Here is a 72,089-nt window from a genome sequence, read left to right on the forward strand (position 1 = left end):
ACATACCTTGTAGAATGTTGGGAGATTTTGAAAAATTAAAACCTCATTTTAGAGATTCTAAACATTTTATATAATTTTTATGCATTCATTACATTGCAGGGATAAAAAATGTTATCCTTAATGGCAAGAACCTGGTAGCCTATCAAGAGATGACTCATAAATGGGAAGGGCTAGGCCATTATTTTGTTGTGGACATCTTCAGAGCCCGACAAATTTGTTCTTTCTTTTTTCTTATTTCGTCGTCGTTTTTGTTATTTGCTTCGTGTGTTCGATTTGCAAACGCATAATCCTACGACTGTGGTATGGTTTTTTTTGCAAAATTAAACAATATCACATCTTTTAACAAGCTAATCTTAGACATTTTGGAGGCTCACTTGTTTGACTATTTTTTACCCCCACTTTACAGTATAAAAAGCTACACTAAACACACCGTAATTGACTGCAAACACACAAAAAAAAATTGATCAACTTTGACCCACAAATTACTACTCCCACTAAAGGCACTATTAAACTCACATCTCTGGTATCGTTTAAAACAAGTTGGATGCTTTACTTATTTTCTTTAGATAGTCACATCTTATAAAAAATGCCTATGAAATTTCATACGTTGGTATAAAGTAAGAGTTAATTAGTTAAAGAAGTCATTCAACTTAACAAAATAATGAAGGTTCGAAATAAGTACAGCATTTTTTCCATACCACTCATAATAAACAAGCAGTAAAACACGATGTGCTATAAAAGCTGCAAGGATGTGATACTAAACACCCTATCCCCTAACATTACTTCATAGTTTAGCAATAGATAATGGTTTAATCGGTACAAATCATTGCAAGCGCACGTGCCGTACAATAAATGCTGTTAATTACTGAGCGAAGCAACAAATGGGAAAGCCCTGCCCTGCCCCGTCCGGTGGAAGTAAAAAAAGAAAAAAAAAACGTACTGTACAAGATGTTTGGCCGCTCTCGAGCCTGGTTTCGTCACGGTTGGCAACGCTCCAAAACGTGTCGGGCACAGAAATTGCCCAGCCGCCGGGCTGGTACAGCAAACCAACCAGACAATGCCAGTTATCCAGCGATCAGCCAGATGCTGGCTGAGCATGGCCCAACCTGTTGCCACGAAGCACTGCAACCGATATAGATGTATCAAACACGTGTATTACTTCGCATTAAATACACGTTCTGTTTGTCCATTTGTTTTTGTTTTTTTTTATGGATTGTTTTAGTATTTTTGTCTAACTGAATCTTTTAAAGCTAAATATTAAATATTTTCCTTCGAACGTGATTGGCGACACCTTCGCAAGCGACGAAAACAATGTATTTCCTCGAAAAGAAGCCTGTTGCATGCGCTGCTCTTAACCTTGATTCCTGCAAAGGATAATTAAGCATCGTGAGTAAACCTGTAGAAAGAAATAAACAGAAGAAGGCGAAAAAACACTCAAACCTCATCCAAAAGACCAACAAACTGGAAAAGGCCTGCGGTTGGAAAGAGATTAGAAGAAGAGCCACTGAACACCACAGCATTTTTCTCGCGAGCTACCGCAAGGTCTGCGGGAAAGAAAACCAGTGTGTTTCGCTAATCAAATTACTACACCGAATGCAAAAAGCGATACACAGGTCAGGTGTACGGCGCTATGGGTGGATTAGTGGATGGTCAATTTCGTGCAGCGTTGGAAGATTTCTATTTACCGCGAAACGGTAGTTGGGTGAAGTTGCTCGCCAAAGGGAAGCGCTAATGGGAATGTTTAAATGCGTGCTCTTGCAGCCAGAGCAGATGGCGTAATCTGGCGGGATGATTATTATTACCCCTCGAGTGTGTGTTTGTTTGTGTGAGTCTGGTTTTGTTTATAATTTATTTGGCCAATGATGGAAGTTTCTTGCGCTTTCGGGAGAGCAAAACACATTTTTTAAGAGTGGAATAATCCATATTTCGTGTATTTACGTTCCTTTCCGTTACGGACCATCGCTCAAACTGCAGTACGATATCACGCCACGTTGCACGTACGATGAAACACATCCTATCGGCACACACAAACACACGATCGGTTGTTGTTGTTTTGGTCGATTTTCAACCATACACACACTTACGTGCGTTCGATGGGATGAGAGTAAAATGTTTGCTTGTTTTCCCTCACGGTGTTTCATCCGAAAAGTTCATGCCATCAATTGCCCTTGGGGAAACCGGAAGGAAGCAAGGGCTAGTGACCGAAGCGTACATGGCTGCACGACAGAGAAACAGGGCCAGGTGGAAGCTGCACAAAAATCCTTTCCCTTCGCCCAAAAAAGGGATCGTTTCGAGAATGTGCCGAGAAGTGACACGGAGAAAAGCCCTTGCCATTCCAAGTACCTTCGCAGAGGAGCCCATTGGGAGCGTTGTTCGTTTGGAGTGTTTTCCAAAAGCCGTTTAGTATAAGCGTTCATTAATCACTCTTTGCTTTCTCGCAATTTTTGTTTGCAAAGTTTGACTGCGTGGCGTGATTTTGTTTGTGTTCGATATTGTTCTATGCTCAATATTCGATGGGAAGATTTTTGTTTTTAAAGTCCTCCCTCGGCAAACAATTGTACCGTGTTTTCTATTGTACGATCGAAAGGGATTGAAGTTGACGCTTCATTGGTGAAGACTTTTCCTGAAATTAAGGCCACGGATCATTATTTCGCCATCATGATTGCATTGTGTCCGGGCGTTTATCTTCACGGTAGGGAAATTATTAGGAAAATGGGATTTATTTGTTCCTTCAATTGTGCCGTACCAAATCATGTGAAGTAATGTAATATGGTGCAATAGGAATTATGGGCTCGTGTGCGCAACGGACCATTGTTGGAATTTAGATAGGAAGTTACGTACGTTGCTTAATACGGAGAAGGTCTTTATTGAGGATGATAACCTAACCTAGAAATTCAATCAATATGTGAAAATTTATATATTTACCAGTTTTAGTTAGTTTTTTATATAAACAATAAGTAAAGTAAATACAGGCACTCATCGAGATTCTCGGTTCCGCTCCTACACGGACTCGGGGATACTTGGGTCTTGGAAATTTAGGCAGAAATATAACAAAATGTAGAGAAGGCATACGACTTTGTAACTTTGAGGTATAAACGATATTGCATGAGGTTTCGACATGTGCCGAAATTCGAGATACGATGATCTTTCGCGAAACATAGCAGGCCGTCATAATTCGCGATAGATTCGCGGCTCTCGAAATTTCCGCGTATGTCGAATCAGGAAGTAAAATCGTTTACACTGGAGAGTTATAAAGTTGACTTTTCTCTCACATATTCAGGTTTTATGCTATCTTTTGGAAGAAAACTTTAAGGCGATTTAAAATAAATGTGTTATTTAAGTTACAAATGAATATTCAATGGTATTATCGAACTTAATTTTTAAAGTTATATCTGAATCGCGTGTTTCCGAATCAATGTATTAGTGCGTATTCCGGGGACTAGCTGTATATAAAAAATCATGAAAGCTTAATTAAAACATAGCAAATATATGAACAGCCCGTCACAAAGAATTTCCTGGTAATTTTCCTGTACATTTTAGCCTTTAATTAACAATATATTCAATATTTACACTGACTTAATCGTTGCCGGTTAAACTCCGCTAAGCATTGCTTCTAAGAAATCTTCCAACAACGGAACCGTCTGTGCCGATCCTTGTAAGGAAAAGGTTGAACAATCCTTTAACTTATCCCAACCTTTTACTGCTGGCTGGTGTATCCTTTAACTAATCCCATCCTTCTGCTTCATGGCTGGTGCAGAGAGAGAGCGCTTTAGGCATAAATTAATTTGTCTCACTGGCTCATAAGATGCTTACCTTCGCTCGTACTCGAAGCACTGTGCACTGTGTCCCCTGGACGGCTTTGGCAAAGCGTCGGAATGCTCAAACAGTTCATCAACATCGAAGCTTCCCCGCCAACTCCCCCCTTGGAGGATAATCTTCCCAGCCAGCTTCAAATCACCTGTCTGCTTGTGTGAGCGAACTTTTCCTTCCCGGCCGACGGTAAGGAACCACGGTCACGGTTTACGGAGCCTTACAGCAAGTACAATCACGTACACACGCGTAAGCACACCCACCTACACACACACACTCTCTGGGCACAATCACCCCTCCCATGCGATGCCGCTGTGGCCGAAGCACCCTAGGAATAGGCAAAGCGAATCTTCTAGGAGTAATCGAAATAGACATATACGTTTATATTACACAACGCCATACGAGCCCGGGAAGCAAACTTCTGCGGAACTGTTTCACTTGGCCTTGGCCATGTTGGTTCCCAAGTTGGCTCGCTTCGGACGCAACAGACAGACACTATCGTACCCACATGCACTATCACTTAACCGAACCGAAATGGGTGCAAAACTGATGATGCAGCACGGAAATTTTAAAGCAACTTTTGCTTCGCATGGTGGAAAACTTTGTGCGTTTATTGGAATGGAAGAAATTGAAGGTAGGAACGGTAGGGAATGGAGCAACATACACACCAGAACGGAAGCACACACTATATCACGAGGTCAGCAGAAGCTCTAGGCTGGTACGGATAGAGAGCCACCTAAAAAACTAGGACGCCCCCCCCCCCCCCCCCACACGTTACTTCTAGCGAGCGAATTCTGGGTGTGGGTCAGCGGGCAAATTGATGAAGCAACCAGAACCGACTGGATAGAAAAATAAATAAATGTGAAAACTCACTAGAAACACCACACTGACACACGCTGGGTGGTGTGCTGTGCGAGCAACGACGGATGTTGCCGGAACGATGCAGACGAGCACCGGTGGTCCGCCTTTCCGACGCCCGGAACGACCAAAACTCGACTGAAGCGAAGGCCAAATGGATGGTTGTCGTGCACCGAAGCGTTTCTTCCTAGCAGCAGGACGACGCGTAGGAGATAACGAGCGAGCGTTCGAGAGTGCTAAATGAGCGAGAGCCCGAGAGCGCCCATCACCACACAAGGACATCCGGTTCGGGATGAAGCTTTCGGCGAGACAAAAATCGTAACGCTTTGCCCCGGCAAAACATGTTGCAACTCCCGGCGTGCACGCAGAAGAGTGTAGCGCCTCGCAGCGTACGTAAAGTTTTCCGAGGCGCAATTCCCCAAACATGCGGCTTCGGAAGGATACGCAAGCATCCGTACAGTGTTCCCATGGGAGAGAAAGAGGACACCAGAATGCGTGGGCTTTGCCACCGGCCCGATCCCATGGGCCGTTGGGTGTGAGTGTGTGCTTTCTAGAACACGAGAGACACGTGAGAGTTGTTTCGGGTCAGTGCGATGAACGAACCGCTTCCGAAGGCGAAAAGCTGCCCCTCATTCCACCGTAAACAGGGAGATCTGTCCAGCGCTTTTGATGAGTCGCAACTCGACTCGATCAACAAGTTAATAACCTGATGCTAGGGAACGCGTGTGTGTTGGAGCCTGCGCACGGCATACTATCTCCTGTGCGGTGAAGCACGATGTTGAAAACTTTCGTTGCATTTCCCGGTAGCGTTTGCACAATGTTTCCCGCGAGATGACGCTAGTGTGCACATGCGGTATGAGGCGCAAAAGGATTCAAACACAGCAAAATTATCATACTTTTAAGAATGAAAACTTATAATAAAAATACAGTTAAGAAAACGTTCGGATGTGGAGGCCATTATTACTATCCACTTTGTGCGCCATGTTCAGAAAAATAGTACACTTTATTATAAGCCATTTCTGCTAGATGATGGTTGCCTGCTTGCAATCGCAATCGCATGGTTCAATGGTTATGTGTTTGTGTAAGTGTGTGCGTATGGTAGTGTAATTTTGTATGTTTAAATAAGATAGATTTATCTGCGAGGCAGATTAGTAACCAACTTTGAACCAGTCAATGAGCTTAAAGCAATGACAAAATCATACTAAAAAGGAAGATGGTTCCTTGCCTTCTTTCTAAACGATTTAAAAAAAAAACAATTTCAAAGACACACACGCACAAATATACACAACACCAACATCGAATCTTTTTGGGCGGAGAGGGGTGTGGGGGAGTGGGGGCCAAACATTGATTGATGACACATTGAAGAAACGTTATACGACCAACATCACGTTTAAGGACGATTCACACATGTTTCCCATGTTTCTTACTACTGCTAGCGGGATTGCAAAAGGGGGCATTTGTATTGTTAACAATAAATTACTACCATTGCTACGAAACGGTTGGTTGATTGGATGTGCTTCTAGCAATGTTTTAAAAAAACACCCCTCACGTTGTCCTCACGTCGTACCTGAAGCACTTTACACTATGAAGGATTCTACCGTGCAGTCATATACGGACACTAAATGTTATATCCAACCGTCATCACGCTTTCAAAACGACAAATTTGGGAGTTGGGAGCAAAGAAGAAAGTGAACGTTACACAGGTTGATTCGAATACGCAGAACAACTATAACAGGTGTTTGTTCTCATACAAGTACATAATTATAATGGTCCATAGAACAAGTAATACTCCTTCCGGATTGTTTCCTTACTAATATTAGAACGTCGGTGCACAATGCGCTGTCGCCTTTTGCCTTTTTGTTTCAAGATCATTGACTTTTGGTTTTTGGCTTTCTCTTTCATTGCGTGCCATAGGCTGTGTTTCTTGGCAGACACACGATTCTTGTTTGCTAAGGGAGTACACCTTCTATACACCGAGCTCTCAAAATGTTAACATTAAATAATTATTCTGCTGACTAGTGCTGAAGTTATGGTTTCTCGCTTGTTTTTTTGTTTCGTTCTCTTCTAAATATACGGTTTAAAAATAGATCTCTACTGTAAGAAATTGGTTGTTGGCTGGCTGTAATCGTAACAATTAATCTGAATATTACAAATAGTTGTGCATTAGCATCACCCGGATGGTTGGGAGACTGGGCACCGGGGGGGATGTTCCGGTTCCGGTTTTGCTAGTACAGATTGTACAAGTGTAACAATTAACAAACAATTACCTAGAATATTTACACTCAACATACCTTTACGAATAGTACAATATAATGTGTGCGTACGATTTTCAAATCAAAGCTTCATGCGTGTCACACATTCTCAAATGTATGCTTGAAATGGTTATACAAATAGAATTTGTTTGCAGATTAGCTTTCCCATTAGTTGAGACATTGCGGTCGGGTATAATATAAAACAAAACAAAACATACCACTAACATACAATTGCAGAGGTCATAGAGTGAAAAACGATTTAAAAGTAATGAGAAAAGAAGGCTACGCGGGATATGCTGGACAGGATTAGGCTAATTTACAGGGTTTTGTTTTTCTCTCGGTCTAAGTGGTAGTACCGAAAGGACGAATCACATTTATCAATCGTTTTGGTCGTGGTGGAGCTGGGTTAGAACTTGAGACAGTCACGAAGGGTGTTTTTTTTTATCCTCCATCCATCTAGTCCAGCAGTGTGTCCACCTCGTCCACCGTTGGATGCCGTTGAAGTTGCTCGTCCAGCAGAAGTTCACTCGTTTTGCCATCGGATGATGACAGACGTATGAGTCGCACCTTGTCACCGTTCACCCATCCGTTGCCCTTCTGACCGACCACCAGAAACGATGGTTTGTCTGCGTACGGTGGCGATGAGGCGAGATCAACCCCCAACCGGCCGACGATCTTCTCCTTTATGTTACAACTATTAGTGGTGGACTCTTGGCTACCTATACTGTGGTGGTGACCACTATCAGTACAATCAGGTTCAAGGGAAAGCTTACGCGTGGTTCCATTACTTGCTGGTGATCCGGGCGGGCTGCGAACGCATTCGCTCTCGCTGTGGTCCTCTGTGTGGTCCGCACAATGGCTCTTATTGTTGTTATTGTTTTCGCTCGTATTGTTATTGTTTGCGTAGGCATCCTTCGCACTTTGAGCCGCCTCGATCCAGTGCTTCTTGTTCTCCAGTACACCATCGATCAATGGGGTCAGTTTGTCGGATAAAGTTGCAAAAGCCTGCAGTCGAGGGTAGAGATAAGCTGGAATAGTGTACACAAATGTTGCGTCAATATCGTTGGTCATACCTCGTATATAGGAATACAGATGGAGTCTATAAAGCCAACTTGCATCATTGGCAATTGATCTTCCTTCTCTCGATTCATTATATCCTGCGAAATAGTGTTATAAAACGATAATAACAACGCGACGATAACAAAACGTCTGAATGCTATCGCTTGAAGTGCTTACAATAGGTGTGATGTTTAACTCTTGTCGCTCCATATCGCCCTGCTCGAAGAACTCCGAGCTGACCAGATCGGCGACACGCTTCTCTATCTCCCACGGTTTCGTGATGGCGGACAGATCGCAAACGGTCATGCTCATCGCACGTAGCAATGATCGCGGTTCTTCCGCTTGCCAGGAACTCATTTCAATGGTCGGTTCGACTAAATTCAAAAAAGCTCCACGTTTCCTGTGGATTAGAAAAGATTGGCGATGTATGAACGTGGTTTTCCTGACGTTTCCTTCAGAGCTAAATAACTACCTGAAATAAACTGCTAGATCAGTGGAGAGGATGGCATCTTCCAGTACGCGTATCACACGACTGTAGTCTTCCGATGACATATTGGACAGTATTTGGTTGCCGGGACTGTTAATGATCATCAGACACTGGTCAAAGTGGTGGTGTTCCATCGTGGACGTCGAGTAGAGCTGAGCCAGCGGTGACGAGGCTCTATCGGTAAGCAATGGAGAACGATCCATTTAACTTGTGCGGCCCTTCATAGCAAACACACACACACACACACCGCGTAAGCATACGTACTTGATCTGGAACGAATTGTTGGTCCCACGGTGATCCAGATCGTGGCACAGGCAGGCTATGATCAGCGCAAGGCACTCAATCTCGCCAAAGATCTTCCACCACTGCGTCGACGTGAGGATGGCAAACATCATCTGCGTCACGTTAAATGCGTGCCGCCAGTTGTGGTACGTCACGTTACGGTAGTTCTTCTTTACGCTCAGCAACCATCGACACAGCACCTCGTACTCGATGTGAAACCGCTCGACCAGATCCAGGTCCAGGAACATTCGGATGCACGCCTTGAGCGTGTGGTCATCGTCCAGTGTCAGATCGTCGAATTTAAAGTCGTGCAGCTTGAAGAACGCCGACGATGGCACTTTCAGTTGCTGGGGAAAGGAATAACCGTTACTAGGTGAACATCGTCGGATAGACGATTGCAGCTTACCCGTAACCGGTACGCGTCATCGATGGTAGCTGAAGCATGGTAGCTCAACACTTCCAGTGTAACACTCTGCTTCGCCATGGCAATGATTGCCTTCTCGTACATGTGCGTATTGTGAATGCCCATACCGCAGAAGATTGCAAACGCCTCGACAAAGTTCTCATCGTTTTTGGTAAAAGTCTGCAAGGAATGCTGATCGTTAGACTAGCCGCTCAGAAAGACCCTACCGCAATGCAAACTTACAAGATCATCGAACTTGTTGATCAACTGTATTACGCCTATAATTTGACTTAAAGAATTCTTGATCGCCATGCAGAGAATCGTTTTGTGGCGGAAGTTGAGCCCTTCGTCGACACTCGGATCGAACCTGTCGTTTTCGTACGCATTGCAGATATTTACAGTCTGGCGGAAGAGAAAAAAAGAATAGACGTTTTAGACCTGGGTTGGACTATTGGACGGTTGGATTCACAAACAAACGGAATAATTACCTCGCCAGTTGTCGCCACATAGCCAGTTATTCCGACGTTGATCGGAAAGCGGGACTCGAACGGGCTCGTGCGAGCATCACCGTCATCGCCGCTGAGATCGTTGGCCTCGAAGTCGAACACTCGCGAAAAGCTGCCCTTTGACGCTTCGTGCACCAGCAGGATCTGGAGGGGATTGCAAGCGTTGCCGTTAAATTGCAATGTGTCACCGTCACCCGGGACGCTACTCACCTGCACTCTTTGGCATTGTATTAAGCTCTGCATGTGGGTCAGAATGCGAAAGACCATATGCTCGATGGTGCTTTGCTCCTCGAAGATCATCCGGGCGAGATCGAGCAGCACCTGGTTGCGCTTCACCTCGAGCTGTGACTTTTCGTACAGTTGCGCATTCCGAAGCCCGATACCACAGAACTGCAGGTAGGACGAGAATATCTGGAAACATAATACAGCAGTAAATCCATAAATGTACACCAAAATGGCCCAAAAGTTCGATTTAAAATGACTCCCGGTACGGTGGCCCCCTTTTACCGGCCGGTTATAAAAGCCGACGAAGGGATAATAAAGTGAACAGTGCCCGCCGTCGTTATGCCGGAGGGGAGGGAAAAAAACATGATTTTAACACCCAATTCAAACAATTTGCACATGATATTCGCATTGAGTGCAGTGAACGGGGTTTGCTGCTTTCCACGAAGTAGCGGAGCAGGGAAACACACAAACACGACAAATAAATTGCACTCACCATGTGACCAAAATGTACCTCACCCAACCCAACACTGTTCTGCTCAGCACCGAACGCATGGGAGCATCCTTCTGAAAGCTCTTTGCTTGAACCCATCATTAATCTCATCTCGGTTTCGGTTCACATACCGTTCCGCTCGAATGCCGTAACGTGGTGAAAATTTCTGCCAATTCATGTGCTTTTATATTTGATCTTCCACGCTCGGCCGTCGGCCCTACCGTCCACAACATGCGCGCGTCCGCCCAAAGGGACATTCGGTGACAAAACAGTGAGCACATGTCCGAAACGCGCCTGAAACGCCACTTCGTTTCGCGTGGATATGATTTTAATATTTCATGATTTTTCACACACCGTACTGGGGCGGCAGTCAGACACTGGTGCAAGCACACACGGTGGTGCGCTTTTCAATTTTTGCACACAAAAATCATGAACCCGAATGTATCCCCGTAACCCCGGCAACGGGCCCTCCCTCCCTTGGGAGAAATCGTAATCGAATTGCACACACATTTTAACATGGTATGGGGATTTTTTGTTGTGTATTTATAGTTGTTTTGCGAGACGGAGGAACAGCAACGCCGTACAAACACTAGTAAAATGCGGAACCATTTTCTTCGCAGCGTAAAATTCGACGCTGCTTTTCGATGCAATTTTTGCCGGTTGCGTTTAACCGGCAGGGGTATCGTAAAATTATTTATACCCCAATATTCGATCCAATGTCGCGTGGATCTATTTTTTCACTTTTTTGTAAACCTTTTTTCCCGCTTTGCAAATGGTAAATCGTAAAGTTTACGGTAATATCGCCCTGTTCCGCTGTGCTACCTCAACGGATGGGTTCTGAAGGGTTCTGTAGGTTGTCCGAATGGTAATATCGGCGGGATCTTTGGTAGAGGCAAATTTTATTGGCTACGCTGGACAACGATGTACACGTCCGCGACAAAGTATGGACAGTGAAAAATGAAATCGATATTGATTATTATCAAGATAATGTGTAGTAAGTTGCTGTTGGATGCTTTTAACTGGAAAAAGAAGTTAACGGTGGAGATATTTGAATTTAAAGACTTATAACTCGAGTCCAAGTGATTTGTGGGATGGATTTAATTTTTACAAATTTGTGAGAGAAATAAACTAAACACCATGATCAGAAAGTTCAGATTAAATTTCTAAATTCGATTAAAAAATAAAATTGAATTTTTTGCTATTGGATTTCTAAGTAGATAATGGTATTTATGTCTATGAAGTAAATCTTGAGTTAACTTAGGATTTAAATCATGAATTAAAGGTCGCCGTGGAGCATTAAATCTGAATTGTTTTGAACGATTTATTTTTCTGTGTATGAGTTAAATCGTTAAAGTACTATAAATACTTTTCTTGGATATTTCAATTAACTCACTCTCTGGAAATATTTAAATCCTTTCATCATTCGGAATCATTGAGCACATCACTACGAGCCAAAACCAAGCGTTACGCACGACTTCCATGGGAATTTTTGCCCGAGATTTGAGAGTTATCGTCTTGCACTGGTCCAAAGTGATATTTTTGTATTTGCTTCGAATCGATATCAAAGCAGAACCAAACAAACAGTTAATAGGATTAAAATCTGGGTAGTTGGGAGTCCACAACGTTTTATCCAAGAATTCGATTAAATCGTTCTTACACCTGCTTTGGATCAAATTGCCGCATGGGTTGCCATGTTGGAGGTCATGTCATGTTGCACATCATGTGGCTGCTGCAGCTCGAACAGTTTCTCGTCCGAAAAAAATAATTTTTGACCTTCGTGCCCAAAGACGAAAACCTGTGCAACACTCAACCTCTTTGGCTGATCCTTCCGAAGAAACAACAACAGATAGAAAGTCAACACCATGTCCGTTTGAAAGCTAACATGTGTAGTTAAAACTAACAACAATATCAGAACAGAACATGAACATGGTGCAAAAACAATGACGCATGCTTGACGATGCCAATTTGTGTTCAAATATTGATCTCGGCGGTATTCGCACAGAAAACAATAATGAAAACCTCACACCATTTGCCATGCACTCATGCACCCTCTGAAGCGCAATGCACCGCTGCGGTTCTGCTGCACATTTCATTATTTTCCACATGTGCTCGTTATTTAATTTTAATTGATTATCAAAGTTCAGGCCCGTCACCGTGCGGCTCCGATCGTTTGATGGATAGCGCACATAATTAAAAGCTTCCGGAAAAGGAATTTTTGGAAATCCCGACCAACTGCAACGGGTACCGGATTCCAGAGACCGTCCCACCATTAATCAACTGCGTTGTGGGTGACCGCGGGAACGAGAGCTGCTAGTGTGTGGTGTCCGGTGCCTAATGCTTACCTTCTCATCCGCGGTGCTAAAGCACTGATCACCCTGTTTGTTTATCACTTGCGCGACTCCAACCACGTCTCCGGACGCATCCTTGATTGGCATGCAGAGTAGCGCCTTTGTACGGTAGCCAGTTTGTACATCGATTTCCCGGTTGAAACGTTCATCCTGCAAAAAAAAAAGGCAGAGAAAGAGAGCGAAAATGGTGAGTCAATAGCGATGGATGACGGATTCGGGCCGAATGGTCGTAATACATCCATAGGTATTTAATACTACTTTCTCATTAATTTTGACAACAAGTGTAGGCACGGATGGCGCAAGGGAAATAGAGCAGCCGGTAATGGTTATGGGAAACATATGGTTGTGCAATAAATAAGACAAACAGGTGGGTTGCTGTGGAAGGGACACGAAATCATTGATAAAATGGTGCAAGAATTGTGTGCTAAAAATAGTTTTTTTTAAAGTAGCCCTAGTATGTGGGCCCAATGTGCATGAACTGCTGCCGGGTGGTGTATTTCCGCAAACTTCATCACACTTAATGTTCAGCATCATCAGCGTGTAAACAATGTTATAGAGAATTGGGTAGTCGAATCTGATAAATTAATTTATGATTCCAAAGAAGCGTGCATGTTTTAAGTGGTATAAAAATCCGTTGGACATGGCACCAAATAAACAACCAAGAAATTTACTAACCGAATTTTAATAATAACGCAACCGTCCAGAATTCTCATTAAAATCGGCTACTCTTTGCATTTCAGTGTAAAATCGAATATAAGATTAAATTTCATTTCGACTGAAATTTTCCCCAATCGAACCAAATGTATTCATTTGCATATTCATTCTGACCGATGCTGTGAAAAACAAGCGAAAAACATCTATCCAACAGGGTAAAATCCTGGTGGCAGGTTCATGTGAATGTTAGTTTCCACCATGAAACGCACCCCCATTCTGCAGCGGAACAGTTGCACTAGCAAAACTGGAAGGAAACCAGGTGCCTCATTTACGATTCTACACAAATACACAAATGCGCAAATAAAATTAAACCCCGGAACCAAGATATTTGCATACAATTAAAGGTTCTATTTCGGGTCACCTTACCAGCTTCCGTTTAAAATAAACACACAAACTGGAACAGAATAGCCATTCCGCAAGCACCTGCGGATCGCTAATAAATGATTAATTACATCTAAAGTGATGAATTTAACGAAACGGAACACCACTCGGATGGTATTACAATTGTGCATTTCGCTTTGTGCCGCAAATGAAGACTGGGTTTCGATAAAATATGCATCCAGTTTACGCGCTGCAAGTGGCTCGTTACCGGTTCCCGCTATCTTTGTGCGACGCCGTAGACAGCGGCAACAGCACGGAGAAGCACCTTGACTTTAAGCAGCGAGCGGCGTGGATTATGTGGAGTGTGGAGATTACAAAACTGAATAACCGATGGTAAGGTACGAACGTGCGCACCATTAGCTTGAGCATTCCGGGGATTTTACCGAAGGTATGGGCAGAATGAAGCGTGTGCACGGGTGCACGAAACTAATGGGAAAGTTGTCTGGTGTACAACATCGCGCCGGTGTTCGTACGCTCGCTACAAGGAGACGAATGTGGGTTAGCTAAAAGTAGAAGTTTGCTTATAGTGATTAAATTGTTATAAAATTAAAAGCCCTATTACGCCGTATATTAATCCAAAAGTAGCGTTATTGTACAGCTAACTTCGAGACTTTCAGTACCATTAAATGGTTTACAGCGCAGTGGAGTGGTTTGGTGCGGTAGCGAACAAGCTAAGCGATTGTTTTTATATGGTTGAAGTTTCATTATCACCCTAGCACGACCTACACCCGCACAAACACCAAAATCCCCGCCCTTTTTCACCCACAACATTCTATCACTCTGTGTGAATGTGTGTGGCAGAAGATAAAGGGCTCACAATGGTTGGTTTGTATTTATTCGAATTCCAACCATGAATCATGGCCGCACAACGGAAAAGGTTGAAGTAAATAGACTTTTGATGCTTTATTTGTTTGCTTTTTGACCCTTGGAAGGGGGGGGGGGGGGGGGGCTTGCTGCTTTTGCTGATGCTGTGTTTAAACTAGTACATTCTAGTAAGGAAGCCCATATATAACCGGGCACGGAAATAATCATCCAGAACGTCTACTGTGCTGTGCTGGCCGACCGAGACACGGTCGGTGTTGTGGTAATTCGGGTTCCGGACGCAATGTTTCGGTAGAATTTCACACACTATAACCTGGTGCGTCCCAATACCATGCTGCGAATGTGATATCGATTTTCCAACGCACCGTCCAGGTCCACGGTTGCACGATATCACCTGTGGTGTGGTAGTGTGGCCATTCTCCCGCAAACGGCAGGTAATGCAACCCCTGATAAGGTGGGGTAATGGGCACCGAACAGCAATTCCCACCAATTACCGTAGAACATACGCGCTGGTGGTAATTGTGACCACCACCATCACAAAACCATGGACGACAATGGTGTCAGACCGCGGGGGTATCTTTGTTTGCCGACTGATAAGATAAGCACTAGTCGCCCTTTTCTGTTCACGGCGGTCTTGTCGGGGCTGGGACACCATTTGCGTGTCAGTTCGGTCACAGAAAACTAGCAAGTTGCTGTCAAATTGCAACCGATCACTAGAAGTACAAGTGCTGAGGGCGTTGAAACATCGGTGCAAGACTATTTCGTGTGGGGAAGGCACTTTACGCGAGACGGTGTCACCGCGTGAAAATCGGAGTGTTACAAACGCTTTGCTTTAACTGCTTGGAAACAAAAACGGAGTTGTCGCCCAAACCTGCCATCCAACATGGCGTCGGAACGGTACGAGCTTAATATGAATATGAAGTGTGTCAAGTACATGATCTTCGTCATCAGCATTACGTTTGCGGTGAGTAGACTAAGATTTGATGACTCTAAACACCGTCGGTATTAATCATTCTGCACCGGATGTGAAGGGATTTCAATCCGTTTTAACATATTGGGCATGTACTGGCGGTATCGTTATCTTTGCCACTTGTGTACGGGTGGAAAAAAAAAGATGTGACGCAGATGAGTCAGGAACCCCTTTGTGTGACAGCCAACTAAACGGTTTCCTTTTCCTCCAAACACAGGTTGTGGCCGCAATGCTACTGTCGATGGCGGTGGCCATCGGTAATCTGTTTGATGATTTCCAGAACTTTATCGATTCACACTTCTTCGTACCGCCGAATCTGCTCATTGCCATCGGTGTCATCCTGCTGGTGATTGCACTGTTTGGGTGTGTCGGTGCACTCAAGGAAAGCACAGCGATGATCAACATTGTACGTAGAGCGGGCGCTGTGTGTGTCTCTTTCTGGTTCGCAACACTCAACTCGATCTTTTTTTTTCCGTTACAGTACGGTGTGTTGCTGTTGAGCGTGTTTGTCCTACAGCTGGCCGCAGCCATTACGGCGTTTGTAATGCGCGGGCAGGTGGAGATGATGGTGCGCCAAAAGATTTTCGATTCGATGGCCGATTACAAGCAGCAGGAAGGTTATCGCAATCCGATCGATATGCTGCAGAACACGGTAAGACTCAGCAGCAGGTTTCGGCCACACCCGTTTATTTAACAATAACTCTCATTTTCCAAAACAGCTCGAATGTTGCGGTGTCGATGGATATACTGATTGGGCCCAGTTCTTGCCGTCGGATGGTATCGTGATGGAGTACCCGGAAACTTGCTGTGCGGCCGCACCGATCGATGGGGAATGCATCCCGCGCGACTACGGTTGCTATTCGCGCCTTTCGTGGCTGATCTCGCAGGGATCGGTGCTGATCGCGACCGGCACGATTGCCGTCGCGTTCGTACAGGTACTGGGAGCTGTCTGTGCGTTCATGCTTGCCAGTGCAATTCGGCGTGCGAAGACGCTGCGTGCTACGCGCCGTTGGCATCTGCAGCAGAGCCTCGGCATCATGACGAAGACTATTGAACCGCAGTACACGGGAATGGAGAAATCGGAGGCCAACGTTGATCCGGATAAGTATCTTCCAACTAGCGCGAGCGTCATCTAAGTTGAGTAGAGTATCAACGTGGACAGGACGTGTATCTTCTAGTTTTGTTGCTTAAACTGTAAGCAAGGATGTAATATTTTTGTGTTGAATAAATGTGATGATAAGGGTGAATGAATGTGTAATTCAACTTGATTCTATAAAGTACAAACAGTTAAATATAGTATTGATGTTTTTATATTCAATACACATTTATGGATGGTTTTGGTTTAACCTTCACATTGCAATTAACGCATCAAATTAATAGTTTGAATAGTAGTTTTATTAATAGTCAAATTAATAGTTTTTGATTTGATCAAATTAATAGTTTAGTTTGAAGATTCTGTTTGAGCAGACAGCAAACATCTCAGAAAAGTATTACAACAAGCGAAACTAATGAAAGAGTCACACACATGCAACTGTTTATTAACGAAAGAGTCACGATACGGCGCATGTAACGAAAGTCGTCGCGTGAACTTGACACATTAGTTACTACGCAATCTGCCAAGAACATGCCGAAATGGTTAACAATCCAAACTTGGACTTATAACATATTAATCCGCAATTAACTACTCGCCTATCGGGTACTAATTGGACCAGTGAAAAAGCAAATCACAAACTGTGTCTGATCCCTTTACATTGCATTGTTGCTGATCTCTTTGCAGTACAGTACAATAAACACATAAATCTTTCATCACGTACAACACTACACACAAACCGAGGGTAAATGTTGGATTTTATTCGTGACGCTCTGCACCATTCGGTAGAATGGTGGATGCTATACGGGTAGATGAATTCTTATTGAGTTTAGCAGCGCTAATAAATATTCCATGCCCCGTGAAACTGTTAACCGTAACCCGATCCCATACCCAGACCATGCGCGGAAAGGTGAATTTGCTTGCGCTTGCAAACAAAGACCTGTGCCGTGCTCAGGGAGCAGGTAGCATCAACAGGTGGTTCTCGTCAGTATTGGTAGAGCATTGGTTCCGTTGGAACCGAGCGAAACAGACGAGGGTTTACAGCCACTAGCCTAGCCATTCCAACCGTACACCCCCATCAATTATGCAGCAAAGGACATAATAAACAGTGCTGCTAAGACCCACGGCCCTCGGCCTAATGGCCATTCCTCGTGGATACGGTACTCACCTGGTAAGCATCCGGTATATTTACAGGTTCACCACTTTCGGCAACGTGTCCAGCGATGCCCGTACCCCAGGCCACCTTTACCTCGTCCTGCTGCTCCATCTCCTCCAGAGTGCTGTTGGAGCATACATCAAACAGTTTCGATACTAAGCATCTGCAAGAAAATGGAAATAAATCAGCGATGGTTTAACGCGCGGCAGTACCGTCACTAGCAGCAACATCGGAATCGGATTACAGATCACCCTCGAATCGTCCAAATGGGGGTTGGGGTTTTGTTTCAGCGTATTGCATCGTTGCGACCTTACACCTTCACGCCCGTCGATTTTAAACGTAAATTTCCAAACACGACACACAGACCCGGATTGAGGATTAATAAATTATCGGCGCATCCTATCACCGCCTATTAGCCGCAAACCGGAAATTGAAAGCCGGTTGCGGATCCGATGTCTGGTAAATCGCCCCGTTGCCATGCGGACACAGGTAAGCATCGGAGCTTTTGCATACGGTGCGCAGATTTATTATGCCAACCCAATGAACTTTGCTGGCTTTGGGGGCTTTCGTGGCGTATGCATAAAATATCTCCACGAGCCAAGGGGCCGTTAGGGGCAGCCGTAATTACGCCCTGCTCCGGGGGGTGGTTAGGAGGATAATTTCAAATTTCAAGCACACCGATGGGACAGCGACAACATTAAATCACTATCTTTCACTCTTCAACCAGCTGAGATTCGTCGCAAAGTGTACCCCGAAGCGCTTCCACATAACGTCCGGATCATGCAATCATTGTCTTGTGGTACACGGATATGGTGGAGCGGTTCCTGCTTGCCAAATGAAAATTGATTACTTATGCTGCAAACATCACATTAATTATAATGAAACAAAACCAACACCAGCACAAAGTCGTCCCAGCGGTTCGCAGTTTTCAGCGCTGTGTCACAGTGCGAAGGACGTAGGTTTCGCTACACGTCACGCTTGTCCTGCGGCACCATCTAGCCCTTGGACGATGCTGTTGCTACCAACAAAAGCACTTAATGGCAAACATACGGCATGCGTTTGTGCAGGAGCGTGCTAGGGAGGGAAAGTAAAAATCCATCACAATACCAAGGACAACGCGGGGCAGCGGGCACGGATGAAATCGGGACCCACGGAACCAACACACCAACAAGGCCCGTTGTTCTCCGGGCCGTATGTGAACCAGTGGCGCCGCACCGTGGCGGCGGTAATGGGGAAAAATTGTCTTGAATATATTTTCATTAGAGAGCAGTACTTGACGGTTCACGAAAGGTTCATCACATATCTCGTGATGGATTGTTTGTGTGCTTTTGCCGAAAGCAAGCTGGAGCCATCGGTTTGGAAGAATATACTCTTACCAACCGTCATGGATAAACGCCTTCCGGCGTGTGTAGGTGAACGTTGCTCCCTCGCTTTATATTTCATACATGCAGCAAGAATGTGTAGCGTGTGCTGACAGGCTATTCTCGGCAGAGCGAGCAGTAATGAATTGAATTCCGTTCGAGTGTAGTATAATAAGGAGGAAACCATCCACCAGCTGCTCTATGATTGCGATGCGCACACGGTTAGAAATCGAATACAAATTGTCTCAAGTGGGGTGCACAGCGTGATGGCGGCACCAAAAATATCCTGGGAATATTTTGACATGAATTCCTATCCAAATTAATTTACTGGGTGGGGATTATGGAAGAATCAGAAAAAATGCTCTATGCAGCGGAAGATAAAAAGGATTCATTTTTTGGGGGAAGATTATAAATTCAGTGAGCGGATATTCGAATAAATTGCAACAACATTTCTTACTAACAATTGTTTTTCTATTATAATAAAAGAGTTACACCAGAAAAAATACGAGTCTTTCAATTCCTGTGTGTTCAACGAAGTTTTCACCAGAATGACAGTTGAATGTTTTTGGTGACATTTTTAAACATTATGTCCGTGGCTTCAAAAGCACAGAGTTTTACAAAAGTTTCTTCTTTCCGAGACGGTGTCATGTTCCAAGCCCTTTAATGTTGGTTCTTGTGACTGCTCGGTGAACTTGACACTTGCTCATTAATTAATGCGCGAGACACATACCAACGAAATGAATTTCGTCTCGTTGACATGTGTGATGCTTTCTTTGGATGTAAGCATCCAAGTGTTCACAAAGCTTCTTCTTCATAAAAGGCAGAACAGAACTACCGGCGTAAATTGATAAGCCAGCATTATGTGGTACGTTTGCTGGGTGGAAGAACTTTCCGGAAAACGTACAACATGTTTCTAATGATGAGTCTTTCGCGACAACCGCTCGGAGGGTTTTGAGCCCAGCTTAAGGTAGTAAACAAGTATCGCACCGTACACCGTATACGGTTGACGGTTGCATGATTACAAGTAATGAAACATAATCCAACCGCTAATTGATAAATGCATTGCAGAGCATAAGGAATTGGGAAAAGCTTTGCACGGGCGAAAATAGAAATACCGGGAACGTACACAGCCGTGTTACTGGATCGCATACTCGTGCCGTTAAACGAGAAAGACACACCACCACGAACCAATAAGTCAGCCATACTCGATTGTTCACGGGGTTCAACGGTGGAAATAGACGGGATCGAAATATCACGGATAGACTTTCCAATTTATGCCATCGGCAGAAGTCCGTGTGATCGATCTCGCTGTCAACTAAAATGATACCATCGCAAAACCGAATCAAAAGAACAATTTCTTCGGAAACATTCCTTTCGTGTGGTTCGTGCTTATGTTCAGCGGCTGTGTTGTTTTGTTGTTGCTTCGTTCGCTAATGATCCATCCGACCCCGTCGATGTTCTGCGAATGTTCTGCCTAACAGATAATAATACATACTTTTTGGTATTGTCGCCACCGCAGGTGCTCTTGCCCTGCACCAGGAACAGTGAGCCACGATCGGCATTCAGCAGAATTGACACATTTTGCAGGATTTTGTGACACAGCGAGCGTACGTCGAGATCGTTGCAAATATCCTTCACCTGAAAGAAAAGATAGCGATTAGAAATTTAGGATGAAGCCATGTGGACCACTCGTTGTGGGATTAGCTGCCGAAACACAACCTACCAGTTCGAATATGAGCTCCCGTTCGTCGAGTTGTTTCAGCTCGTTACGGGAGAGGCGAAGTGGTCGAAGATTGGCGCCACAGTACGCGACACCATTCGGACAGCACTGGATACTCCCGGCAGCGGAGGACTCATTTTGTGGGCTTATGCTCAGGAAGGTGGGTGTACCATCAATGGTGTTCACGATCGGTTTTAGCAGTCCACCACGTTCAAACTCGTGAGCGGATATTTTCCTACAGAGAAAAAGAAACGAAATTGAAATAGTCTATTATTAAAATGAAAGAATATACAACAAAATAATCTGATTACTTTATCATATTTTATGAACAATATTGGATAGAAGGTTCCACGAACTTTCAAGCGTTAATTGGTTTAGTGCAGCCTTTTATGTATGCTATTGTTTCAGAAAGCGAACTGGATTCAGCCCGTGATTGAATTTGATACCATTTTGCACATTTTTTTCTCTCTCTACTCATATTGTTCAAAGCTGTTTTAAAATAATTAAATAATCTGATCCCGCCAACGTACATGCTAATGAAATTTCTGTTCATTAAAGGTAGCTCGCAGGTGCAAACGATAACTGACAAAATAAAAAATACATTCGAACATGTATCATTCTTTGTCCTCTCAGCGTTGTACATTAACATCAAAGGTAATGGATGGTAATGGTAATGGTTTATAGGTTTTGCTTCGCGAACAGGGATGAGTCTATCGATCGCAGCACAATAGCAGAGTGGTGAGTTTATGTTGGCCTCTTTTTCGGAACGTTGTATTCAATTTTTCCAGTCACCATTCGAAATGGAGCATGTTTTTGAACCGAATCCAACTCCACAAACGGGGTTCGGCTATTGAAGCATGGGAGAAATGTGAGCAAGAAAAACCCGGTGCTTATCTTTCTCTGTAGGCGTAATTGGCCTATTGGAACATAGCCAATGTGAAAATTCGAGCCGTAACAGCCAAACAAAAAAAAAAACCTCAACTAGTTCGATTTGTTCTTTGCACATTTCCACAGAGCAGAGAGAGAGAGAGAGAGAGAGAGAGAGAGAGAGAGAGAGAGAGGGAAAAAGAACCAACGATTTCAATTAACCTTTATTGGAGGTGAAAGCATCAATTGTGGTCGAATTCGGTCGAAGGTGGACGGTTCGGTTCGTGGTTTCATTGGTCGAAATCAAATGTTGCATGTACACGAAATAGCAACGCGGTTGGTGACAACAACCGGGTTTCGGTCATAGGTTGCGCAGGTGGCAAGCCAAACATCATTTCGCCCCTAAGTATGAACGCTACAGCGTTCAGTGACGAGAGTGCAGGAGAGTCGACAAGGCGTCGTTAAGCCGGAAATAAAACGATCCAATGGTGTAATTGGAGTATTTTCATTCCGGATCCCATGAGTTGGAGCATTGAACCGTATCGGGTTGGGTGATCCAAAAAAAAAAAGGGGCATAAACCAACGGCATCCATCGATGGTTTATTAGTGAAGCTAGTGCTGGCAAATGATGTATTGACGAGTTTCAATTAATTAGCATCTTTTAGGTCATTACGGTCAACCCTATTAACACGGACGGCCAACAGGTTGGGTGCAATGAATTTCGCCCCGTAATTGGCATCCGGAGGTGTTTGTTCCGTACAAAATAAATGTGCTTTTGGCACAACATTCCTAATTAAATGGCTAATTTGTACTAAAATAATGTTTATCAGGCGATAATCCAAGTAACCGAAATATTATAAGCATTATTATCGTTTTTTTTCAATTTCTTGAAGTAATTTAATACATAAAAATCAGAATTTCGGAAATATCACTACAGCTATCAACCATTTATACCGTTTAGTTATACAAGTTTAGTTGAATCCGGGAGTAAAATCGTTTATACTTCAAAGTTAGATGATTGACTTCCTTCCCTGCACTTGATTTATTCAGCAATCCAGGCTACTTTTTGATAGAATGAACAGAAATAAACTAAAAACAAATGTATAATATGACGAAGGAAGCTATTTTAGACCAATTTGACACTGTTTTGCTTAGATTTTGTGCTATGAACTAACTCAGCTGTCAAATTTCCAAAAACCACATATCTCCGAATCCGGGTATACGAGGAACCGCGTATCTCGCGGACTGCCTGTATATTTAGCTAGCAATAAAGAGTAGCTGACACAAACACGTCAAGAGTTTGAGAAAGCAGCATTTGGACACTGAAACATACCCGCTTCGAGCTTTTTTGAGAAGCAGATCCTCAACAAAGTAATGACGAATTTCAGATAACGATGACTACATTCTAATGCATACAAAGTTTTCCGACAGACGGTTCCTAGATGTTGTCTGAATCTACCCGAAGCAAAATGGTACGTATTTGTTAAAAGATCAGCATAATTCGCTTGCTTTTCCAACCGACCATTCTAGCGTTCTCTCGACGAGTTCGCGAACAAGGTGGATACCATTTAGTGTCTATTCTTCGGCATCAATGAGCTGTTACACGCAGACCATGCGGTCCCTTTATGGACACACTTTGGCGTACACAGCACGCCGGAACAGACAAGCATGGTGAGTGCTTGGTGCTGTTTTTTTTTTACTTTCACCATGACGTAGGTTCCCTATCGCGAGGATTGTAACTGATGAATATTCATGGGAACTAGCCGGCTAGGGATCGCGAAGTCGGGACCCGGTTTCATTACACACCTGCGCCTGCAACTACCGGTCGCCGGCAGAGACGATATCGGGTGTGCGGGGTCTATTTGCTGGCCCACCACGGACAAGGGCGCGTGAGGTGTCGCGAACGCGAAGGTCAGGGCCAGGGTGCGTAACGAGTTTGATAAACATGCTGCAATGGGTGGCCCTTTGGCAGTAGTGTGGAAGATAACTAATTTGTGGGTCGCGCACGGCAAGGTTATGGAGTGTCTGTGTATGTGTACATGTGCCTACCTGACGGGTGTTGTCGCGCCAGAACCGCCGCGTGACGAGTTCGGTTGATTGGAGCCATGTGTCGGCGAGTCCACACTGTTGGCCGCCGTGGTCACCGGTGTTGCGTGTGAGACGAGCCATCCGTCCACCATGTTGCGGGTCGCCTTGCGAATGAAGTAATCCTGCACGAACTCGGGATTCTCGTCCAACCACGACTCCATGCGGGCAAACTCGGCATCATACCCAACCATGGCCCCGCCGCCCGCTTGCTGTGCAGCGCCTTGCGCCCCTGCCGCACCACTGCCCTGCGTCCCCGTCTGTTGCTGCTGATGGTGATGATGGTGGTGGTGGTGATGGTGATGGTTGGAGGTGCTGTGGGCATGGTGACTACTGCTGCTGCTGCTGCTATTAGCATGATGGTGACCGTGGTGGAGACTGTGGTGCGGGTGATGATGGTGGAGGTTGCTGTGTGGTGGTAGCTGTAGCGGCAGGGGGACACCAGCACGAGAGCCCAACGTAGCATCGAGCCCCACTGTGCCCCCCTGCTCGGTGGGCATTCTGCTCTGGGGCTCCTCTATGCTGCGCAAGTGCAATCCTGTGGAATGACGAGATAGAAAGAGAGAGAGAGAGAGATAAGAAGTGAGCAAAGCAAAAAAAAAAATCATGTAACTAAGCGCAACTACAGTGGACGAATTATTTAACTTGATTAAGCGATTTTCGGGAAGAGCAAACGTACGATGGATGGGTGGCGCCCATTTTTTTTACAAACCGACCGGGCGGCACCCGGTATTGGATGCGTCCGTTTGAGTGTTATATGTATGATAAATGTGTTTTGTGCGAGTGATCGACCGTAACGACTAAGAAAGTCCTGTATCTAATTGTGAAATTATTAGATAATATGTAAAACAGATGAAGCCTGATGGGTAATGTGTAATATTAGAAGAAAATCGTTCAAATATATCGTTTTGTTACGGGTCCAATATTCACATAACAATAACTAACTTTACAATACTTAAAGAATCTTTTAAAACTATAAGAAAACTCTTCCAAACTTTGCTTATATTGTAATGGAATGAAAATGATATAAAATAAAGTACACAATTATTATCTGAACAATCACAAAATATTTCATAAACACACTTTCTGGATGTGTTTTTGTAAATGGTTTTACTTTTAACAATAATAATTTGAAACAAAAATTAAACGCGACAGGTAGTTGTGTTGTTATCTGTGTTCTTTAAACGACTTGAATAAAATCGTTTTTGCTAAAAAGTTCCTAACAGCACCATCTCATCTCAGTTGGCAAGGCAAACTGTCTGTCAAATGCAACCAACCTCGAAGATGAGATGTTGGGAAAGCAAGAAATGCCTTATCATCTGAGTCAACAAAGTTTCCCCTTTGTTTCCACAGTATGGGGGTTTTTGCCGCTGTGAAAAACATGAGTCCTTCCCCCTTACCAGCAACGCCCGCCCAACCTGGAATAACGGAACTGTTTCCAACGTAATGTTTTGTTTCATCGGGTTGAACATTTACATAGCTACAACCGAACATGCCCCAAGAACCCGTTCGGAGTGCGTACGCTCACTTGGGAGCGAACAGCGAACGGAAATTCATGGTGGGAAAGCATTTCGGCAAAGATCAATGGAATGCAAACGTGTGTCTAAAGAAGCATATCCACTTTCAAAGTTCGAGTTCCGGTGGAGTTCCAGGGAGGCGTGCGAGGTAAGGTGTAAGCCCGTTCAGTTCAGGTGGTTTACGAGTAGCCCCCAAACTAAATCGGCAATGTGGGCGAATCCATGCTTTACCGCCCACCGACCCCCATTACTTGCGATTGCAGCTTGTTTTTGCTGTAACAAACCGTGGCCGAAATGATGTTCGAAGGATCAAATTTGCCCACCCCGAGATAAAGTATCGTTGCGAACTTTGCTTGCCGCTCAATGTGGAAGTGTGTTTGCTGTTTCGTTTTCTTCTCTCGCTAAAATCAGGAAATATGTCCGTATTGGCTTTTTGAACGCGGAGAATGGAACCGACCAGCCGGAACACTCTGGAGGAATGTAATTTATTATCATTTTCTAAACCAGCCAAGTCATGACTGGTATTATGGTGTGAAGGTTTGCGCCACTTGCATGCCGCTGCATCCGGCCGAAGAAGTGTCCGTACCATGGTCACGCAAGCGGGCAAAAGAATTCCACCCCGAACGACACAAAGTTTTTTGGTGAGGACCACCAGGAACTAGCAGGGAACTGGTGCTGGAAACTTCTCCCGGACGGAAGCGTAACTGGTTCAACCGGAGCAGTAACAAACGGCTGTAAAGATTAGCGGAAATTACCTTGCTTGTTTCGCTTGTAACGACAACCATTGAAACGACACATGCTAGTGCTCTGGCCCATCAGGGCCCCCTGTTACGTTGCTGGCAGGAAGCTGGCTCCGTTTCCGGCACTATTTTCCAATAAACGCACTCGCTGGACGCCGTGCCCGGTCGATGCCGTTGCCACTGGACCGTACCGGACCGACAACGTCGCCGTCGACGCACGACACGGTCGGGTGAGCGTAGTGGCTGCTGCCCGGCACCGGTCTCGTCCACGCCACCACTGGAACTACTGCTACTTCCGCGCTGTTTGCTGGGAGTGTTCGGGGCGGTGCGGAAGCAGTGGCACTTCATTTTACCCACACATGCGACGCGCGGTCATGGAACACGGGACGGGGATGGGGAGCACTGTAGATCACCAGGGGGGTTTTCTTGTTTATTTGCACCTTTTCGTTTAGCGTCTTTCGGTCTTTTCACACTATTTTCCAACCCAACGGTAAGATCGACGATTAGTTTACGAGGCTTTACGACTTCTAGTTAATAATGGCAGCATTTTGTCGAGTGTCCGTAAAATTGTAGTAAAGAACACAATAATGTAATAACACTTCTGTGAAAACGGAAATTACTATTTGCACCCATAAAATGTGTTGATTCCGTTTAATCCATAAATTCTTAGATCGCATAATGAAGTGTACCAAACCGTTGGACATGAACTACCCTTGAATGTCTTCCGTTCGTGCTTGATAAATGTCATTTCTGACAGAGCAAGAGATAAATATGATTCAATTAAAACATTAAATAACTCTTTGAGTGACGTTTTTTTGTCCTCAACAGCAAGCAAATAACTCCACCGCGCACTAAGGCCTCCGAGGTCAAGATCTTGCTCAATCATTTCTTATAATGCCACCAACCAACATTCTCCATTTTGCCGGTAACCCCATCGGGTGAAGGTGTGCACGAATACAGTTGACATGCATTTTTCACTGTCCAACATGACAGCCACCACTTTCCGGCGCGATGCGAATTGATAGTCCGCCGGCACGCGATGCATTTCCTCCCTTTAATGGAGCTTAATGGAGACGCCTGGTGGCGGACAGCAGTACCGATATGGGAAGGCGCAATGGCGGTTTGCAAACACGCCCGTCGCCCTGCCTGCACTGTTACCAATCCCCACCCGGGGGCCCATACCCATAAAAGTAGTTGTAATTGTCAAACGGCCACAATTCGTTAACAGCCATAATGGGCAAACAAACTGTCGATTGGGTTTCGCGTGATCGATACTTAAATTTTCCATCTCGGGTGATGGACCCCCTCCCAAAATTCGATCGAAGACGGATTATGCGCGACACGGACGGCACGGTGGGTGGGCAAACTGCCAAAGCAAATAGTAGATTGCTTCTCTGAAATGTAAATGGAGGAATATAACGAAAAACGACCCGAACGCCATTAACGCTGATGGGGGCGCCCCAATGACCAGGGGGGGGGGGGGGGGTCCATCCCGCCCGAACGACGGGACGGAGCACCAGTGCTGTATGTATTTTTTACAGCACTCTGCAACTATTGCAATACCGCGATGATCTCGCACTTTGTTTCATTAGTATGCGGTCCGTTTCCGCGAATGAAGACAAGCGCCGCTCGCTTACCCCGTGCTATTGCCCCCCCTCGTACAGGACGAACCCCCCGGAGCGTGGCACTCGATGGTCCGAATGCGAATGATGGCGAATGAGTTTTGAAAGTGAAATTCCACAAAGCGGTGTTGCGATGGTGGACGCATCGATCCGTCGTGCGGGTGGTCGTCGTACCATGTTGACGCTGGTGGGTCTGTTTCTTGGGGGTTTTTTTTTTTTTGCTAGTGTTACGTTTCTTCGCATCTTTTCGCGTTCCGGCTCTGTGTATTCCCCGCCAAGCAACGAACCACTGGGAGGATTGGTTTGAAGAAAACAAAAAAGACGAAGCGAACGGAATATGTAATTCAAGGAAAAGCTCGCAACCGGCAACCGACCACGCATCCGGGGTGAAGCCTTTCGTTTAATCAACGTGGTGATGCGGCAATGCGGGGAATCAATTTCATCCAATAGCATTGATGACACAGCTAAGATCTTCATCTGCTGATGATTAAATTGTTTGAACAGCCCGAGCGTTGGTGAAACCGTTCCTGGAATCAAAGAGCCGCCTTCGGAACAGTGGTGAACATAGGAATGCGTAAATTATGTTCATATGTGTGATAAATGTACGGCTTAGGCAAAGAAATCAATTCCGAAAAAAAAGAAGTTAAAGAAACTCGACGGGAAGCATGGTTCTTTTTGTTCCATGCAATGCATGGATCGGTGACATGTGTTCCTTTAGATACTTCAATATTTTTTGGACGAAATAGAACACACGGAAGTTTCCCTAAGCAGCAAACTGAAGGGACTGTCATCTTAGCGAATCTTACAACTTGGGGGAACAAACACACAGTGATGGTGCTCCAATGACGCATTAGAAAAGTCTTCAACGACGAGATGTTAATAAAACAACATGAAAACAATGCCATTTGATGTATTAATATCATATGAAGCTTTATACCTCAAAGAAACATAAAATGTGCTGAAAATGAAGCGGCTGTCAAAAATGTTCATCTCAATTATGTTTGACATCTTAGGGGGGGAAACAGCCTAAAGATACTTCAATGTATTCACATATTATTGCAGAGGTCGGTATTTTGATCAAAGGAGATTATTATTTAATTTAAAATACCATTTAGCTAAAGTTCTCCTTTTGTCCTGTAAAAATACTGATGATTTCGACAATTTCTATATTTGTTTCCAGTGTAGCCCTCGAAATTATCGACTAGTCGCTATTCGTTATTCGATCCGTTATCTCAAGTTAAGAAAAAGTTTATAAATGCTTTTGGCGTTTTCAAAAATCGTCAAAATCATAATTTGGTTGGTGTCTGATCGTGTGAATGTAGAGACCAAACTAAAAAAACCACGACTTAAAGCCATCAGCAAAGAATGACAATGGGTAATCGCTTAAGGTATTCTGCTACAGGGAAGTTTTATCCACAATTTGTATAAAAAATAAATGTGGTGTTTAAAAATATTTAAATAATTATAGAATTTGTGAATTTTGCGATATTAGCGCACATAAAAATGTCTTCTTCGTTTCTTCTTTGTTTTACGGAAAAGGATATATATTTCTATAATTGTTTCACATTCAGAATCTTGTTTTTACTGTTCAGACTTCCACTGTCTAGAGTCATCGAGACTAAAGAAACTTTACTCTTATTAAAGTCAAAAGTTAATGGGAACTCCTTTGCCAGCAAATAAAGCATCAACTGTCGTGATGATATTTTGTAGATTGGGCACTGAATGTCTAAGTTATACAAAATTGCTGGCAACCGGTTAACTATTGATATATTAATTCACAAATAGCCAGATCATAGGCTGATCACTCTTTTAACAGACCAACCGGATTATATTCTTTTATACCTTTAAAAATGTGATTTTTAACTGTCCAGTCACTCGTTTGCATTTCGAAACAACCATGAAACAAGACAAATTATATTCAAATTGAAGTAAATCTTCACATAATCCATCGGCTTATGCCTTTCAAGAGCTTTCCAGAGATGCTTGTCAACACAATTAACGATAATTTGTTGAAGTCTGTCCGCAGTAAGGCACATCACCCTATCGGCAAGGGTAGATGACACGGGTTCTTCTGGTGCTATTAAGCAACATTTTATCATGCAAACTCTCTGCCCACGGTCCGTGACCGGCGACGATGATGAATTGGCACATTTCCTTAACCCCGTCAAGTGTACGCACGTGCGAACGTCGAGCAGAAACAAAGGAACAGTATCCGATATTAATTTGTTTCCCACATTGTGGTATCGCTGGCTCCATACACACATATATATTTATTGATCCGTGCAAGGACACGTGCCCGGTTTTGGGTGATAAAAGTTTTGCAACAGCAAACAAAACCAAAAAAAAAAAAACTTTGAAAAGCACATGGCAGCTTGAGCACCGTGTTGTATGCTGCAATGCAATGATGTCGCTCACCATGGTGACCGATTGACCACGAAATCATTCGTCACGACCTTCGCCGCGTGGAGTTCGCGCAATGCACAGTGGGACACGTCTTTGCTGGAATTGGCGAACCAGCTGGAAGAATGGATAACAGATAACCCGTGAACATGGGGCAAGAATTCTATAGCTGTTATGTGAGCAGCATGCAGTGCTGTGGAGTGCAAACGCCAAGGATGGTGCCTAGGCGAACATGGCACAACTTGCGGTTGCGTTGCTGAGCTTCGCTTCTATTATTGGTACCAGAAACTAGATGCAGGAATTCGGTGCGACCGATTGGCGTGCCGGGGTGGTACCGTCATCGGAACAAAGCACAATGAAGACGTTCATCTAACCGCGGGGAACGGGGATGGAGGCCACGTCACAAAAAAGGCAAAAAGAAAACAGTGAACTAAAGTGAGACGATATTTCCATTTTTATTCCGCACCAGGACCAGTGACCTTAGGAGCAGAGTGTCGCTTATGGTGATGTCCTGTGTTTGTACCGCTTTTTGCAGCCATCACCGATACCATAGCCGATTGATGAACTTGTTTGTCCGTGTGTGTGCTGTAGTTTTTCTCGAAACAAATCATATTCTGCCAGCTCCGCTACCGCAGCGTCTCCAAGGAGCGTGCCAACACAAACAAAAAAGCAACAGTCATTTCATCAATCTCCGATAACTTTGCAGAAGTTGAACTTAATCGTTGCCACTGGAGATGGTGACGGGCGCAGCGCAGAGATATATTGGATAATTTTGCAATAAATATCAGTAATCGTGGGCTGTTTGGGGCGAAGTTGCTGTTATTTAGGCGTTCTTTTTCGGCAGGTTGCTTAGCCGTGTGTAAATCCCCCCGGATGAAGAAGTGTGTGCAAATAAGAATTTTCGTTTCCCTGGGGGGCGGGAGGTGCTCACACACATGTTGAAGTGGCTGAAAACATGCATTAGGGAAATTGCTTGTGAATCATAGCTGCCAACATCTTTTGTTTTCCTGGCGCTATTGAGCATACACGATGCACGAATGGCAACATAAGCTGAATGCGTGGAAAATACAGAAGATGTTCCGTTCAAGAATTTCAGAGAAGGACTTGGTGATTGAAAATGGTATTAACATGAAATGAAAGGCATGATGATTATGGTATTAACATTTTTAATTTAGAATTTAAAAATTTGTTGAATCATTATTTCCAGGAAGTAAATTCCCAGGATTCCTAAAATATATTTAAAAGAATAACCAAATTTTAGAAGGTGTTGGAAGGAATCGGTCTTATGCCTTTGAAGCACTACTCAATGATATAATAATAAAGCATTTAGCAGTTGACCAGTATTGCCTTATTACTGATAAGAAGTACATATTTCTACTGCTACGAATTGTACCCAATTTCTCAACACGATACGTACATGTTGCTTGGTAAGTGCTTTAACAAAACCGACAGCCAATAACGACTGTAAAGTCATTCCAAAACTGGATCAATTTGAAAAAAAAAACCCACCCTATGAGCCTTTCGCTTAAAAAGCAACTAAGGACCTTCTTCTTCGGCGTTCCTTGAGTGGCTAGGGATTATTTATAACCAACAATAAATCAATCATTCGATCGTGCGCTCCATTGGTCGAACCAGGAAACCCTGGTTCTGTTCCCGCCGTTGTGGCTTTGTGGGAAACGATAGAGTTATCGGCCGAGCGCTTGTTCACTCTGCGAAAGGTGAAGAAATCATCCCTCGCGGGGAAAAAAGGGAAAGTAAAACTCGTGCTCCTTAGCGCGGTTGCTCAGCTGCAAGGCGTCGCTTGACAAAGGAAATGTAGCCACACAAACGCATCCACACGGATTCACAAAGGCGATCGCAGACGTTCGGCGAAGATGGGAAATTTTCCTCATAAAAGTAGCAGGAGACAAAAGTTAATTTTTCCCACACCGTGCCTTTTCCCGTGCGCGAGTGGCACGAGTTTTCTTCGAAACAATTTCTCTCCTCGGAACGTAAGCAGAAAGCTGTTCGGCTCTCCTTCTTGCGGTGTGTGCATTCGCTGGATAATTAATCTTCAAATGATGATGTCTCCTGCAGTCCCGAGGTAAGGCAGTATCGAAGACAACACGAAACATGGATGGGAGCCACGGCCGTTCGTGCCGGGCCTGGCCGGTTCCATCAACAAACACATCGTGTGCGGCTGCGGCACTGACAAGACGAGTGATAAATTGTTGTCGAGCAAAAGTTTATCTTCCCGCGCCCGCTTTTTTTTTGTTTGTTTGCTGCCAGGGCGATGTTGTTCGCGAGAACTGGTGCCCGTGTGTTTTGTGGCTATGCTTTTCTTTGGCTAAATGAGGGAAGAAAATCGTCAATCACAATGACTGGGTAACAATCCATTTGTGAACGAGGCTTTTCTTCAAAGTTAAGGCTAAACACAGTCAAACAAAAACCATTGCCAGCACACGTGGCTGCTAAAGATGGAAGGTTAAACCGGCGAATGACGAAAAGTGTAGAAGATTTTGCGACCTACAATTTGGTAAAGGGAAGACGAAACGAAACATAAATAAGAACGAAGAAACAATATGAGAAATTGAAGTTGCCATTAGGGAATCGCAACTAATAGATACAGCCAATAAAGTTGTAAACGTTTCTAGAGCAAAAACTTATCGACCTACACAGTAAATATGTTTATAATCTCGTTTAAAGCATTATTATTTCTTAATTACCCTCGGGAATTGTGTTGTCGATAGGAATTCGATGCTTTTTTTATCATCGAAACTTGAATTACTTGCAGTAAGCATTTAAACTCATCAAGAAAGTGCTATTACAAATTCGTTCCACGCACAATAAATTACCCAATTTGAATTTAACTAGATATCATGTTTAATTTGAACAATCTGATACGATAAATTCGATAGAAATAAAACGATTCTAGATATATTCCTTCCATGGAATAAATTCAACTTACGGCCAGCTGGACAGCTCGGAACGGCATTTTGCCTTTGATTTACAACGGAGACAAATTGAATAACGGCAAAATATGCTTTACTAAACTACAGCACGATGAGTATCATCATTCTCATCATCATCATCATGAACAGATACCATCTTCGACATCATTGTTATTGTGTAGCATCGGTTTGTTGTCATCTTCCCGGTGTGCTACACTCGGGCAGAGATTTCTGGGAACGCAAGACGTTCATCTTTGTCGGCATCGCGCGACAGTTCAGCAGTGTGGAGAGAAAGGTTAATTTTCCAGCACAATCTGCTGAACGCGTGTACTTCACCGAATCATCGTCCATGGTCCTCTCCAGCAATGCGAGATAGGTTGGATGGACACGCTTTAAATGTTACATTTTTCCACCCGTTGAAACATACTCTCGGTGATATCTGTTCGTTCTTTGTTTCAATTTTTGCTAGCAAAAAAAGGGAAAGAAAAATGAAAATTTGGAAAATTCAATAAAATCCCCGCTTCGGCTGTACGCTGGTGAGGTGATATGTCTGAGCGCAATTCATCGCGCAGAACAATTTTCCCGAACGAAAATGCATCCGAATTCGCTTCATAATGGAAGCTGAAGTTATGGGAAACAGTCATCTTGGATGAACTTGAAAACTTTTCCAATTTGAGTGGGGGTAAATTTTCCAAATTCCGGAAACTGTTTCAAAATGTACGCACACAGAAGAGGAAAGAACAATGTTTGCCAGAAATTTTTAAAAAATGTTTCACCATTCTATTAAAATTGATCGCAATCAGTGTTTTTATTAAATGAAGAACGTTAAGATCTTGCGTTTAAGTGCATTTTAACTAAATCGAATTGAAAAAAATACCCGCAAAAAGCCTAAGCAATTGTTATTCTACTTCATCCCTCCAGGAATTACTAATTATAAGTTGAAGTCCAGGAAATTTTTAAAATGTAATATTTACACAATTTGTTGTAAGTCCCTTATACTGATTTTTTTATTTCTGAAGCGATCTAATGAGGACGAATAGCAGAAGGTTTTCAACCAATATCGGATCGCATCAATGCGCCATCAGTCGACACCATACTGGGCAAAACTGATCAGAACCGACGAAAGTGACCCCAGCAGCGTTTGCAGGATGGAAATTGGTGGTTCACAAGAAAATCCCAACGAAGAAATCCCTAATCAGGATTGAAAAATCGCCGAGACACAGCTGTGCGGTACATTGCGGTATCCACTGCACTGGGAGGCAGCATGGGCCAAGAGCCCCTCGTTCGTTTCACTTCCCTCCCCCGACCGATCTTCAGCCATCGAAACGCGGCCTTGGGAATGTCCCATACCCGTCACCGTCGTTCGGGTCCATTTTGTCCACGGCCTTACCGAGCTTACCGATGAAGACCACTTGAGTAATTGGGACACATTTGTGTGCGACATTTCGGCTAATGTTGCTGAAAAAGTGAGTCACATTTACAACTCTGGGCGCGGGATTAGGGAAACGCCGAAACGAAACGGATCAATCTTGGACAAGGTCGGGCGCGATGATCTCTAGGCGGTCTTTGCAGTGAAAAATGACCGGCGGTGTGGGACGGATGGGTAGCAAAGTTTCGGAGAACACGGGTCGGCTTTTTTTTGTGCTGTATGCCGTTGTAGGCAATTTTGTGTGTTGTCACAAATTTTGGTAGAACCCTAAACTAAATGTCAAATATGTCAAAGTTTAACCGCAAGCCCTCAAGCTGTGATGGTGTACGGTTATGTTGCTGTAATGATTTGTCTTGGGTCTTTTGTTGGTCATAGTACTAGAACAGGTTCCCGATGGTATGTGATTGAACAAAGCAACAAGAACAAGTGCACTAACAAGTAAAGATATAATTCCATAACATTAACTAGTGGAATGAGTAAATTTAGTAGCAAAACTGTTTTTTTTTTTATTCGAAAAGAACGGAAATTTGCTTGAATATATCGGAATCTTCGTCTAAAATACAATTCACAATTCACAGACATTTCCTTCTTCGAGCAGTGAAAGAACCCTACCCCTGAGCAGTAAAAGAACACCTACCCCCCTACCCTTACCCCTGGTGTACACAGACAGCAAAACTTGAATTTTTGCTTGAAAAGCAATTAAATTTTAAAATTAAATTAAAATTAATTTAAAGAAATTAAATTTAAATAAACATTGTTTTTTACTTCTCTTTAAGCATTACTTTAAAGCTTGAATTTTGTGCTTCATGCTTACCGTTCCATGCAGCATTATCGAAGGATCCGCAATTAAAATTAAAGGCACTCCTTCAGGCGACCGCACACTGTCAGTTGCATGCAGCGGTAGTACAAGAAATAAATTAATATACCACGCAAAACAACGTTCGTATCGGCCATAGGTAAAGGCACATGCCACGTGCATGCATATAGGGGAACGCACACAACCACCCCACTCAGCTTCTGCTGGTAGACACCGACCGTGGCAATCCGTGGCCATGCGATCGAGGCTCAAGCTTTTCTCCGCTAACCGTCAAGCCACAAGCGCGTCGAAAGCTTTTAATTATATCCGCCCTTTAAACTGCGTAAACTTTGTCTATGTGCATGAAACGCATTTCGGGATAAAGGGGAAGCACTCGCGGGAGCACCGTGCGCCATATTACTATCTTCAGCAGAAAGGGTTATAAAATTGAATTTAGCGACCAAATCGCCGAAGGAAATCACTCGGGGCCTACGGTGTAAATCGAAACGATAGTGCTGCAGCAGAAGATGTCTGCTCTTTTGCCCTATTACTTGGCAGAAAAGAAATCGTGCTAAATTGGACTAAAATTGGATTTTCATACAGTGTGAAAAGGTGGGAACAGGATTCTACTGTATGCAATCTAATCTGTTGGGAAACTCTCGAAAAGGGTGCTAGAGATTGGTGCTAAACGAATTATATGAAAAGCTTTTATATAATACAGCCCCACCATTGATACAATTTATATTTCCCACGTTATTCGTGGTATGTTTTTATGCAACTCAACGTTAACTTAAAAGGAACACAACAAATATTTTAAACCAAAAACATATGATAAAAAGAACTTTTTCATTTTTATCTTTAGTTTTTCAACAAGTAATTCATGGTCGGTTCAAATTAAAAAGATACAAAATCAAGCCGTTTTTTACTTTATGAACATATGACAGAAGATAACATAATGGACGAGAACGAAGCAAAAAATTTGACAGATTTTCGTTGTACGGTAACGTAACGAAATATAGCGTCGGATAAAAATGAACCACTTCGAACGTCATGCAGGCGTTTGGGTTTTGCATAACAAATTCGATATTAAAAATAAAAAAAAACACACTGTTAACCAAAGCACAGCTTATATTGCATCCTCCGGGTTTTCCACTGACGTCGAGGTTGACGTAATGCCAATACACATCCGGATGCATCGAGCGAGCGGAGCACAAAAGGAAAACTATACTATCGCTATTAATCGACCTCGAACGTCGCATCGTAGGCTAAAATTAGAACCAGATATGTCGCGCAAAGTTCGCTCAACTTTCGATCGGACGCGATTCCATTCAAGCTTTTTTTTTTTTCAAAGCCATACCCCCTTCCTGCTGCATCCGCCGTTTAGGGGAGCACAAACTTTTTTCGATTTTCCCAGCGTAATGCTACCTAGTTCTTCGTAGTTATGCCATTTATTATCTCACCCGTTTGGTACCGAGCGTTGAAACCTTCATCGGTGGAGCGGTCGTAAACCACCGAAAACGTTGTTTTTAATCGCATTTCCACGGACAGGGTGCATTTTTCAGTAACTTTTTAACGAAACTAATTTAACTCAGTCTTCCAGTCTGAGTCTTCAGTCCTCAGTGCGTCTATGGGTTACACTATGAGCGCAAAAAAAAAGAAAGCAACCAACCACTAACTAAATAAATGTCCGAAGCTATCCTTTTTCTCTTACTGCTGAACTTTTTTCGACAGAATAGCAGGACTACGGGAACCGACCCCGGGATATGCAGTGCAACAATTACTTCCAGAGCTTGTAAACGAAAAAAAAATAGATCTACCGCTTGTATCGTAAACTCGGTAAATACACCAACCCGACCCCGGCCATTCTATTTGCCATTCGTACAATCCTTTCGCATCTTCATTTTGCTGACCGTGAACCAGAAGCAGAATAAATAAAACAATAATTTATACCGACACAACGAACGGAGCGAACCGGTTATGCTGCTGGCGAAGAGTTTTACCGCTTGGTTCAACTCGGTTGCGCACCTGAGAGCGAAGCCATAATTTAGGCTGACAGACTGTTCCAGGACATCGTGAAGGACATCAACGTTGAGGCAATTAGGCGAGTGCGAGTAAGTTTAACTGATGGTTTCTCAACAGCCCGTTACGATACCATTGCAAAGGCCATCTTTCTGCGGTAGACTTAAAGTTGGGCTTTACGTTTCATTCTGCCTTCCGCTGGTTGCGGTCCACGTACCCACCGTTGGGTTGGCCCATTAGAGACCAGCAAGGGGTACCGAGGCTTCTTCAGCTCGAGATGATTAAATTAAATGTGACATACAACCGAGAAGATTCCTATTGAGAAGATGTATTTGATGTACTGGGTAACCACCATCCACGATTGCCGGTGCAAGAATAAAGGACAGGTGGGGGTATCATTTACTTCGGACGGGATTATGATACAAGCGGAAAGCTCTACCACACACCGGAGCGACCAGAAGAAGACTCCAGAAAGTTGTTGCTAATTAAATTTTCTCATACCCTGCGGTTGGTAATTGTTCACATTGTAATTGAATTGCTGCACAAGCTTAAAACTTTTGCAATCTGTCTCTAACAAGCTATAAGACGGACCTCGGTATGGGTTATTATATCGAAAAGTGTCATCTGTCATTTGTAACAACATTTATGTTGGATGCGTATTAGATATTCTTGCGAAGTTTTTACGCAGATGAGTAGCAATTTCGTTGAAATGATTGCAAAATCCCATCGTGAAGTTTTTGATGAGATTCCGAATCGATCCCGTATAAGTGATGGAATGTCCGAGCTTTCTAATTTATAGTTGCTATAAACCGGTATATAAAAAATTTGCCCTAACCTTCAATGGCCGGAATCATACTCTAAGCGATTTTTTTTGTATGCGTTTTGACGTTTCCAGGCTTATCCGCTGACAGCTCGCCATACAAATGGCAAGCCAAGTTAAACCTAGGAAAGAAGGATTAGGTTGGTTTCTCAATGAAAGCAACTAACCCAAGCTCGACAAATGTCAAAACAATTAATTTTGCTAGCTGGTGTGAGCCAGGTTAGGCCATGTTTTCCGTGTGCGAAAAATGTAAACAATTTTTTTCAACGACAACAACTGAAAAAGAATTATTTTAATATTCAAACTTAAATTTTGTTTGAAATGAATTGAAATTAAAATTAAATTACTAAACTTAAATAGATTTTCTTCAAATTGTAGTTTACAAAAATGATCCCTTGAGTCATTCTTTATGTCAAAATGCCATGTCCTTTATGAATCTGTACAGAATGATACAGCCCGGTACCTGGATTATTTGACAGATACAGGCTAAAAGCTTAAGCTTTCTAACTTAGAGTATGATCTGCCCCGATATCAGCAATAAAATATTTACTAACATTGACTAAAGCAGATTAGCACAAGAACCTTTCTATGGGTTTATGTAGGATTTCTTTAAATGTTGTATAATTCCCCACAGCTTTCATCACCTCCACAACAACGTGCCATTATCGATGGTACGGCGTATCCCAACGAATACCCAATGACCACAACACGGCGTTCCAATTTTGCGAAATACAAATGGCAAACTTTTGGGCGAAGTCTTACGGTTTAGCCGCAACAGCTTCCCGAATGGCTACAGGGGCGAGCAAATGAATCACTCGATAGCCATATACTGCGTCCGCCTCTCTTTCTATTCTAGCACCAAAACCGCTAATTAATGGTTAATTATTTTTCATCAAACGAATTTCATACCAAACCTCACTAACAAAACAAAAAAAGTGGCTAAAGCCCTTCCAACGTGCCCTTTCTCGAGCGATTGCACAAATTTTCAAACGCGCGTCTGTATACATTATCCCAGTTAGGCCGGACACGCGGGAACTGGAAGTTGGGTGAAGAACAGCATACTTTAAGCTGCTGCTACTCAAACTTTGAATACCCTCGTCAAACGGTATTGTTGCGTTGGCCGGTCTGTTGTCAGAACCGATAATTTATCAACGGACGGATCTTATCATTCGACAAACGACAGCTTTAAAGCAACTCCCTGTCGACGGATGGCTGGGAGCTATCTGATGAGAGAGCAAAAGGGAGTTTTATCCTTTTGTCACACAATATTTCTTCACCTGCGCTACTGTTTGGGGCAACGGAAAATTTATGGAAAATGATAAAGTTCACAAACGATTTTTCAAAAATATTGCACCATTTGCACACGAATGCATTGTGCACGGTGAGAAAATTCGGCTGTGCAGTTCGGTACACGGTACGGCGGCCACAAGAAACCCCTTTTTCTCAACCCATTTCCGATGAATCAGCTTCCGGACCGCAACCGTCTTCCTGTGCACCGATGATGCAAACTATCGTTGCCTGCAGGCACACGGCACGGTGATGCAGCCAGCCGGTCGTCGAAATTCTGACACACGGAAATAGAATTCATACCACTATCTGGCAGGCTCTCAACAAGCACTTTGCAAGCCTTTTCCTTAGACCGGATGTCGTCGAAAGAGCATACAGAAAGCAGTGTGCCGCAGTCAAAAGTGCCAGTGGAACATATTTATGTGCATGTTTCTCTTTCGCTTTCGCAGGTATCCGAGCGTTTTGGGGCAAGGACGAGAGAGAGAGGGGGGGAAAAAAGAGACCAGATAAAGCAAATTCCATTTGACGGAACACGCCATTCGAATAATGTGTCACACCGCGCACGTGTATCCGTTGTCGAAATTTCAACCGAAACAAAGGATCCATTTCCGTGGCCGGTTTCCGTGTGAAAGTCAAAGTTAGTTTCAGATCCCCGGATGACATACCATATGCATATACGTGTTCGTCCGCTGTGTTGAATGGAGCTCTTTATATTTCTACGAAAACCGTTGTACTTTTTAGTTTTGTTAGCACAATATACATCAGTGAACTCATGTCACGAGAATGAACGAAAAGCAGGTATTTGAACAATTTTAACGTCTAGATGATAAATTCCATTATTTATCGTATTTTTTTACATATTCAGATGTTAAACAAAATCATTTTGTCAAAGTTTTTGACACAACCTGCCAATTATAGAGGATCGGAGTTCGGATCGAATCACGGAAGAGGGCGCCACCGTCGTATTTCGAGGATCGAGCCCTTTTCCAGTGGCAGACAGCGTTAAAAGCAGTAATAAATTTTTAACTTCACTCACCTAGTAGGAGTTGTTAAAAATATTACACCGAACAATCCGAAGTAAACAAATTTTGAAATATTTACCAAAAAATCAATTACCACAGAAGAACCATTCAAACGAAACGGTACAAAAATGTTGCAAGAATGAAACATACCACGGGAAATGAATACCTTTGCGTGCGTAATTTATGATTGACTTTTCATCGAGTTTTGAACAGGCTCCTGCTAGGTACAGCCAACCCTTTGGTGAATCAACCGTGCACAATGTACACACAAACTGCCGGGCGAATATTTTACTTTTATGCGTTTGAGTAACCTTTTAGCACAAACGGGTAGGTAATTCCAACCCATGCAGTCAGAAAATTGGTTCGGTTTCAGCTTTCAGCTCACAACTGGACAAAAATTCAGCTAGAACACCGCAGGGTTTCGGAGCTTGCTTACTGTATTTTGAGCTCATAAAAGAGAGAGAAAAAAAACTGTATTCAATAGCGAGAACGTGCAACGAAAGAACAAAAAAAATCCGACCCGAAGGGTAACATTGCACACACGTTCGCGCTGCTGTTTGGCACAGTTTCGGCAGTGTGGTGCGGGCCGTATTGTACTGGACCCTGCCGTGGCAGGAAGAATTTGACGATCCAGACACAGTTATGCGCAACATAACGCCGAGCGGAATGGATACACATCGAATGGGAGGAACAAGAAGCGGATCTGGAAGGGGGGAGATAACATCCAGCCAACTGGCTTTACCTAGTTTTCGTGCAAGCGTCCAATTGGTACCGAGCAAACGGACAGCGTCATTCGGTCTCCAAAGTTTGTGGATATCTGAAAGAAAAGATATCGGGGATCAAATGCAAATACCTACAGTGTACATACACTTATATGACAGATACGTACACCCAGCTGCTTTACAGAGCACAAGGAAATACATTGTTTTATCAGTTGTGTTTTAAAGTACAATTAAACAACAGACGAGGAAAACAGGTGATCGATAGATATGGTTTAACACAAACGTACAGTGGCAATAAATGATGACTTTATGGAATGTGTATGTAAAATGAGAATAAAGCTTGACAAAATAGAACGAAGGGCAGTGGGTGATGTTTGTATGGTTTTAATTGTAAAACGTAGCATGCATACTTAATCTAACATTGAATAAACAGTCAGCACGTTTAATATTTAGTTGTTAATTTAAATACGTTTTCAACGAAATGAGATAACAAAAGGGGGTTAAACTACCGTAATGATTAAACCAATTCTTTTGCTCCAAAAAAGAACATCTTTAAAACATTAAACGTTGTGCAAAATATGACAAAAAAAGGATATAAAAATGGCACACTCGTATCATCAGCGACGGGAGCGATTGTCTGCCAAAAGTTCGTGGATCGAAATGGTCTCAGAACTATCATTCACTTCTTGCGGGAAAATGATCTCCGACTCTACACAATGGGAAGTAGATTAAATCGAGCTTAAACAGAACAAGTCTATGAGGAAGTCAAACTTGGGCAACACTACGGAGAAATTTGTTGAAAAACAATGAATTATGTGTGCTTCATGACTAACATAATTTATGACTTGGCAGTTGATGTACTGCGTCAAAATGAGTAAATATTTTATTAAAAACAATTATGAGCAATGATTTTAAGCATTAACAACTCAGAGAATAAAACTTTTCTTTAGCTTTCAAGAGAATTTCTACAGTGCCATGACTCATTTTAACGCCTAGCACATGTGACTACATCCAAACGAGTGGTCAAATACACTGATAATGTACGCAGTGTCACTTCTGTCCGAGTCTTTGCCATGTTATTATTCTAATCCCTTTGAGGTAAAGCTATCGTGCTGCAAAACATTGCAATTATACATTCAAGATGATAATAAACCCACCAGAGACCGACAGGGGCAAAGAGGCAATCAAAATGACAACTGTACCGATGTTCAACATACAGCGCGAAACCGAACACAACGAACAACATGTCAATTGATTGCGTACAATATAATCTCCACCCTGTGAGTAGTGTAAGTTGACGCAAGTGAACCAAGACTATTGATCCTGAACGAATCATCGCACCGATACACTCACGCGATCGGCAGCGGCCACGTTGGCAAAAGGGAAGATAGGAGGCAAGCGAAAACAAACACTAATGGATGCACCTGAAGGGTGCATCACCTTAATGAAAGTGTACTAAGCGACCACACACACATCGACGGACGGTTATTCGCACGTGTAAGGTTTTCCTTTATCGGGCAGATTATTTATTGAGTGACAGATTGGTCGGCACCATTGACAGCGATGTCTCAGACGCGCGGAACCCTAGCAGTCAATTAATGAATGATAATGCAACAAATACAGCCGAACGTGGCGTCAAAAATACCAATACCAATTTTAAAACAGAACAGCAGCATTTTAGTGTTGGATCACATCCAGCTTCCCGTTTCGGCCGAACGGAAAACGATGTCCGACGGTTCGCGTCTCCGGTGAAATGGCGTCCACGGTCACATGGCGCTCGTACAGCGGAATACTAATCAATATCAACGCTTCCGTTCAGCTTCGTGCCCTGTTTGTCGCAGAAAAGCGCACATTGGTTTGCTCTTTTCCTCGCCAACGGTTCGTCTGTTGACCATCGTCGAGTGGTGCTGCGGTACGCGAGTTTAGTTTAATTAGAGCTTATTTGTTGCGTTCGGTGTTCGTGACCAGCTGGTGCTGTTGCGATACTGACGGAAGGTGTTGCAATGCAGGCCAATGCCACCATGGTAACGGAACAACACCGATGCACCCGACGGTGACGACGCTTCGGTATTCCTGTTCTAAAAGACTTTAGTGTTTGGGCTGCAAACGATTCTTGCACAATGGTCGAAGGTTGCGGTGCCAATCTAACCTTGAACTGACAGATTATTGTGGCGTTGTGGCACATGACATACATGCTGACTGGCAGACGATATCAGTATAATATGAGTACCCGAACCATAATAGTCGAATATCTTCTTCCAACAGAAAGCACAAATTGAACTGATCTGAGAGACTAACAAACAAAACCAAACAAGACAACAATCGAAACAATATTACGCTAAATGTATCAACAGTTAAAATTAATATTCTATGCAATTAACCCATCTTAATCCAAATCCCATTCAAATTGAAGTTTTGGATGCTCAATTTTCCGACTCGGGTTTTGCCGAACTTTGCACACTTTAGTGTGAAGTATTCCTGGCGCTAAAGCTTTTATTAAATTACCATTAAAAACAAGCTGGGCCGTTTAATTGAATATCTAATGCTTTCTTTAAAAAAACTATTTTTACGAAAGAAATTTCAAACGTACGAAATTGAATGGGTTAAATAACCATATTTTAGTAAACCTACGTAAACCTTGCTCCAAACTCTCTTCAGCATATGTTTACTATTTTTTCACAAATGCTCATAGTCAATCGAATTATAAATTTCTATCAAAAAATGAATACCAGAGAAAAACAAGCGCTAGAGGGCTCTTAAACACAATAAACGAATTTCAACGGGAAACCCATGTCTAGCGTGAATTTCGTTGTGTTTATTTTCGTACCAATCATCATCCCCTTTTCTGTGGCAAAACAGGAAAATAAAGTAAAAAAAAATACGAACATCTCCCACTCTTTCGGTTGCTTTCTTCTCGGCGAAAATGCAACATTTCTGGTAGCGCCACAGAGCAAAAGTCTATACTCCCCGGTAAATTAGCTTCCCGCCGTTTATGGGTACGGTACACATGCAACAACATTCAACCCCACCTCCACGTCGTGGGCCCACGGTGTGAGTCTCGCACATAAAATCGATGATCGCACGTCAGTTGCAACCGGCCGGCAATTTCACCCGGCATCCCTTCTTCCCGCGCTAAACGATGCGCATCGAAGTCTACCGAGGCGAACGATTCTATCGATCATTTTTAACTTTATCGTTCAACTGCAGCGATTCCCCGGGCCCAATCAACATGGATCGGTTTCTTGATGAACGATGCGGTTGTACGCAAGGCGGCACTGATACGGCACTGTTTGCAAGGGCTAACAGGGGGTGTCCCTACCATTTGTTTCACAATTTGGTAAGCCACTTCACTTGAGAGTACTTTCTTAAGCCACACCATTAAGTCAACTCGACAAAACTTCACCGTGGGGAAGCTCTAATTGATTCTAGAGCTGTTGAGAGTGGGTGGTGTGTTTAATGAGTGCGAAAGAAAGAGCTACCATTACAGGGGTTTCGAACTAAGTAAATTGAGAAAACAACGCATACTTCAAACATTTTCAAACAATTCAAATATCAAATGTCAAAATCGAATGCTTAATTTTAAGCTGACTTATTTTACTAATTGTTAGCCTAACAAAGCTTAGTAAGGTTAAAATTGTGATCGTTATGAGGATAATGGCGTAAGTTCTTTACACGCTTGACATTATATTACAAATAATCACAATATAATATAGTAAAGCTTTGAGGTTACCCAACAATATTTTTGTTTGCGGACAGTTGGACAAAAGTATCGCACAAAGGCTAGAATGATAAACTGCGACAAATAATATTCTATCACATCTCATGGAAAACTTTCGCCGAGCCGTTTTCTGATCGCTGAATAATGTTTGAACCCCGCTTAATATTTTCATCATATCGCCAATCGCTGATCAAAAACGAGGTTTTTTTTTAACTTTTATGAGCGCGTTACGGTCGCAAACTGTTTCTTTAAGCACCGTGTGTACAGGAGGAAGTACGATAATAATAGGAATTTAAAATTTCAAACGAATAAAACAGAACGGCACGTCTAGGCGCATCGACACCGCACCGTGTGTGGGTTTCCGTATACATAAATACAAAGAAAGAGAGAAAGAGAGAGAGAGAGCGCGAGAAGAGGAGGAAAAAAACAATCGCATAAAATTGAGCAAAATTATAAATAAACATCACGGTGCTGCAATAAGACAACAAAGCGAATGGGCCGAACGGGAGCACCGCCGGCAGGACATCGGCCACCATTGCTTCAGCCACGTTTACTCCCTCCCGCCCCGTAACGTGCCGTGTGGTGAACAAATTGGAGGATGATGATTTCGCCGCATATTTCAAGCCGTAAGATGGCGGACCAAAGCATAAGACACGGCGTTGGCGATGGCGGGTTTGGCGGGTGCGGCGCCTTAAGGATGTATCGATGGGCGGCATACATACAATGCACGCCAAACCGCGGCTCACCCACAACAACCACCCAAACAAAAAAAAAAAAATACAGAACCACAAACCAATGCGACACCAACGTGGCGGTGCCGCGATATGCTTTTCGGAAGACGTAAGAAAGTAAACAAAACAACAGAGAACGCCGAGCCGGCAAACCCCGCGAGTGGGACAATTTGTCCGCCTGTTTTCCGTACGCCCGGGCACGGATGAGTTTCCTTTCACCGGCACTTGTTTTCCCCCACAAACCCAACCAGAAGTGGCCACTTTGGTGCCGTTTTTTTTTTTATTTTTGTTCAATGTACAACTTGGCTGCGCGTGTATGTATATCTTTCATTTCGGTTTTGTTACTTTCTCTGCTCATTTAAAAACACTCTCGCTCACTTGATGCACTCAAAGTGCATTGCATGACGGGAGGAATTCCCTCTCCCCTTCCCGGGTGGGTTGGGGGGGGTTTGAAGATACTGCAGCACTTGTATATCGCTTTCAGTGCCCCTGCACCAACACATGCACTGCTCGCGCGCCAGAGCTTACTCACTGGGCCAATCCCGGTACCGCGGGCATAACTTAATAAACTATTCGTTTAGCGCTGCTTTTCTTCGGCCTTCGAACAAATATTATTTATCACTTTCGCGCAATGCATCGCTGCGGTGCATCTGCATACAGAGTCGATACACTCTGAAGCCAAACCGCCACTGTTGTTGGGCAGCACAAACTCAAACACACAAAAGAGGGGCAAAAAACACACACACTCACATTTGCTCACATTCAAAAAGTCACCGGTTGACCGGATGGCAACGCACAAATTCACACGAAATGTGAATCAAAAATAGACACCACACGGTTTATCCATCGGAATTACGAATACGCGTAATGCTATCGCTACGGGAGCACACACGGTTGCTGTCTGCCCGACGAGCTCGTCACGATCCGATGCCACTTTCGCGAATCAGTGTACGTCCGACGCGTCCGGCAGTTCGAACTCGACGCCGTGAGGAATTCTGTCGGAACCTGTCGGAACACCGTACGCAAGCAGCAGCGATCAACCGTGAGGCCCATAGTGCAACCCCGCCGATAGGGGAGCGAGAGAGAGAGAGAGAAAACTCGAGCATCATTCGCCACCCCCAAACTGGCTCTGTACGGTATCCTCCCCTTAACCGTCCACAAACATCATCCCGAGCACATGCCACTTGTGTCTCTCGGGTTTCATTCGTGTCTGTTTGAATTTTACTCTCCTAAACCGAAGCAATGGTGCGTTGCTGAGAAGTAAACCATATGATGGAGCAATTCAGTTCGATCTTGTGCCGAAACACACCGAAAAAAGGTTATTAATTATAGTTAAAAGTAAATTGCGTACCTTAACAAATTATTAAAACGTATAACGATATAAATTTCTTGTAAATATGTAGTTCTGCTACGAACACTAAGTCATATTTTAAAACAAATTCTATATTCTACAAGTTTTACTTGAAAAATTAAATACTAAATTTAGATAATTTAAACATGAATTAAATTTGGGAACGGAAATTGCAAGATAATATTGAAATGACTTTTTTAAATTGTGAGAAACAAAATATTTGCGTAATTTTAAAAATTACGCTAGTAATTATAACAATAGCTATACATGCAAACATACCAAATTATATATAATAAAAAGTGGTTAATGTCCAAATAATATTAAAGTATCAAAAAATGATAAGCAAATGAAAACTTCAACACGTACACAAATGTTGTAAAACAATGCCGTTAAGTTTCCTCTCAATTCCAAATGAAAATATTGTTTGATTGCTAATATTACTTATCCTTTTTTAATGGAAAATAGACCCATATTACTATCTTCGATGATCTTCACCCGGATAGTACCAGGCGACTCCATTAACCTTCATACAAGTTTGACTAGGTATTACATAGCCTACTATGCATACTAGGTTTGCTTGTACTTTGGTTTACTTATGTAGTGACATGTATGTTTCCATCTAGATAACAAGCATTTGATATGATAAAATTTGTTCGTTTTAAATAAAAAATACTAACTATACGCACATCGTACTAACATTAGTCGATAAAATATAAAACATATATAATTTAACCAACTTCTTATAACTATTATTAAACTTTTGAGAAAGTTATAAAAACTTTCACAAATATTTTAATCAATTAATGCAATAAATATATATAATACTTTAGCACATGACAGTTAGGCAAGACCCATAATAATACAGCTTGGTTAATCATAATGTGATGCAGACCGAAAATGGCGGTTTATTTGCATGCATGTGCAGATTACTCACAGCCACGGCGTGTATTACAGCTAAGTAATTCTTTCATAGAACTCACCTGAAAATATAAGAAACAGAAGGAAAACATTAGAACAATCGTTATAGAACGGTGAAGATTAATTGAAATTAAGCAATACATCACATTGCACCCTCAGTACGGCGGTAGTTCAGTCAACCGAACCACCCAGCAAAAACCCACCGAATCAGCATAAAGCCTAGCATAAGGAAGCGACCAGTACGCTTAGCGTAACGGTGAAATGAAAACCATTCGAGTGTTATGGGTTACAAATCTTACACACAAATCGCATACTGCGCATTGCAAACTTATGACGATTGGTGCATTTCTCAGGGACCCCAATGGAAACCGGAGACACCAATGCCAAGGCCCGAAAATGTCTCCAGTCTTCAGGTCTACGTTACAGTTACAGATGGTTTGACCAACCATCGTGTGATACGGCAACCCGCTGAAGTTGCATCATCCACAAAGCAAAAGGAAAAGGTCAGTTATTGCTACGGCTAGCGATTTTTACCACACAGTGTCAAACTGGTAATTGCGTGTTATTGGTAGCGCTGTACGGGTGAACCTGAGAACATTTGGTGAGCGCGTTCTGGTGTGAACCATGTTGACCAAATTTGTACTTCTTGCGGGTATTGGATTGTGCAAACTGCCACGCAAATTATAACAAAATATCTATCATCAATATTTTTGATAATATTTGTCTACTAACAATCTACCACTTCTACGATCCTACGATCCACAGTATGTATGTCAGAGGTGGTCTAAAGTAAGCTATAGATTTGTTATAATCATAATGAGATAATAGTTAATTCTTGATCCAATACGTTTAATTAATATTTTCTCGTATCTATGAGTAACGTAGTACCCATTCATAAGTGCTTACAATATTTTTTACTGTGCGACGCTGAAGTATCGTGTAATTAATGCGATGAAACACACTGACACAAAAACTGATTGTAAATAATGATATACAAGCTACCATACATACACATATCATACATTGTAGATTCAATGTAATGCAATCCCTGATATAAGAAACCGCTTGTTTAAATATTTTCTCCTGCTATCCCACCGTGGTAGGACTTGTTGACTTTACTATTAAAACTAAGCGTGGGGTATTAATGCAAACTAAACCACCATCTTATCACTTTCGCGTGGAATTTTTCAGGTAGTTCTTGGAAATTAAGTAACTCTCCAAAGTGTATCAGTAAACAAAGTACTGAATTACGCTTGGTCTGAGAGCGGTCTGTAGTGTTTCATATATAACGCGACAACGAAAGACTGTCACTGTAGTTCCCTTGGATTCGACACACTTTGCAGTTCAGAAGCATCATGAATTCGCTGAAAGTTGTAGTGATGCTAGTGTTGGCAGGAAGTTACGTACAAGCAGATACATTTTTTGCAAACTCCTTTGATGGTGAGTAAAACGACGGAATCTTCACCTAAATGAAGGAAAGAACTGAAATGTTTCCTTTATGGCTCCGTGTTAGCGGTAAGAGGATGTAAACAATTCGAGAATATGGTGGGTTACAATGAATCCCACGCGTACTTCCCAGTAGCGGGTCTGCAGAACGTTGGTGTCACAAAAAACTCGCAGTACTTTCGACTGGCGTTCGTTGGCGCAAGCGGTGCCCACACACGGTTCGGCGAATCGTTGTTCCCCTACGAGAAGAACGTGGTAGAGATCGGTAAGTTCTGGACAGTTCGATCGGATGGGGGAGGGAATGGTTTTCATTTGCCAATTCTTCTGCCCAGTGATCGGTGGTTTGGGCAACACGTGGAGCGCCGGAAGAAGACAGTTTCGTGCGGCATCGAATCAACATAAAAACACTTTGCTCGGCGAAGCGCAAACACCAAATATTCTTTCCCGATACCATCCAACCGTAGTGGTGCTGGAAGTGTTCAATAATGGTATGGTGCAAGTCACCATGGACGGGCAAATGCGCCCGTTCCTATCGTTCACCGACGGTAGCCAGATACCGGTCAAGTATATGACCTTTACCCGTTGGGGTAGTGATGTGATCGCGTTCTACGATTGTCCGCTGCTGGAAGCGAACAGATTTTATAAATCGCATCCCTTGAATCAAACCGTCGTGCAATGATACGACGAAATCGAATAATCGAAAGGCATTACGGCCACTAAAGGCGCACACATTACAGTGAAATAAATCCACATGTTATGAGCACTAAACAAGTTCTTTCAAGGGTTTTATTACAAGTTAATTGTACCATTCCATTCTCTATCAATTGAACAATCGATAAACATATTCTTGTGCATTTGGATACTGCTCGTTGTCGAATATTTCAGATGAATGTACCATGCTCGATGTATAAAAATTAACATTCCCTTTCACATGCATCTTCGAAACTTTGAACTACAAATAATTATAAAAGAAGTTAAATAACACATGGTTTTTACTGCTACTTACCGGCTTTTCGTCGCGAGCGCCACAGGACGGGCGGTACCGTATCACCCGGGGTGGCCAGTGTGACTATCTTGTCGAAGATTCCTGTGGAAACCATAAAGAAAAAAGCGAGTTTAAAAAAAAAACATCCCAATTGAAAGTTTTAAACGTAAGTGTTGGACATAAGAAACGAGAGCATTTGTTTCCCCCTCCCTGAATTAGGGACAAGTGAAGATATTCCTCGTCACGCGATGATTAATAGACGACTAATATGGATTTTACCGTCCAATTGGAAACCGGCAGAATTTGTCACGCTGTACGGGCGCATGTAGCGAATCGTTCAGTCATTCATCACTCGCGCGTACATGATCGCACTGATGCGAGCGCAAAACCTGTTCTGTACGGGGTGACAATCTGGTGGTTCACATTCCCCGCAAGCGTGATTGATCGCGCGAGGCGCCGGACGTCACATTGGAAGTCGATTAATCGCATAGCGCCACCGTCGCAGCTAATTGACAAGCTAGCTATCCTCCAGTCCAGTCCATTTTCTCACTCAATCGCTTACCGGTTTTCTTTCCCGCGCAAAGATTTCTGCCACTGTTGTGACCGCGCAAAGATTTCTGCCACTGTTGTGACAAGCGAGAGCGAGAGAAAGACAGAGCCCACACACAGATTGAGGGTGGACTTTTCGTGGTGTCACTGGAAATTACTGGTTAGCTTGTCAGCAGCCTCATCCATATTGGTGCACAGTGTCACCCATTGTCACCCCGTTTACAGATGGTAATTTTTATCTTATTTTTGTCTCGCAACGGAGGTTGGCAAAAATTGCCGCCCGCTGGGATGCACATGTGCACGATATGACGGGTACAGCCAATTCCTAGGTCCTATTACAAAGTAAATCGATATTCAAATTTAGACACACGGGATCGTGGCGTGACTGCGGGTCGATGTTTAATTGAGCGACGAGTTTACAAATTCTTTTATTTATGAGCTCGAGGTAACGAACATTCTCGTTTCTTAAGGGGAAAAACTTAGCTTGTGCACTAGTAACACTAAAGCAATTTCTTGCTGCAACAAAATTTTTCTTGAAACCAACCATATTTTTGAAGTTTCAAATAATACAAAAGATCTCTTAAATGATGAAGAAGATCATCGATCACATTGTGTAGCTAACTTATATCTAACAAATCTAACAAACACAATACACTTCCTTCACGAACTGGCGGAAAACAACTAACATTGGCTGCGTCTGGGGAAGAAGCCTTAGCCTCATGGGAGTTTTTGCACAGATATCGGGTTATCGAACAAAAAAAAATGTTTACCATTCGTTGGAAAGGAATTGGTTCATTAGTGAAACATTCAAAATCCATGTATCATAGCGATGGCCATGACTAAAAATAACCATACTCGTGGTCGATGGTACATTTGTTCTTCGGACAGGCATAATCAAGGAATGAAACTGAATCAAGTAGGTCAAGGGATGGCATCCACACAGTTAGGGAACAGCTAAGCGCCTTTGCGATGGCGCACGCTTTCACCGATCGAAATGAGCGCTAGCGGCAATGCCGTTACCATTGTTCCCCAACGGCCTTCAACATTTTTATGATCGATTTCTGCAAGCCTTTGGCGAACTGTTGATAACGCTATTAAAAAGCCAAAGTGACATTTTTCGTCGTGTTATGCATGGTACCTATATGAAGAGACAGACATTAGCAGGTCTCATCTATAATTCGTGTTCCACACGTGCTCTGGTGCACCTTTCAAAAATTATATTAAACCCCTTTTGTAGTCTAGACTTAAAATAGTCTTTTTTTTGGATTTGGTTATAAATGTACACTTGTTTTGCTTCATTCAGTCATTGTTTTCCAGAACACGTGCGATCAGGTGATGGAATATTGGCTCCCAGAAGATGTAGGAATTTTATTCAACAATTCACCAGTTATACAACTCACTCTTTGGCAACATAGTTTAAACATAATAATTCATAACGCGATATGAATATTAAGAGGAACGCTTAACATTGTGAAAGGTTTGCGTATCAAATATGTCAATGGGTTCTATCAATTTTTATGCGTCCGTGATTATTTCAACCGGTCGGCGAAACAACCCGGGAAACCCCAACCGTTCGGACATGCTATCAACACGGGCACCGCATTTTGGAAAAGGTTTTCGTTAAACGGTTATAGACATCGTGACGTCGACCGATTGTGTTGCTTGTAAAGAAGTTTTGATTCAGGCTGTATAATGATATGTGCATAATGTTGACTAGTTGTCATAAATGATTTGAATACGGAAAAGTTTAATAATCAAATGAATTATTGAATCACGACATAATTTCGGGAACCTGTTTTTAGCGAAGGTTTATGGCGACGGACACAAGGATTAACTCATCAACTTTTTTTTATCATATCCATAAATTCATCATTCAGCAACTATAAAGCTGATATTCATTAGCATGTTATTTTAAAAAAATGATACACTTAATTCACTTAATACACAAATTGAGATCTTTAGAATTTTTATGTAAGAATTTTACAATTCTTAACCATATTGATGATGATAAGTTTCCTTTGTACACCAACATAGGTTTGAGAGGGACGGAATTCCCTTTGCCGAATATCTAAGTTATAGAAAAATCTGGTTATATTTGAGTATACATCTTAGAAAAAGCAACAACTCTCGTATTCCTAGTGTGACATTAACCCACTCCTTTAAACACGGCTTCGTGTTAAGTATCATCAATTATCTAGCTGCCATTTTGGTATAACCAGTACAGCTGCGTTCCAGAATATGACAACTTCGTGATTTTGAAGGTTTGAATTTCAATAAATGCATCCAATTCCATACTAAATCCCATCCGTACCGTTTCCCGTATCGAGAATTCCAGATCCAGATAAGTGGTTAAAAAAGAAATAGCGATATCATCTGAAAGGTTGATACGCTAATAATTACTATAAATAAACGCAATATGTATTCATTTTGAAAGAACTCTAAATAAGCTACAGCATCAAATTGCTTCTTATTTTGATTGTTAAAAGGAGCGATGCCTCTGCACTGGAATTGCTAAAACTAAAAAAAACTAAAATATAATGCTAACAACGAATGAAATAAACGAATTAAAATACCAATGTAGTACAAAAACGTCCTTGTGCGACCACCTAAGTCGTTCGGCTATGGTCGGGTGGCGATTGGCAAGCAGGGAGGTCTGACCGCAAACGCCATCCCGACAGTGATCAAGATACGATTTGAAATTCTTTTCATGAACAATGATAATCAACAGTATACCATTCCCATAGTCGATCGATCGAATGGCGTCTCTCGTTTGAAATGACGATCGTCCAGCTGAAATCGATGAACTCAGTGCCCGGCGGAGTGGAATCCTCGCAACGGGAGTTCGCGATACGATCGCACACAGATATGCATGCACGCGTCGCGATCGCGAATGTTTTGTGAGCCAAAAGAAAATAAAGCAAAACACAACGCTACCACGCAACGGAAAGGCACAATAACCCATCGGGTCCAAACTGATCGGCAATAAAGCGGATCGATTGAAAAGCAGAGTGACCTGAATAACAAAACGGTTCGCGTTAACCGCGACACCCGAAGGCGACAACGGCAATGACGACGAAATGGCTGCAATATAAAACCGACCAGGTCCCAACCGATTCCATAGATTCTATTACGATTTGTTTGTCTTTTTTTTCTTCTTCAATCCTCCCGCTGGGAACGGTCTCTTTTGGTCAAATTAATGCCAATCGATCGATGGCTTTAAATGTCTTCCCGATGCTATTGCGACTGCAAACCACCGTGATGTCAATACACGATTGAAGGCCGCAATTGATGGTGTGGTTTAATAAGTGTGCCCAGATAAAACAATTGATGCTCGCCAATTGGATCGATCGTCTTACTGTGTCTTCGCTTAAAACTGTGGCTTTTCAACTGGTACGATCGGAGAAGACTGTAGTTTCGAGCGGAATTACATAACCAAACCACAACCACTACCAACCAAAGCATCGTCTTAGTGCAACGACATAGATGAAGAAGAGACATTGCAAAGTAGCTAAAATAAATAATTAAACATTAGAAAACGAGATACAAAAAACGAAGCCCACTAACTTACATGTCGGAGGCCGCTGTAGATGTTTTGGGGGAAAAATTAGATAACCGGAAGCCCAAACAGCGACCGATCAACGCAATGGGATGATCACAACAAATAAGCTTAAAAAGATACACAAAACGCTCAACCGCACACACACTCACTTTGCGTCACTGTTCGCAAGATGGTCACAAATAAAAAGGGGATGCGCTAAGAAAACATAAAACGATACTTTCGTGTGCAAGCCTGTCTTGAGAAAGACTGCTTTGCGTTCTTCTTGAGTTTGGTTTGGCCCGATCCTAAAATGACATTTCCGCTTTCGTTATTCGGTGCACCGCGATGAGAAGCGATGAGGAATTTAATCGAACATTTACTTCGGCGATCGTTATCTGCCTGATCTTCGACGCACTTCACACGGGTGGAAGAGTGTCGAATGGAAAGGGTTGGTTTATTGCTCTTCTTTGGTGTACGGGAGGATTCAGCACGACACTATTTCCGCTCCGGTACCGAGTGGAAATTCTTTTCCTGCACCAAGAAAACACGATCGACACAGTTTCTGTACCAGGCATGCACGCACGCACCCGTGAACACTCTGCCCATAGCCTACTTTTTTACGGCAAGAGGGAGATTATTTGTTTATAGCTCGACATCTCACTTGCAAAAGGAATGATCTTCGTTCTACACACAATGTATATTCTTAGCTTGTTCCACACTTTTCACGCATCAAACGCACTCCCTCTTTTGGGTTTTTTTTCACGATCAGTGAACTAACAACACAGCCTCTTCCGGACTATCGATTTTGCTCTCCTGTTGTGCAGTGTTGTGTAAAGTTTATCTTACTACTGCGATCAACACGAATCAAAACATAATAGCACACGCACGCACACACACACACTAGCTGCTACAACTTCAAGAGAACAATTACACACCGCCGATCGTGCGTTGTTCGTGACGAAAAGATCATCAAATAGCGTGCATACTGGCAGAGAGCCGCCCCACAAAAGGAAAGGCAAAAACAATATGTACACCAAAATAGTTACCACTACTAGCGCAGCCGATCAACAACACGACGGGCACCACAGGCGAACTGTCAAAGTGGATCCAACGCGGCCTGCTGAGCACACGCACACACTGCCAGTGGGCGAGCTGTCAAACAGCGATTGTGTTGCCGCTTGTTGTTTTTGTTTTTCGTTCCGCATTGCAATGGGAAGCAGGGAGCAAAAAAAAAGATTCAAAATTACAGACTCTTTGGTGTTTGTTGATGAGTGGTGCAATGTTTCGAGTAGGCAAGCATTTACAGCACTGGCATACAATTTTTTGTTCTGGATCGGTTAAACGGATAAACGATTCGCGCAAGCGCCACAGAAAGAGGAATTCCGCGGTCAGCTGCACAATGTATGCTACACAAACACCCACCCAAGCAATTTAGAACCTTGCGCACACGCACACACGTTGCCCTTTTTGCGTCAGGGTTGTCAAACACATGTGTTGCGTGATCAAGTTACGGTATGATCAAACTAGAAGCAAAGTAGAGTGTTCATTTGACTCTTATTTTGTATAGCATTGGGTTGTGCACAGTTTGAAGCTGTTTTCTAACTTTATAATTGTTTGCCACATTTATGTTTTTTATGATTCAGAAAAGTAACATTTTTATGTCACTAAAGACAATACTACTAAACTTCTTATTTCAACTATTTTATTTTAACTAGCTTCCAAGCAATCGTGTTTATCTAATCCATAACACATTTCACTCTGACGTCCCTGTTTTCGATGGAAGAGCGAAATCACTTCGCAACGATAAAGCTGTATGGGTACACAATCTACTGCCGGATCTCAACCCGGAGTGGAATATTTCGCGGATTAAAATTTGCAGCTCAACAGCTTCGTTTGGATAAACACTCACTGCACACCGCATCGATGCTGGATGCTGCCAGATGCCAGAAATATTCCAACCGCAACGAGCAAGCGATCACAAAAACCACCCGCAAAGCACACCCGCGATACTACACGCGCAATTGTGCACGGTCGACTCACTAGTGCGCCATCATCGTTCGCAAATTAGATACAATTTACACACCGGTGTGTCTATCCCTGCCGTGTCGATTCGCGTTTCGGAAGGGTGCTTATGTCCGCTTATCTACGCCTTTTTCCCGCGGATGACCATACACACATACACACACACCTGCACAGCGCATCGTGTATGGTGGAGTGTCTCCAGCATACAGCGCCGGTTCGTGCGCACAGCACGATAAGAAATCGATTTCGATCACAAATGGGTTCCGCTTGTCTGCTTTTACGACAAGGCGGTCAGGTTATCGGTTCGATAAGACATGGAAGGTGGAGTACGGAACGTGTTGTGTGTTGTCCAAATTCGCATGCGCAGCGTCGGATTTTCATTAACGCTTCGCTGTTTAGTCGATGGTTTCGATGGAACCAAAACAGTGCTACAAATATTGAGTAATGATAAGGTCATCAGATGATAAGTGACTTCTGTTTGCTAGACCTTTTGATAGTCTAGGTCTTGAAGTTGCCTATGCTTGAAGTCTTTCAAATCATTTTGCTCGACTCAAAGACGTCCAAAACTTAACCGCAGTTCAAAGTTAATGGAACTTTAACATGGAGTTAATCCTCGAAGAAATCCATGTTAGTTTCAGACCTCTAGAAGCGGTTTCAAACTTGCCGCAATGCATTCATCAGCTGTTTTGGTCTTTCAAACTATGCAATTAACTTCAGTCTTGGTGGCGAAGTGGCGTCAATTGGATGAGTAAATTGATTTCAACAGCTGATTAGCGTTCACTCTGATAAGACACATCATCATTGCATCATTGAGCTCCATTTATGATCATGTAAAGAGGATCATCATCATATTCAACAAAAACGAAATATTAAAGAAGAGAAAAATGACATAATTTTGAATTTATTTTTTTCAAACGGAGGAAATGTTTTGAGAAATTTGTATTAATTTCATGTGGCTCCCAAATGTGGCTAATAAAACGGCAAAAAGCTGTCATAATCATAATAAAGACTATTAATCTTTTTTCACATTTATTAAAACTTTTGTTAAATTTTATTTCATTTTTTTTGAAAAGTCGATGTTTGGTATACGTTTGTTCTACTCTGCCCATTACAGAAGAATAACAACCGGAACTTTGCGTTCCGCTAGAATCGCAGTTGCGCAATGCAACTGGCGCCTGTTTCGCAAGTTTGCATCAAGATGTCAGCACCTGTCAGCGGGCCAGAAACGTCGACAAATGGCAGTGTGCTTTTCGCTATAAAAGCGTCAGCCGTAACCGTGCCTCCCACGACACGGTTCCACCGTGTGTCACGGGCAAGCTTTTGCGAAACGTATTCTTATTCCGGTTTCTCTTATTCCAACCGCGTGTATACTAAGTTACAAGGTAAGGATTTGTTCATCCGTTCACACCACCAACACCAACGGGTGGGGCTCGAGTGGAATATCGGGAAATGGAAAACGGCATGGCATAGGCAAAACCAAAAGCAATTAAAAGGACATTAGGAAAGATTGCCAGCCGACAGGATGGCGCAGGAAATGAAATGAAACGATACTGTCGCCTTTCGGCCGTCCTTGGCATTAAAGGGCGAACACTTTTTAATTCTGTCCATTCTGTGTGTTTGTGTGTGTGTGTGGGGGCGAACGTTTGGCCAGTGTCGCTACAGGTGTAAATGCCGGAATGTGCATGGTGAGTGACAGAATGTGGGTTATATTGGTACATTTCGGAAGGGAAAAAAAACCATAACCATTCCGGGTGTTTCATCTACGGACGTTCCGTTTCGTTCGTTCGTTGCTTTTGTGTGTTGGCATTATTATAAAACGGTTTAGGCGAGGTTGTTGCAGGTGCCGCACGAGCATTTCGCATTGTGGCGTGTGACAAATCCCTATACGCATGCAAATGCAGTAACAACACCACGACCTTTTCCACGATTGTCCCGCTGAACAGGGAAATGGAAATCAAACGTTGCGTTGCGAGCAGCGCAGCACTTTGTTTAATAACGTCTGCAACTGCTTTTATAATCAAGCGACTCGAACCTGGTCGCTTTGCGCTCTTTCCTGCACTCGATCGCATGCATTTGAATACCGATAGCGCGCACCGTGTAACATTCTTGCAGTGGAAATTGCACAGATACGGTGGAGGGATTTGGATAAGGTCGCACGTACCGTGGAGGACCAAACGCCATTACATGTGCTCATCGGTGGGACAACGAGACAGGACGGCGTCGGAGCGCGGTCAGCCCGGAAGCAGACGGAAAAAAAGTAACATCAAACAGGAGAGCGTGAGACGTGAGTGTGCTGGTGGAGGATACCGCTTCCGGTTAGATTACAACCTCTGACTGGACTGGGCGAGGTCTGGTTCCTCCTTTTTATTCTCCTTCATTTTAGTGTGTTTGTGCTGAATGCTTCCATTAGCCTCACACCCTACGCCAGGTCTCGGATGCCTCACATTGGACACGGTGGTGAAATTGAAACACGAACCCTAATCCTTGATCCCCCCGCCGGTCCGGGCATTCGCCGTTTGCTATCTATTTCTTCCTCGTACCGTTCCACTCCACAGCTGCTATGTAGCAGGAGGGTTTCGATTTTAACCGAGCTCAAGGCTGTTGCCACAGTGCATCGGATGCCGGAAAACTGCATTGTTGGTGCGCTCGGAAGGCGCCACTTGCAGTAAAAGTGCAGTGTGAGTTTCACGCAAAAATCAAACCTGAATAAAGGAAGACACCGCACACAGTATGTGTGTGTGTGTGTGGAGTGCAACGAAAGGAGAGCTGCAGTGTGCCGTGTGCTGTATGGTAGGGCTGAAAATAGTTGCCCTCAGCAGTGCAATGGGAAAAGTTGAAATGAGACTCTCATTGGATTAAGCTTTTTTTGTGAGATATTGGAAAAATAATGGCCAAGTCTCGCTCTTCTGGCTTTGTATTTTCTGCTATAAGTTGAGGATCGATTTTTTATATTGAATGTTTCCTAATTTAAACAATGGAGTTGTGAAGAGCCCTTGGAATTTCAGTTAATTTTTAAATATCTTTCCTTTTACGTAAAATTATTAAAACAAAGCGGAAAGTAAAGTTATTACAATGGCTCTTCTTAAGGGTTTTTACTGAAACCAAGCAGAGGGTAAACAAATCAATTCACTTCGAACGCTCCCCCCCCCCCCCCGGCCCGGCAAGATAGCATAATGTAGCGAGTTACCAGTTCGTTTAAATTTAAATGTTCTTTGAAGCACATCAAATGAAGCAATTTAGATACAGGTGCAGGTACGGCTCTTTTCCCAGATACGCGTCCTCTAGCGCCATTCGCGAGGTTGTGATGTGCCTTTGCACCTTCTCCACCCACCCACCGACATTAGACCCGACCCAGCAGCAGCTGGGATACCCTTTTTTCCGACCGATTGCACTGTTGCGTTTGGTCCGGGCGTCCGGTGAGCAACACCTCAACGAAGGGAAGTACGAAACAGCCAACCTCGGCCAAAAGGCGAAAGACGAGCGCAAATAAAACAAAAAAAAGGTGAACCATGATAAGAACGAATGACTTTTCATATCATTTGGCAAACCTGACCTCCACCGACCGCGCACGCATCACCGGCGTTAGGGGGCGGCGCACATTCATGTTTAATTCAGCCGAAGAATCACACACAAACCGAATCGTCAAGGTTGGGCCGGGATGTGTGCGCCAACTGGTGGCGTGGGGGGACTTGGCTGGACGTGAGTGGCGTTTAAAAAATGGTTCGTTCGACGCCAAACCCTGCTTAAAGCCCGCCCCAGACAATGGCACCCTGGGCACCGACCGCGTACAGAAACCCGCGTGAAGGTAACCAGGCGACGGAACGATGCGGTTAAACGTCTCCAGGAATCGCGGCGTCCATCGCATCGGATGGACGTGATTTTCATGCTTTTTGATTTAAAGCTTTGCAATAGGATTAGTGGCGTTTCGCTTGGCGGGGCAATGGAAGTCTCGAAAACATATTGCCCCCGGACGCGTGAATGCGGCTAGGAGAAATGGAGTGCAAATTTACGGAGGGATTAGCGTGTGTTTTGGCTGTTTATTTTGTGATTGAGTGCACATAATCGAATTTTGATTCAGCTCTATTTGAAGGCCACGGCACAAAGGAACTTGCGGTGCGCCTTTACACCCCTGACGTGTGTGCAGTAATACGCAATAGGAATTTATTTGAAGGTGAATAGTTTTTTTTTTCCTCACCGCTAAATGGTGTTCCTTTGTATTTGGCGTAACAAACTTTGACCTTGACCTACCTTGTGGATCAGCTGACTGATCTGTGACTTGAATTCCTTACAGTTTGAACAAGTACATACACCTTTGGGACATTGAATTTGTCCAAAACTGACGGAATCCTCTAAGCCGCTTGCGAAAGGAAGATGCTCGGAAGGAATTTTGGCCCCGTTTGTGTGGAAGGACAATGGAGAATTCGGACCAATGAAGTGCTCTACGAACTGTACGGTGAACTCATTGTTCGAATGCGAATTAAACTCGCCAGGACAGGGTTGATCACGTCATGAGAATGACACCGAACGACCCAGCCCGTAGCTTCCTTTTAGGTCGTCCACATGGACAGAGACGGAGTGGTGGGTCCAAATTGAGATGGAGTGATGGCCGTAATGCGTTCCACAGAAAGGCCGGGATTAAGGATTGGCAGATGACGGTGCTCGACAGTGAGCGATTTAGAGGACTCCTGAGGCAGGCCCAGACTAACAAATCTGTTAGCAGCACCTGATCAGTAACTTAGTAAAGCTTCTCTTCAACAAATTCTAGTCCTTATTGTGATTGGTCCTCAATATACAAGAAATTTTTCAATGAGAGAAATGGATGATATTTGCTTGTTGTCAGCTTCTATCTCAACAATTTTACCAGAGTTTTCAATAAATTAAGTCAGGCTGGCGAGAGTGACCTGGTGTTGTTTTGATGGAAGACAATACATTTTTTTTCATTAATAGCTGTAGCTGTTTGATCAACGTCTATCTTCTAAAAGTCATGTTTGTGTTAAAAGTAAGGCTAGGACGGGTGGAGACGCGAACGTTCCCGGTCTCTAAATCATTATTCTTGAAATTTTGGTAGAAAAGTAACAATAATTTAGCTGGGTGATAGTTGATATACAATCGTTAGTCAGAAGTCACATGGATGCCGTATTAGAAAAAATCATGGAGGCCAACAACAAATTGTAAAGTCGAATAAGATTGCCGCTCCATCAATGTAGTTAGCATTAACATATGTTGTAGAATTAATGGCAAAGCATACGTTTCTGGTGCTGTCGGCAGATTCTCGGTAAAATTGAAAATCAAGTTATATTTATACTACAATACCGTCAAGCTTAATATTTCATCTATATACAGACATGAACGCTAGACATTTTCAAGAAAAGCTATCATCATAATAGGACAGAGTGTCAAGCTGATCGAAACTGAAGTACGGTTGCATTGTTCCCATTCCTTAACGCTCTCTCAACGGCTTGCAATGTCCATCTGTTTGGCAAACTCCAATTATACCCCGTCAGATAAGCACCCCTCGCCCCCAGGCACCAACAGTGTGTGCGGACCACTCAATAAATGCATCAAACCTCGTACACACTCTGCTCTGCATAACCGCTGCATGTTTATGGGCATGACAGCGATGTGCGCGCCATGACACAAACAAACATAAATCGCTCTTTTCGCTTCCTATTTTTTGTTCACCCGCAAAACCGACCGACCGACATCCTTCAGACGCTGGCAGCCATACGCAGGAAGCGAATGGAATTATCCTGCCTTGCGGAGCGCATCGAAGTATCAATCAAACGTCGCCGTGATTGTGTGTGCGTGGTTCGTGAAGAAGGATGATGTTGGCCCGGGTGGGCTAAAAATAAAGTCACCCCGTTGCCCCTTCGTTCCACGAGCACGCTAAGCACATCGTTTGACGCGAAAAGGAAAGCTCATCAAGCCGGTCTGGTGGAAGTGTGTCGGATTGGTAGCGTCTTGCCGTGCGGTCCAGTTTCTTGATCTGGCACAAAAGGATGACGCGACCGGTGGTGTCGCTGCTCGTCATCATGGATACTCGCCAAGGACGATGGCCGCATCGGTTGATGGCGACATCCACGGAAACGGTCACAATGGAGGCATTTTCCTTTCGTCTATTGTCGATAGCAATAAGCAATCGTCGTCTAACGGGCCGGATCCACCCAGTTCGGTTTCGCCAAGAGAAAACGAATGTCAGTCAAGGAAAGAGGTGGATTAATATTGTGCCGCACTGTCTCGGTTTCGCCAAGAGAAAACGAATGTCAGTCAAGGAAAGAGGTGGATTAATATTGTGCCGCACTGTCGCAGGCTCACAATGCGCAAGCGGCTCCCCCCGGCTCGATGGAGTTAATGAATTTTATGTGCATCATTATTTGCTCGACATTGACCGATTTGATGCGCATCGGATTTTGGTGTTATGAAAAAGACCCACGGTCACTTCGGATTCCTCGAAACGACCGATAACCGCCCGATGCCGGGAACGGTTTTTAAATGCCCCTAAAACTCCATCGTCTTATGATGATGGCATGGCAAAAAAAAACGGGGAAAAACGTACCACAGAGCAGACGCAAGCATAAAACTCATAATGATCCACTTTCGCTATGAAACGCAATACTAGATATAACAATCAACTAATGAGGTGAGTGAATGTGATGTACGCGTCTATAAATATTGCGCTGCCCCGCAACAAAAAAAAAACCTTTTCCGGCGATGAAAAGATCACGCACTCAGCGCAAAGAAATTCGAGAGCTTGATGAGCAATGTGTGCCCGTCGTTATGGCCCCTATTATCTGCGGACCATTAGCAGGGCCTGTACTCCAGCCAAAGTTCGAACGCGTTTCGGTTTTGATGTCATCCGCCTATTGGCGGGTATTTCGGTTCCATTGTGGTGTCGTTCTCGATTACAGCCACGACTGCGAGGCAACCAAACTCATCGAGTAATTGAATCATCCTGCAGCGCAACGGTAAGATGTAAATATAAACACACCGCTCAGCTGTGGGTGCTGTTCCGCATTGTGTATCGTAAAATAATTGGTATTGACCTATCATTTCGGCAGCCGGCGTAGCTGGAGAAACGCGTGAAGCTGTACGGTGTACTGCGCTTTAACTGTTCCAACCGCTGCAAACGCCAAACGGAAGAAATACGCGAGTGACGTCAATCCCTGCGTCTTCCGTTTACCACACTCCACGCCCGGAAAAAGGGAAGCGAAAAACTAGTTCGCGACTATTACGACCCATCCAAAGCGTTTCCTTTGGGCGATGCGCATTTCGTGGCCGCAGAATAAAATGGAAAAACTGGAGGAATCGAGTTCGCTGCTCCGAACGGGAAATTGTCCCTGGTGTCAACAAAACGAGGCAGTAAAATCTAATACCATTTCCACGTTTGCAGGGCAACATCAATTACTTTCCAGCGAACGGACCGACTCACTCAAAACCGAGCGTCCAGTCAGGATAGTTTCGGTAGAATGGAACTCAGCGGGAAAAGTATGTCGTTGTTTCGCAACGCTATGTCTGCTGCATGGAACAAACAAATAAAACACAAAATGGGACGGACCCCGTCGGGAACTCCTCCTGGCACGTAACACGAGCATTGTGACGTTGATGAGCTGGTGCACGTGGAAATAAAATTCTCTTTAGTGTGGTATGGAAAAAACAACCGGACAACACGAAGATAGGAATAATTTCGTTGTTATGAAGATTACTCTCGCTAAGTTGAAGATGCAACGACTTTAAACCGTCGTTCGAACTAGCATCGAAAAGAACAATAAGCATTTGTTCTATCATCGCGTTCGTACATGCGACGCACATACGGTTTGACCGTTGCTGCGGAATGTGTCCGATTGTTAACACTCTGGTCAATTAAATTAATGAAGCGAGTTGCCTCGAAAACCCACCCCATCTCGTCCGACCAAGTTCCTACAGAAGAGGGTGCAGTTGCTCAACTGGAAGGAAGGAAAAAAATAGAAATGTGGCCCCGAACCGCAGACAAGCATCGTGGCTGCGTCAGTAAACAATCATTATTACCTCGCAAATAAATCAATCAACCGCACGCACGCACTCCTCAGCGCGACAAAGGAACCGTTGATGAGCAGCCGGTGGTGGTTTTGAACGGATGGAAGATGAGCCCTTTGGATTATGGCGCGATGTCAAGTCCGGACTGTCAAGACTTTGCGATTCGTGCACGTCCTGTAAATAAAAAAATGCAAAGTTACATGAAAGGGAATTATTAACTGATATGGTGGATGGTAACCTATTTATATGCTTTAATTTAATGTGTTAAAGTATGTTTTAACTTATCTATGTTCAAATTGAATTCTTCATAAACCTCAATAATTTAGTATTATTTCAAATATTCATGATGTCTTTGGGCTAATCTCAATATTATGTCGTACTTCAATCATTGTTTAAAGCCTCACAAGGGATACTTAAGCAACATTTCATGTTAAACTAAACGGGCTTACGAAATCTGTTGGTATATTTAGTTGCAACGTCGAAATCAAATCTCTCGAGCACAGGGTTGACTATCCTTCTTCTTTATCGGCAACAACAATCTCAAAAGGTCAGAAGGCCTGCCATTTCTGGCTTTTTGTGACTGTATTTACCCGGAGCTGGATTGGTCTAGATGAGATTTTGGTCCGGTCCGTTCGTGTGAAGACCGGCACCGCGTCCATCATGCCACCGGACCGCCCCATTGACTACCCAGCTACGGATAAATAAAGTCAAAGAATACCGAACTTCTTGACCTTGTTGTGTCGATAAAGAAGAAAAAGAAGAAGACTCCATTGTTGTGGAGTCTAGAAAAGGAATTGATAGAATAATATTTTAGATCTCTTTTCGCTACATTTTTAAAATTAAAAACTTGACAAACGCCTTAACATATTAGGATTATTTTTGAGGAGTTCTCCTTAAAAGAGGCGAATGTTTTAAATGCTCTATTTATATCCACACACATCGACGAACATTCCAATGGCTAAACAATAATTTTCATGCATTTAAATACAATTTTCCTGTAGGTATTTATACCCATTTTTGACACTAAAACCATTTAATCGTTTTTGTAAAACCGACAGCGTAAACAACCACACCAATAAAAACAACAACGGTCAACGATGCTGCTAGCATTCTCGGACTAATAATGAGGGAGAAGATTAAAAACATGTTGTACCCAATTTGCATCAAAAGGGGGGTTTAGGTGCTTTCGGTCGGTTTCGTTACACCACGGGCGCTGCACCTTAGGTGAAGTCTTCTCGGGAGGCGGTTTCGCTTTGCCCAGGATTTTGGGTACCGACTTTCCATGGAAAAAAGGTCGCCAAACGTTGGATCAAAGGCGAAACCTAATCGCCCACGTGGGATGACTTAGAACGAGTTCAAAGTTTCATTATTTAAATTGTGCCTAATGCATGAGGTTGTTTCCATTTCTGCCAAATTCAATCGTTTATTCATGTTGTGAAGGAAATCCGATGGTGTAAAATTAAAATAACATAATGAATATGATATCTGTTCTATTTGATGCTGTTAAATGACATTACAGCTCCACGGTAACAGATACTACGCAATAGATCGCATCGCCACATCGCCCGGGCTATATAGCCAATGGGTCGCATTACAATTCCTCCCCATTCCTGTCTCAATTGACAATTAAAATGTCAGTGTTCCGTCAGAAACATGTTCATCCGCGCTAATGGAAGCAGTAATTACAGTCGCATCGTACGAAACGGACAGCGGTGTCGAAACGAACCCGTATGTATCGAATCGGGCACGATTAACTACAGCAAATGAATAGATTTTGTTGTTCATCCGTTCTGAAATATCAGATGGCGTGTTCTTAACACAGCAACAGGAACTTCGGATGCAAATGAACAATTGCACAAATAATCCATTTTGTATCTAGTGGTGGGCAAGCTCAGAACCGGCTCAGAACGCAACTGGTACCATTTCCTTTCCTGGCGGTAAGAAATCGTCATCTCGCGAACGGCACAACGGGCCTGTGATTGGCACAATTAGCAAGTGTACGCTAAACCTGTCTAATAAAGTTACATAAAGAACGATCCACACGGGAACACACTCACGGTCTGACAGCCTGACGGTAGTGGCCGTGGCGTGCGGTTGGTGTGACTGGTGATCGTGAACGAAATCGGTGGAGACGTTAGCCAGATGGCCTGTATCGGAACAATCGGTCAAAGTCGAACCCAAGTGCCCGAGGGTTCGGAATGGTTAAAGGAAGTAGCATGAGTTTGTTTTGCGGTTAACCCATAGTGCGATCGTTATCGTGTACCGTTCCAGGCTGTAACTAGTCGATTACCTGGTGGGTGATGTAATATCATTTTAGATGTTCACAATGTCTTTAACACGCTGTACAAACCATTCGGTGTTGTTTGGCCTCGGTGTTAGTAGTTATTTGTGTTTTAAAATGTAGGGCATGAAGGGTCTCCAAGCAATACGAAATAAACAAAGTTTGGTAATTAAAATGTAAGACTAGGTTGAGTGCTGCTAGGTTATGTATTTCTTGTATTTTGTTGTCTAGACCAGAGGTCTCTAAACTACGGCACGCGGGCCGCATGCAGCCCTCGAGAGCCTCCAGTGCGGCCCGCGACGCTATTGCTAAAGTTACCATTTTAATTAAAATGTCTAATTCAGGAAAGATGTAATATTACTTTAACTATTCAAATATTAATTACAGTAATAGTTAGTAATATTTAATACTAGAAATTATTTTTAAAAAATCCTCTCGAGCGCAACATCTCACTAAAATACCCGCAAGATACAGGGTTTTTCCATTAGATAGAAAATGATGAGCCCAACTTAGTGAATCGCTTTAAGCTTATAAGATAAACGGGGACATTGATAGTGATCATATTTTATTGAATCGCAAAAGCTGTGGGGCACAATTTAGTGAATGTCAAACCCGTTTACGTACCTGTCGGATTCAAGATTTGAGATATAATATACAAAATTACAGTACGAAATTTTAAACAAAGGATGGGAAGGAAACAAAGAAAAATATCGATTAAATTTTATGTTTAATGGTGATAAATTATTTTTTTTATTGATTTATTCCAATATGACGACATTTGCCGTATTACAGGGTATCAACAGAGTGTTAAGTTTTTACAAATTTTACAAGGCATTTCCTCCTTGCAAATTGCCTTATCCCGGACATACTGGGTTGTAATGATGATAAATACATGTGATTACTTTCCATTTTCATGTTGTCAACACTTGAATCCGCAGTACGTAAACAGGCTGACCGATTTGGCATTCACTAAATTGCGCATGCGATTCCATATGCAGTTTTAGCGATTCAGTAAAGTTTGTTGTTTTTGTGTCTATCTTGTCTGTTCGTGCGATTCAGTAAGTTGGATTCGCCATATACTATCTAATGTAAAACCCTGTAATGTGTAAGTGGTCCCCACGCTATCATAATTTGAAACAATGCGGCTCGCGGGTTGAGAAGTATGGAGACCCCTGATCTAAACGAATTAAATTAGTAAATAAAATAATTGTCCAAATAAAGGAAGCAGTATAAATTGGATTTGTTTCACGAATTTCTGCATGCTTTATCGATCTTAAATTTGCGAGAACATTGGAGCTTAAATCTGAAGAAAAGATAACCTAAGACTTGCAATAGTTGCTAAGGTACTTTTGTAGAATAATTTTGGAGAAATCTCAATTTGGAGAACACGCAAGTATTCACAGTTGACCGAAGGTGTTTCACCCAATTACGAGAAAACACGATCAGATGTGTCATAATCTCCCGTAGATAAGTGCCGAGTAAGTCTAATTTATTGTACCATCATCATCTTCCACTTGAAGAGTTTAGCTCCTTTTTAAATTCGATTGCTCATAATCATACAACATTCCTTTCACCTGTGCTAGACAAACAGCACAAGGGATGTAAAGATCAAATGGCAGGCGACTTGTTTAAAAAAAAAAAAAACTACAAACATATTTATAAAACCGTAATCGGATTGCGAACCGACGCCTTAAATTCCTTCGCCAGCGTGTGGGCTAGATGTTTCATAAATCTCACTCTTCCTACCACTACCGCGCGGCCTGACCTTTATCATAATCGCGCAGGAAAACTGGAAAGGTAGATGATAAAAGCCGAAAACAGAAGCGATTTGCAAAACGCTGCCAATGCGCTGGCCTGGCACCGGCATGTGACGGGGCCGGGTCCAGGGCGATGATCACGCGCACACACCGCTTTACACGATTTGCATAAAAACACAATAGCATTCATAACCGATCATCGCGGACGGAACAAGAAGACGCCGCATGTGACATACGCGAAGCTGAAGTCACTGTGTGTGTGTGTGTGTGCCTGTCCCGCCGACCAGCACGTCCGCTTGCCTTGGTTTGGCAGCGAAAGAACTAATATGCTTAACACCGAAATCCAACTCCAATGCCATCGGAGCGCAGTTTCGGCTTGGGAGAGGCCCGGCACGATCACGCCCGTGAGAGTCCTCGACGGTTGCGGCCCATATTTATGCCTTCATCCTTGAAACTCGTGGCAACTGGTGGCAAAGGATACACGGGAGAGGGGGGGGGGGAGAGTGCCCAGGCCGCCAGGGGAAAAATAAAAATTGTCTGAAACTTCGGAACAATCACCCAAAAATGGATGGCGCATGGACGGAAAACCTGTTTCGTTTGGTACCCTGCCCTGCTCGAAAACTGGATTTTTGCGCCCGATATTCGACTACTGCCAGCGGAGTATCATCGGCACATAGGAACGGAGCAGAGGGGGTGGGGGGGGGGGGGAGTTCCCTTCAGAGCATAAAGGGGGAAATGGCAAGTAGCCGGGGCCCCGTTTGTGGTGGCGATAAGGGCTTAAGTGAGATTAAAGGGAGGTGGGCGATGGGCGAATGGTGATCACTGCGTAAGGTCATTACCGTGCTTTTGGGGCCCAGCTGGGATGGGCAGGTGTTCCGGTTAGACGTAAACCGTGGCGGAAAGAGAATGTACTGCGCGCGTGTAGTCTAATTCGTGGACCATTTGCAGTGTGTACCGGCGAGTTCCACGGTTCATTACACTGAAGGTCAAGATCTTGCTCGGATATTTTAAAGATTTTGGGTGAAAGTTGGTCTGGTATCTTTTTCTTCTCCCCCCCCCAGCTTGTTCCAGTACCATAAACTATTAAACTGTCACGGTACAAACACGGCTTTTTTAAACACCAACAAAGAGCTAAATGGTGTACCGATCATGAGATTTCGGCCGGTGGCGTCGTAACGCAAGGCTGCACAACACACTAAATGGCCGCCAAAAGCCACCGAAAAGACTGGTGGCAGCCAAAGCAATGAGAAAAAAACCCCGGGACGATGGTTTTCATCTCCGACGCAATAGCACTAGCAGCAAATGATATTGGCTTATTACACACAGACACACACACACATTGTTGGTGCTTCGTCGGATCGCGGTGAGGACATTACAACGCGCCGATTATTGAGGCTGTACTTCAGTGACCTGTTTTGGTATGGATGTGTCAAAAAATGGCGCAGTACCACGAGAATGTCCGGCTGGATCGGGAATTTACATAATCGGAAACCGTTCGGAAGAAACTACTGACCCGTTTCGCTAACGGACTGCTGACCTCGAAAGGTTATATTTAGAAAATTGACGTTTTGGGTTCGGGAGGGGGTGTGTCTCAATGGGGGCATGGCGGAGTTAACATTAAACCGCACGCTGATCGCTGAAAATCGGGATGAAGTGGAAACCTTCCACCACTAAGTGAGATAGGGGAGAGCAATTTCATTCTCACCCAATGATGTCCGCCAGCGTGTTCGCGGTGTCCCCGCGTAGGTTGGTGGCCTACGACGGATTAGAGCTGATTGTGTACGGACACAAGCACCGTTTGCTTGTGCGCTTTTATCAAAACAATACATTTAATCACTTATCAATGCCGTAAAACAATCTCGTTGAAGCATCTGAACGTCGGTTTGCTGGCGTCCTAGTGCTCCGGGCGCGTTCTGAGCGCCGGGCTGCGCATACAGTGTGAAGATCTTGACGGAACCAGTCATTTCAATGTGAGTGTACTGTAGTTCAAGATCAAACCGCGCAAAAACCTCCCGGTCCGTTTATTTGCCAGGTACCGCAAAATGCACAGCGCGACAGCGCAGCCACCATTTGTTGTTGTGGTGCGTGGACATTGTCACAACAGTTTATTAAAGCTTTAACATATTTACACTGCCTCACCATCACAATGACGACGGTGACGTGGTGGCGCGAGTGACGCATGGGTAATGCCAGCTGCTACTTGCATTCAAATTGCTACGGTCAACAGACAGACACGTCAGGCAAAGGGTGCCAAAAAAAAAACCCCTCGAGGTACACTAAGTACAACAAGAAGGCACATTTGGCACAGCACACAAAACCCACTAATGGGTGGTGATCCTCAGCCCTCCGGCCGGTTGCCTTGTTTCGCACGAGAGCACCCAAATTGTGTGTCACGTTCAGTGGTTTTTTTTTCAATACAATACCTTCCATTAATGTTCCACTCACCTTTCCGGTGTCGGTGAATTGGGCCTCCGATCGGTGGTTGGGTTTATACGGCTTCTCGCACACACTTCCTTATCCGGCACCGTCCGTTGCGCGATTGCGGTGCCAGCGGTAGGTTATCATTTATGGGTGCGCAATAATCGGCGGTGTGTACCGGTGCCTGCTGAAATCTTTCTGTCACACGTGAAAGCACCCACTAAGCGGAAGGCACCTTCGAGCGCTTCCTGCTAGAATTGTTTGTTAGGCTAGACACTTGACGGAGAGTTAGGAGAGTGGGAGTTGTATTTGATAGATTACGCTAGCTGGCGTTGGTTTCTGTATTGGAAAAGTTTACATAGCACCATGCTGCGAATGTTGCTGCAAGGGATAGTGCGAAAAAGTCACACCGACATGATGGCGAAGGCGATAATGGCGAGAGGCATCTTCAGCTCTGACTCACCGAATGTCGATAATGATTCCGGCAATGCGAGTGCTGCGATGATTAATACGGGACAGGATGAAAGCGAGACACCAGCACGAACCCTGCTGACGTAGCGTAGCTTCCACGGTACGAAAACGCGGTCCCGTGCCGCACCGTTCCCTGGCAACGGAATGTTTCAAACTTTTGTTCAAACATAAGCGTCGGCACTACTGTTTACACTTCGTTCTGCACTGTACACCCGGTGTGTACCACCAATACGTACGCACCGCACACAACAACGCCTGCTGAGTTAACAACGTTCCGACGGCTAGAATACATACGCTGTACGGGAAATATCGCGAAATAAGAGGCGATTCGACACTCTTCCCGAACCCCACAAACACGTGTCGAGGGGGAGGGGGGGGGGGGGAGGCTGTCAAAAACGTTGCACTGGTCGATGGCTTCCGTTGGTGGTACTTTGTTCACAGCCTCCGTTCACAGATTTTCAATAAAGATAAAGGCTTTATACAGAAATGCCACTGCCACGCACACGAACGAAACGAAACCGACCCGAGGGAAGGTTGGGGACACACTAACCGCTACGCTGTTTCGGACAGGTTGCCCTTCTTTTCGAGTTTAATTTCTCTTCAGCCTCATCATGCGCTGGGCGCAAATGGCAGGGAAGGGTTTTTGTTGTTATTTGGAATTGAGATAAAGGAGAGGACGGTGACAAAACCGAGAGAAAGAC

At 43.5% G+C, this 72,089-nt stretch overlaps 1 protein-coding gene across 1 annotated transcript; it reads right to left on the bottom strand.

The window, feature by feature from the left end:
* Window positions 1-7,376: 7,376 nt before the first annotated feature.
* Window positions 7,377-51,074, bottom strand: LOC128711038 (dual 3',5'-cyclic-AMP and -GMP phosphodiesterase 11-like). The gene is made up of 17 exons (XM_053805905.1): window positions 51,047-51,074; window positions 50,361-50,441; window positions 41,211-41,285; window positions 23,851-24,424; window positions 20,938-21,169; window positions 20,710-20,852; window positions 17,866-18,016; window positions 12,715-12,870; window positions 9,868-10,068; window positions 9,640-9,801; window positions 9,395-9,553; window positions 9,155-9,331; window positions 8,731-9,095; window positions 8,452-8,640; window positions 8,157-8,379; window positions 7,994-8,077; window positions 7,377-7,925 (listed from the first exon to the last, which is right to left on the bottom strand). The coding sequence occupies exons 1-17, from the start codon at window positions 51,072-51,074 to the stop codon at window positions 7,377-7,379; spliced, it is 3,549 nt and encodes a 1,182-aa protein (XP_053661880.1).
* Window positions 51,075-72,089: the final 21,015 nt, after the last annotated feature.

The sequence above is a fragment of the Anopheles marshallii genome, chromosome 3 (assembly GCF_943734725.1).
Source record: "Anopheles marshallii chromosome 3, idAnoMarsDA_429_01, whole genome shotgun sequence".
NCBI lineage: Eukaryota > Metazoa > Arthropoda > Insecta > Diptera > Culicidae > Anopheles > Anopheles marshallii.

What these genes read in the sequence shown, in the direction of transcription:
- LOC128711038 (XM_053805905.1), bottom strand. Translation starts at nt 51,074, where the DNA reads ATGGATGAGGCTGCTGACAAGCTAACCA. An exon ending in TCAACAAGTTCGATGATCTT is followed by an intron (nt 9,332 to 9,394) that starts GTAAGTTTGCAT and finishes CATTCCTTGCAG; the next exon opens with ACTTTTACCAAAAACGATGA. An exon ending in AACAATTCGTTCCAGATCAA is followed by an intron (nt 8,641 to 8,730) that starts GTACGTATGCTT and finishes GCTTACCGATAG; the next exon opens with AGCCTCGTCACCGCTGGCTC.